The sequence below is a fragment of the Pleurodeles waltl genome, chromosome 1_1 (assembly GCF_031143425.1).
Source record: "Pleurodeles waltl isolate 20211129_DDA chromosome 1_1, aPleWal1.hap1.20221129, whole genome shotgun sequence".
Taxonomy (NCBI): Eukaryota; Metazoa; Chordata; class Amphibia; order Caudata; family Salamandridae; genus Pleurodeles; species Pleurodeles waltl.
Genome location: NC_090436.1, coordinates 641,564,403 through 641,636,491, shown reverse-complemented (window position 1 = coordinate 641,636,491; position 72,089 = coordinate 641,564,403). Strand labels below are relative to the sequence as shown.

Here is a 72,089-nt window from a genome sequence, read left to right as displayed (position 1 = left end):
AAATCCTGTACTATAAGATATTTCCCACTTGGCTTTCGCAGTCCCATAATTAGTGAATTACATGGGCTGCCCATCACTTCCTTCAGCACTCCAAGCTCAACAAACTATGCAGTCACTGGGTTAATACCTACAATCACTACTGGAGTCATGTCATACTGTGGTGTTCTGGAGGAAACTGCATTTGGCTTAACAGTCACTTTGAGTTGTTAAACACCTCAATTAAGTTCAATATCTTTTCCAGAGAGATCCCAAACTCTCAATGTGGCCGTTTTTTGTAATTCATCTGGCAGGTCCTTAACTGTCATGGCAGGAAACAATGTAAAGAGACGCTACATGCATCAGTTTGGCTGGAAGTCTCATCATCGCTATTGGTGTGAATTGCTATCCCTTCATTTGTACATGTGATGGAACACTTTAATTTACATAGCATGTCTCTTCCTAACAGACTCACAGAACTTGAATCGCATACTCCGAATAGGTGCAGACCCTCAAATGTTCCTATTGTAACTGGAATGGGCTTTGTAATAGGGTTCACCACATGCTGGTTTGCTGCTCATACAACCTGAACTGTTCTTCCAGAAAGGGGCATATTAGGGACTTCTGCAGATCTGACAGTGGAACAAGTTACTCCAGTGTCAACCAGGAATAAAACATCATGACCCATAACACTCGCATTCACATAAGGACCACGCTGATCTATCTCCAGTGAGGCAGCCAATACACATTCTTCCTCTTCTGAGCTCTCACTCATGTATTCTTCAGTCATCTCATCATCCCTGAAATCAATCAATGGGCATTGTGTGATTAACAGATTCAAATTTGCATTTGTTATTTGGCTCACATTCTGCTGAGAAACCACTACCTCTTGCTATACCATAAGAGCTTGTGGAATCTGCATTTGCTGTGGGGCTTGAATTTGCTGTTGGGGAAATTGTACTTGTTCCTATGGAACCTGAATTTGGACTGCTTCAGTGGGAACATTCATGGTTTGGTTTTGGGGCCTTTCAGCTCTCTGATTTTGAAATTGACTGTTGTCAACCATCTGTGCAACACCACCACCTTGTACCAAATTATTTACATTACTAAATGGTCACTCCCATTTCCAATGCTCAACGTTGCCGCATGCATGACAAGGAAGCATTTTCTTTATGGTCTTAACATCAGCCACATTTGCATTCAGTTCTACTCAAATTCCACAACCTCCACCTCTGACCTGAGGCACCATATTTCCTTGATGCTGTGCTCCCTCCATTCCTTCCATGCTCACCATTCACTGCAAACTCTGCATACGTGCTGCTTGGGCAGACTTAATTTGCATCACCATTGCCTTTTCTCTTCACCTTTTTTGCTTCAACTCAATTTTGTCACTACAGTACTTTGCATAATACAGTGCTTCATCAATCGGCTATCCTTGCCAAAAAATCAAATGATTCTGAATCATATTACTAATTTCAGGCTTCAATCCTGGAATGAATTTGAACACAAAAGGAATCATGTCTCTCAGCTCAATAACCTCTGTGCCACTGTATTGCTTTAATGCCTGCAACAATCTCTCATAATAAGCACAAACAGACTCATTTTTCTCTTGAGATATCCTGTCAATTCTTTGCTAATCAATATCTTTATGGGAAACTCTGGTTTTCAAAAATTCAATCACCTTGTAATAGCTCTCCATTACCTCTTCAGACTGTGTGTCTGTTATTGCATCCCTTAGGGCTCACACATTTACTAATCAACATTTTGCTTACACTCAACCCACAAATCTGCTGGAACCACAATCTCAAATAAAGTGTTCAGATATTCCCACAAACATTTTGCAAGCTTGGCAAACCTCTCTCTTTGCTGGTACCATTCCACTGGTTTCTCCCTCAACTTTGGGTAATCATTTGTAATTGACAGTATGTCACTTCTGCCCCAAGGGACATGAATATAATTCCCTCCTGGAATTTCAATCATGGGCATAATTTTTACAGCTCCCTCGGCCTGCTGTAGATCATTTGAAAGTGTAGTCAGCTTCTCCTTCTGATCTCTTTTCTTTGTTCATCTACATTCCCACTTATCTAATACTCCCCATATTTGAATACTTTGAATCAGCTCCCTACTGTGAATTTTCATTCCAGGTGCTCTCATGTTTGCAATGTCTCTTGAATCAAATTCTAATCGGTAACTCTTCTTCAATTGTTTAGATTTATTCATTTCGATTTAATACTTCTCAGCCAAATTAAATTTAACTTGTCCTGCTCGGAGAGTAGCATCCTTGCACATGAAGCACAATTCATTCTTATTGTAAGAATCTAATCTGCCCTCAATCATCTTATTTAATTAAATTTTTTTAAATATTTTAATCTAGCCATGTTCAGCGTCTTGTCTCCCTCTGGCGTGTTTCCTGGAACTGATGCTTCGCTCAAATTGTCTAACCATTCAGTCAATAATTGGGCTGTAAACTAATGTTATTACCTCGAGTTTGGGTCTGTGGCTGAAAACAGGATGTTCTCATTGGCTGCTTCTGAGCCAATACAGATGATACCATTGAGCATGGGGGACACGTCACATCAATCAGTGGACCCACTCTATCATATGTCTGATTTGAATAAAAAACATTCATAGGGGTCATAACTGGCACAGTAGTGCTCCTTCTCTCCATTTCTGCATTAATTCCAATAAGTGAATTCATTGCTGATATTGGATTTGGAATCTGGGGACAACTCCCATTATTACCCTGGGCATACAACAGGACTACTGGACCTATGGTTACAGGAACTGTCAATGCTTCTAGTCCTGAGAAATTTGTTTGACTTGGCAGGAACATTAATCCTTTACCTTGGCCAGTTAATACTGTACCAAAAGTCTGATTTGACTGATTCAGGACAACATTCTCTGGTGCTGTTATTAGAAGATACAAAGGCATTGTCTGTCTCTGGTTCATGCCTTGTGCAGGTGTCTGTACATTAGGTTTAGATTCAAAATGAGTCATTCATGTATTCTGAAATGGCTGTGGCATAACTAGAACTGGGACATTCTGAATTGTATTAGCAAGTGGAACTGTTGGGTAAACTGCTGGAACCTGTGCAACACTACAGTAAACACATTTTAAATCATCTGAACCTGACTTTATGCAACTGGGGCTGTGGCAACACTCTGGACTACATTCTGGCTTACTGATGCAACTGCAATGTATGGTGGGCGATGATTTAGCAACAACTGAGTTATAAATTCATCATCTGAATCACTTTCAGGATCTGCTACCTTCTTATTTTTACCCTATATCTGTTCTGAATCTCTAAAATTCTCAGATTAAAAGATCCATAACAGGGAATAGCTAATGTACCTTCCTCTTCCTTCTCAGTTATTTTGCACCATTGATTTACCCAAAGACATGCTGAAACTCCTCTCTCCTCCATTACTTCAAATGCTGGTGTACCCTCAGGTGGAGTAGGCTTGCCCTCTCTAAGTGGAATAAAAACATCTCCTCTCAGCGCGCTCCTTAAGGCTTTGAAAAACCCATAATCTACAAAACCAGGAAGTAAATTTCAATCCCACAGTCCTTTTCACAAGCTGTTCTCAACCTATCGCAGCTCAGTCTTGTCCGTCAATCCTTGCGCAGTTTTATCACCAACTGACCTATCCCAGCACAGACCAAATGACGTCACACTTACTACACTCAGCACCTGCAAATCACTTCTGAGCCGTCTCATACACCTCTTACACAAAAGCTAAATGCAAATATTACGAGCACAAAAAACAAACCTGCCTGCTCACTATGGGTTGAAGACAAATGCTTTGAAAGCTGTACGGAACTTCCAACTGTGGCCTTTCACACAAACAACTACTCTTTCGGCTATGGCTGTCTCACAAACGCAAGTAAGATTTGACCCACAAACCTCACTCTGATTGTTATGGATTCTCCCTGCGCACTCAGGATTCACCTAATACCAATTAACAACTTACACACTCAGGGGAAATCTACTGGTATTGTGGACAGTGCTCAATCGACCAATACCTCTCCTGCAGACAATAAATTAACCAAGTGTCTCCATACACTTGTGCAATACTCCGGAGCCTTAGGCCTCACAGAACCCATTAACAACAACAATCACATTATCAATTTTTAAGCACAAAGCGCAGCATCCACATAAAGTACGCCAACTCCCCACTCTCTTACGCAAACCCCCTGCTCACTTCATACATCACACTTCACAGCAATTTAACCAAAGCATTGCAAGCGCAAACCCTACTCAAAACACATACCGTACACTTGTAACACAATGCTGGAATTTCATCAACCCTTATACTACACCAAAAACAACTCACAATGTGGGCAAATTCTAATGCTCCTCCTCACAAGACAAAACCATAGCTCTGCTACCAAAAACTGTTTGCAGGCTGTGCCGGGAAGATTTTCTCCCCACTTCTGGTTCAGGAACCACATATGTGCAGGTGAGACACCATCCCTATTCTCAACTATTGAGGTCGACTAGATCTTTGGACTTGGCTAGTGTAGCAGTCAGAACCATTCAATCACAAATCAATGACATCATACAATAAACAGTTCTAAACACCATAAAAATTTTGCACTAAAACAAAACTCCAAACCGAATAAAGTTTCAAAGCTTTATTACATTCCCAAAATCAATGTCACGTATATGACTAAACAAAACTAAGTTATAAACATAGATGAAAACCATAGGCTGACAAAAACGTCTGAAAAGATTCAACCTACTACACATCAATACTATTAAACACTCCAAAAGAATGATACAGATTAGCAACATCACAGTATGTACATTATCATTAGGTTTAAAAAAAGATGAAGGTGACATCAGTAAATCATCAAAATACAGTTTTAACATTCAACTTTCAGATTTCAGGGCTGAACCATTCTTATCACTAGCAGAAATTAGGACTTGCATGTGCGGGAGCGGGCTAACAAATGTGGACAAAACAAAAATAAAAGAACAACAAAAATAATTTTAAAACATCATCTATCTAGAATAATTCACTATGAAATTTACTTTTGTGTAATTATGTAACTGAAAAGGAAACAACAAACCACATTTAGTTATACCTCCTCTTATGGGACAGCAAACAATAGTAGTTAATCAGGCAGAATGATCACCTTCTTTTGGCATCAATTGATAGCAGCATCAGAACAGTGCAGAACACGGGCTGCACATAGGACACATCAGCAGCTCACAATTAGTTGAGCATATTAGTACTGAACAGCAGAACAGAATAGGGAAATTAGACTAAAATGAGAACAATTATCCGGGGACTTAAAGAATCAGAGGGTGTTGCAGACCTAAGCAAGAATAGACAGATTCCGACAGAGTTCTGAACAGCATCGAGGCTGGAGTGGAACTAACTTAAAGTTCAAAGTTTCTCGCTAATTAAAAGTATGTACAATCCATTCATTGGTCCTTTAGGTGGTCTCACTTTGGACATCAAAGTCGTTGTCCAATGGCTGTTAATAGGATGGCACCACCAATTCTGCAACTATTCCAGATTTTTTCAGCAAATGTGCATTGTCATTTCAGTGATTTTATACAGTTCCGACAAAATATTACATCTCTAATAACTTGCAACATTGGGTTCTTCTCTCATGAAACTAAACTAATTTCACCCAAAAGTCATGATTTTCCTGTCTGGTTTGACAGCCAGAACAAATAATGCAATATTGCTAATAACAAGCATGTTTCTTGCCTTCAATACAGTAGGACAGTCAACATCACATTAACATCCTAGAAAAAGAATTAAGGTCAGAGGGAAAAAATAAACAAGTGATTTTCCATTAATGCTGCAAAATTAACCTTTCAGGCCTAGTCGAGGTAAGAAAGCCTTAATTTTTAATATGCATTTATAAATAAATGCATCAATAAACCTATTGCGCACCTTACAATTCAATATTATTTCATTGCAACCATTACTTATGACATGTTAGAGCAATTTTAAACATGCATTTATTTTTCTGTACTCATTTAACTTGCATTAATAAAATTAATTTAATCAATAAGTATGATTAATTCATGTTAATTTAATAGTCTCAATTCTTAATCTACATTTTGAAAAAAATTCTTGAAGTTAACTCAATTTTAGTACTTCATTTTATATGATTGCAAAATCTCTCATGTTAAATCGTGATTCACAGTACGAATGGTGGCCATATGACCCACTGTATTTCAAATGTGCAAATTTTACAACTTATGCTATTTTCTTTGTTAGGCTCTCAAAAGTAAGTTAATTAGTCACCATATGCTAACTTCTATGCCACTAATATATTAATAAAATTTGATCTCTCTCACATGTACGTATTCTTTGTCTGTATGGGTTGTTCTCATTGATTATTATGCTAATTTCAAAATCAACAATATAGAGGCTTGCTATATTCAGAACGAAACATCATCACATAGCTAGCTTCTATCATGCAAAAAACAACTCTTCTTTAAACATAAAATAGTTTTTTATCAAAGCAATTGTTACAAATTCAATGATGTACTCCACAGGGGTGGAAATGGTATCCTTCTGAATTGTCACTAGTCTGTTTATCATATTGATGTCTTCCTCTTGAGGAATGTTGGTGTACAATGATTCTGCATCGAGGGCTACAAGAATGTCCTGTTGCATGTTATGTCTGGTATCTTCAATTACACTGAAAAAGTGCATGGGGTCTTTTACATATCACTCAATTTTTAGTACCTCATCTTTGATAAATTAGTCAGGGAACCTAGAGACTGGTTTCAGTACAGAACCTCATGAATCCCCGATGATTCTGTGGGTGACTGATGGTATTACCTTTTGATGCTTCCTCACATTCTGTTGATGTTCACACTTTTGTGTTCTTTGGAAGCTATGGCTATTTTTTTTCTTCTGCATTCATCCTCAAAGCCTACCGTTTAATGTGTGTTTTCTTCTCTGGGCTCCATTGAACTGCCGATGGCCCACTGAGCAGTTGCATATATGTATTTATGTATGTATGTATGTATGATCTTGATAGAGTGACCCTAGCCAAATGACAGTGGAGCGAAACACGTGGTCAAAGGCAAGCTTAAAGTCAGCATGTAATAGAAGACGAAGATTACTTGTGGACATTTTCATTTAATGCAGTTGCCTTCTGTTCCTGCTTCCCCACAGGATGATGGTGGCAAATTTGGTCCTTTGCTTGTGAGATTCTCTTGCCGTTAGCGGGTGAATGGTGGTGACATCCTTTTCCTGAGCTTTCTTGGCCAATCCACTTGTCTATGAACTTTGATCTTGCATTACATGAAATGCTGCACAACTTCAATGCTCACAGCGGGGAACATCCTTTTTTACGACTTTTTTTTTCCGAAAGTCGTGGTTAACGAAAGCGCAACAACGCTTTTTTTAACCACGACTCCGGTTTTTTGTGCCTTAACTACGTATGTTCTGAACAACGAACATGCGTGGTTAAGGTACAAAGTGAGTTGGCGAAGGTAAGTGGTGGGTTTAGGTTTTGGGGAGGGGGTGGGGGGTCAGGGGGTTTTAGGTTTTGGGGTGGGGTTGGGTTGGGGGGGTGGGGCATTTTTGGTTTTGGGGAGTGGGTGGGGGGTCAGGGGGTTTTAGGTTTTAGGGTGGGGTTGGGGGGTGGGGCGTTTTTGGTTTTGGGGAGTGGGTGGGGGTTAGGGGTTTTTAGGTTTTGGGGTGGGGTTGGGGGGGTGGGGCGTTTTTGGTTTTGGGGAGTGGGTGGGGGGTCAGAGGGTTTTAGGTTTTGGGGTGGGGTTAGGGGGGTGGGGTGAGGGATGTAGGGTGAATGGTGCCTATTGCTAATGATTTTATCAGGAATGCCTTTACAACGAAATATCGTTGTTAAGGCAGTCGTGGTAAAATCATTAGTAGTAGCAACGAGGTTGGTGTTCCGACCTCGCTGTTAAGGAAGTAGTTGTTTTTGAAGTCGTTGTTTCGTCGTACAGTCCTCACAGCACCATCCTACATGCAGGGCTGGACTGGGGAAACAATGCCCAGGCAAAACTGCTCACACCAGCCCCACTCCCTCCATCTTCTTGGGCAAACTGTATCTTTCCATCCATCTATCTCCCTCTCTATCTCTTCTCTCTCTGTTCTCCCTCTAATAGCTTTATACATTGCCCATTCCTCCCTTCCTCTTTTTCGCTCTCTCTTGAATCCTCTCCTTGTCTGCTGTAATTAACTTCATAGAGCTGGGGAAAGTGACAGGGGCACCAGCAGCAGCCCTGTGGCCCAAAAACTGACCTTCAGGGGCTCCAGTCCACTTGGGAAATGCTCACTGGAATAAAATGCCTTTCCGGCCCTGCAAGTTTTCAAAAGAACACAATACTTTAGTACTGTGTCCATACACCATCTCTGGTTCAATTTATCCGTTGGCTGTCTCCTACGATTATATCAGTGCAGGCTGCCACCACCTACCTACTACTGTTTGTTTCTGCTTGGAATTGCAGATATACAAGTCAAGAACATATGTGGGTGATTGGTGCTACAGTTTAGTACACCTTCCCACATTGTCTCCATACTCTTAATGCCCCAATTCAGACTTTAATCAGCACTGGAGCCACTTCAATAGTTATACCCTGAACTGTGAGAGGCACCAGATTGTTCAATTTTTTAGTATATGGGTGTTCCCTTGAGAACATTTCTTAGTTTGCGTTGTCTCTGACCTAGCAGCAGATAAGGGTTCTTGTGTGACTCTCTCTGTGGCTGTTATTTGGCCACTTTCTTTTCCCTTCAAACTAGGGTGTCCATGGATACTGCTTCCAAGTCATGAGTCTGGCCTTCCATCATTCTCATTAATGGCCCTCGGGAAGGAATGTTGCTATTCTTGCCATTTGAGGAGGTTCAGGTCATTTCCCACTTCAAAGCGCTTGATGAGATGGATGCTGCAGTTTTGGCTCTAGTGCTGTAGGCATTGGTATTGCTGATGTTGGGACCTGGCTCGTGCTCTTGTTCATTGATCGTGTGGTTCCAGATCACTTGCCACTTCTTCACTTGAGTCCCCTTTTCACATCTGTTTAAAAGGCATGAGACAGTGGACCTGATAGCCTATGTGCACACCCTTGCATCAGTAAAGTAGGGGATTTCTTCTACAGGGCCCCCTATCAGTGGGCAGGAAACTTGGAATCCTTGTGATCAGAGAAGGGTTGGGCATCTGGGTAATTTCTAACTGAGTGCTGGCGTGGTCAGTGTGCTAAGTGTGTCAGCATGGCACAGCTGGGCCTTTTGCAAATGCAACTGACCCTCAAAGCACACTTCTGAACAGCCCTCTAAAAAAGAAGTACCTCAATCCATAGATACACCCTTGAAGAAACATGGTAAACGGTTTGGTGCCACTGAGACGTTCAGCCAGTAGGGTAACAAAAAAATAACACCCTTGTCTGAAAAAGTTTGACTAGGACCAATAACATTTCATTTAGGGCAGTGGTTCCCAACCTGTGGGCCGGGGACCCCTGGGGGTCCGTGAAGTCTCCTCAGGGGGTCCGTGACTGCTTAAAAAAATAATATTAGGTCCCAGCTATCAGTAATGACTCAGTGGGGGTCCCCGGGTTCCAATAATGATTCAGCGGGGGTCCCCGGTCCCTAGTATTGATAAAATGGGGGTCCACAGAAGTCAAAAGGTTGGGAACCACTGATTTAGGGCGTTTGCCTCAATCCCTTCTGAAGGCCACAGTTTAGGCTAAATGGGGCCCAGAGTGTCTCTCTACTCAGTGGCAGTTAGTTTTGATTCCGATTCTTTCAGCCTGACTTGAAAACAATTTTGAAATATGTATTTGTAAATATCATGTACCTCAGATTTTGAAAAGACTCGAAAAGAGTCTTATTCTTGTTAGCCAAAAAGTGAACATTTTTTAAGTGTGCTGGGAAATTAATCTACAATTTATTTTTGCTATAATTCAAAAGCAAATCATTGTTCTTATATCTTGGCAAGTGAAAACCTGTCTGTCGTCCTCGCCGGAAAGGAAAACGTAATGCTGGAGAGTGCGTTTGCTTGTCAGACAGCTCTGAAAACTGAAAAATTAGAATTAGTTTGAAATGGCAGTGGGACTCCATCCGCAGGTAGCCTAGAGAGGGCAGCCATTACAGGCTTCATTTTCATGGAACAGTGTACTACTAAACACACGCCAGCGAAAAGAGGGGTTGAAGGCAAGTACCAAGGGCACTGAGAGACTTCACGGGCAGGAAGCAGACAGATGGAGACACAACTAGGCATCATGAGTTGGCACAGCGACAGAGCCTGGCAAGGGAGCGACCAACACAGCCTTGGGCTGCGCTGGAAATAGATAAGGGACGGCTGCCTGCGTAGACGCTCCCCTCTGCCTGGCGCTGCCGCGCATCGGGTGACCTCTGCAACATACTCGGTTTCATGCAGTATGTAAACTTCGGCTATCACTCAGTCTGAAACCCAAACGCTGACAAGCAAAGTGATAAAGAGATCCCTGGAGGAGGAGACGTTTTCTGGATGAGTGTAGTTTGTTTTACGTTCTGCTGCTCTGCTTGTGAAATACGGTGCTTGACTTACAGAAATCGTTACTGCTACACGCTGAACAAAGGAGTGATCTGTCACTCGAGGACGACGTCATTATTTACTTTTCTTCTTCGGTTTTACTTCTGAAGCTGGCAAGGACCGGCAAAAGAGATTTAGCTATGTAGATTTTTTAAAACTATTTTGCCGCGCAGAACTGACCCACAGTATATGAAAAATAGAAAAAATGCCGCTAAAATTCTACTGGTTAAAAATAACACAGCCGAAACAAACATATGACGCCAGACGCCAATAGCCTGGCCTCACAGTCAATTGGATTCATAGTGAAATTTCCAAATGGCATTTCAATGTCCAGAAAACGCTTTCCAGCAACTATATTAACTGGACACCATTAGTAGCCTGTCAAATGGAATGAATATCGATACTTTTTGGTACAAAATCGTTCCTACCTCAAGTGATCAAAGATACCAACAGGGATATTAACAATCGAACTATGGCCCTTTATACTTATAGTCATTAGTAGTAACAACCAAGAGCAAGGTAAATAGTTGGAATCAGGACTCTCAACAGGGAACATCTGAGCAAGTACATGTCTGTATAGGAACTCAGAATAACCAGTCCATAGGGCAGATTAATAACAGTCACTAGAGTGATTTCCCTGTGTAACGCTGCCACGATATTACAAGGGCCCCAGAGCCAACAAGACCTCTCCACACCTTGGGCCTTGCGCAACCATAGCGGCACAGGTCATGGGAAGAACATTGGATAACACACCACCTGCAGCAAACAGGTTTCTAAGCAAGCCTCACTGCTAGCAGAGGCACCTGGAAGCCATGCAGATTCTTAGGCTCCCAGCGTGTAATAGAGTATTGGTCATTTGGAACCTAAACAAGAACTTGTTTACTGCAGCATATATGACTGTGCCGCTAGGTTTGGATTTTTGGTGGGGCCCAACTTGTTTTTGGAATAGTACTGCAATACCGATTTGGTCTCTCTGTGCTGCTGCGGATCTGTGTTGCACCAGTCATCTGCAGGGGTGCATGGAACAAATGAGTGAAAAATATAAGCATTATTCAGTGTGTGGTGGTCCACCTTCCATATGGTCCCTATTGGTGGATTCCTTTAGATTTAAATACTGTGGCTGTATTTATGGGTGAGTACTCTCAATGGGAAGGTGCATCTTTCAACTTCCCACCGCACTCATGGTTATTGATTGTGGGGTGGTCCATAGATACTGTGTATGTGTGTGTCGGCGTATGTACATGTGCATGTATGTGTGTTTGCTTGTATACCATCTCAAGTGGAGTTACTTCAAAGGCGATGTTGGAGCTTAAAAATAGCAGTTGCGAACAAGTGAATGGATAGTTGTGCCCGTGGCGCAGTAGGACTCTAAACTGTGTCTACTGAGAAAATATTCAGGCTACCTTCTAGAAGCACTGGTGTAGATGGAGGGTAATGGCATGGCAATGCTGTTCTTAAGGATGCTGTGGGACAGTGATACGTTTATTGAGCCATGACAAAACGGGGAGAAGTAAAATGTAATGTTCATCGGATCTGCCTGACCCCTGAGCCATGCCCAGCAACACTTCAGAAGAATGTCCTTTTAGAGTGAATAAATCAATTACCAGTCCTCGAGACTGCAGCTCTGTGGTCTACATGGTACAACTCAAAATAGTGATTGAAGACATGTTAACGTTCCCGCAAGAAGAACCCATCTGGCTGTTTCCAGAGCAGATGAAGATAGATAAGGGCTGTCAGTGTCTTTCATTGTCCTATGTCCTGTGACACTCTGTTTGTCTTTCAGTTGGAAGTGGCTGAATCGTCACCTACCCTCACAGTGGTCTGCCTGCCTTGGAGTGTGTCGCGGTACATAACCTTGTAATTCATTTTGTTTTAACGTTATTGATTTAGCAGCTGTTTGTCGCTCTCTGCTCCTCTCTTTTTTGTGCATACTTCACCATCAACTTTTTTTCTGGTTCTCCAGACAGGGAATTAAAAATGTAGTTTATTAGAAATAATATTGAGGCAAAAGTAAGCTGCAAAGATAGTCATTCTTGCCCTTTTTTCTATCAGCCATTATTCTCCTAAACGTGGAGGTCTTGTTTGAAATTATGTATGCTATGCTCGACTATCGCAAAGGAAGCAGCTTGGTGACATGATGACCTGGCTAAAGGTGATAAGGGCTTCCTAATAAGTTGCCCTTTATTTTGGTGCAGTCGCTGGTCCGATGCTGATACCGCAGTGTTTGGTATTAACGCACTTCTGTGAGTTCTGCACGTGGGAATGGGGTATGACAAAGTACCACTGCACTGCATGTTTTCCCCATTCAGAAGGGTGAACATCAGAATGTGTTTGTTTTTTCCTGTATGAATTCCACCATGCTTCTTATTTATAATATTTATAATATTGAGGGTGGTGGCATGTCAAGTGATGTAATTCCCTTTCCCAATATGCATTGGGTACAATGTATTGTTTGCCGCCAAATCAGGACTTCTGTGTGACTTTCAATCACTCTTGTAGAATTCGTCTCAGCCCAACATAATCATGAATAGGGACCGAAAATCCCATATCTGCACCCAAACCAGGTAAAATTATATAGGTAGGCATGCCAGAGTTATATATTGTCATCAAACAATGATATAATGTTCCCATGGCATGATCTGAGCCACAGGAGCAGAGATATTCTGTGTTAACTGCACCCAATAGCAGGTGTGGCAGGGCTGGGGCTTCGCAGGGAAGTTGTGCTTCCATGAGTCACTCATGAATCGTGCCCTTAATCCTGCAAATGGTTCTGCCCTGCTCAGCGTCTGTTTCAGTTTTGAAGACACTCGATTTCTTGGTTTTCAGCCATTGCCTTGCTGTTGACAATTCTGCTGCATGTCCCATGGCTAAAATCCCTCTCTCTCGACTAGTTGGCCTGCTACTTTAGTAACATTTCCTGTGGATTATAGATCTCCTGTAAAATACAGTTTTCTTACAAAAGGTAATCCTAGTGCAGAAAGAGCAGACTGCCCTCTGTGGCAGCGGCTACTTTGCGAATGATGCTAAAGTTTATGTTTAGTTAAGGTGTCAGGGTTGTCACTTCCAGTTCACGCAGTAGCAATAGCTGCATCACCATGGCACCACCAACAGCCATATGTGGATCAACTGCAGGTTTACAATATGGTGTGACGCTTGCTTGGGCAAAACAGTATCACTGTGCCAGCACGTTGTTGAGCCTGGTGAGTTGTCTGAATTCCATCCCTAACATGCTACAGGAGCAGTATATGTGGCACTGAGATTAGAGGCATCTGTGCCACGTCACTCCTGCTCAATGTACTAAATCACCACTTGGTAGGGTATTATTATCATTGCCTTCTTCAGCGGCAAATATGGCAACACATAGTAGTTCTAAAATAGAGTGAATTAGAACTCTCAGTGTGTATGAGAGGGACACGTGCTGTCAGAATCCCCATTGTTGTGAGTTTGTGCACAAGGAGGTTGCTGCAAATAGCAGAACATCAAAAACAGTCAGCTGTGATAGATGCAGCACAAGGTAAAAGCAACACAGAGGAAATAATGTGGAGACCAACTCCACCACCAGCAAGTGAGCCACAACTGCAGCCCGTAGGGACATCTGTTGCTTCTTTCAATCCTAACCAGGATCACCTGGGACAATAGGAAGGACTCACATTCTCAAACCAGAGAAGGACTTAAAGTCAGATAATGTTGGCAGTGACAGAAAATGTAATCTCCCATTGTCCCTCTACCCCTACAGTATTATTCATGGTTTTGATCGGAGGAACCACGAACAAGGCGCCTCATGGGCCACTCAGGTCAGAGGTAGTTCTACCAAAATCCTGGAGGAGAGTTCAGGGATAAAGAATGCAGTATAGTGCCACAAGTACGTTTTTTCATTGAACCCAGGTGATGCAGTGCAATTATTGCCAGAAAGCAGCAAAGAAAGGGGACTAATCAGTCTTGGTACCAGCTCTCACCATTTGCATTTGTCAAACCAATTAAAGGCCTGTTACAAAATGGACCATCCCCACCTCAGGTTGGCAGAACATGACATCAGTCATAGTCACCAAGTGAGATTCAAAAGGTGCATTGATGACACGAGATAAACCACTCCACAGGCACCTCGGTTTTGAACCCAAAAATACATCTTAAGCTAGTGCACCAGCAACCACCACCAAAGATAGACGTGAAGTGACAAGGACATGGATGTTGCATCACAACGACCACCATAGACCCTGCCACTGCCAAAGCAGTACAGCTTTAATGATAGACCAAAATTACTAACACCACGACCTCAACTGCAGGCTGAGGCTGACTTTTACAAACTACTTGGAGATTACCATGTATTTTGAAATGCTGGCATTGGGAGCTATGCTGTTATAAAAGTCCATTATCATCACTGTATCGCTAAAATGCTGAAATACCCAAGAGGATGCTTATAGCATGTAATCCACAGCTACCATGCATCGTCATGATAAGGAGTAGGGCAATTACAGCAATAGGAACTGACAAGATGAATGCACTCGTCACTGCCAGAGCACTACATTTTCAAAGTACTCTAACAGTAGACCCTGGCCAACAATACATGAGTAAAATCATTGAGAACACACTGGTGAAAATGGCAAGCAATAAACACATACTAAAGAAATACATATACAAGCAAAAATAATTTATAATAATTACAAAAATAGTTAAAAAAAATGTGCCCCCCAAAAATGCATCACTAAACCAACAAACATATAAATACTCTACCTATTTCCACAAATATGTCTCTTAAGAACACAAACAATTTCACACAAGACACAACTGCTGTTTTCCTGCTTACCTCCCGTGTCCACCAAGAAAAAAAACGCTTACACAATTACAGCAGCAAATTTGCAACACAGAAACAATGCAGATATATCACTCTGTTCCAATGCAAGAACCACTGTGCACAAAAGAGAGCTAGTAAGTAAAGGGAAAGAACGGTTTCAGGCATCTGCTGTTCTTGTTTATCAATATTCACACCACTGTGAGTCAACAGGTCCAAAGTGCACCCACTATTAGTCATGACTTCTAATTCCCTAGTCCATCACAAGCAACCAACTTCCACAGCACGATCCCAAAGGAAGAGCTACTGGTGCTCCTCCAAGCTGAAGAATACTCCTTCGTCATGATCTGGATTTAGATTAGATACATCCTCTACTCCTCAATGTCAGCTTTTCCCCATTTAAGAATATGAAACGTATATGTTTGTTATAAGTAATTGATTCACTCCAACGATACGCTGCTTGACAGGTACCTCACAATCTGCACACATGCATAGACCAATAATGGGCACTATGAGCTAGTGTCACTTTGGCTGTGGATTATCAAAGCCCCCTGCAAAGCAAGTATCTCAGATGTGTGCATCCTCCTTGTCCAAAGCACTGGACCCACTCTGCAGCTTGAGGCTAAGACGGACATTTAAGCGAGACCCAAAGGGAGCTTACACTAGCATTAATGCTCTGATGGAAAAACCTGCATCACTGAATATGTGAAAGGATGAACTCTTCAAATATTCTTTTTTATATTTATTAAAGAGCAATAGCAACAGCGTCTATGTAGAAAGGGGGCACAGAGTGAATAACTGTCAACGAAGGAACATGGAACTCCCTGACATCATAACACACAATGTCATGAAGTTCCATACTGTTCCCAGACGCTACAGCCATCACCACAATTCTCCCCTCTTTAAACAAGAAACCAAATTACACAAAATAACATTATAATATGCATAAAATTATGAAATGAACAAAATCTCCAGTCATCAAACTAATAAAATATTCATACAAATGCAATTACAACTCGTTGCAAGAAACACCCTAATGAAAACACAAACAAATGAAAACAATAATACCAACACACTTAAGACATAACAAAATCTTGAAACCTTTTTGCTTTAAAATATACTCTTGCGCTTCTCCTATATTTGTATCTTTCATTTTCATCTAGCTCTCTCACAGTTTTCTCGACAGGTCTAGTATTACCAAACTGTGCATGTACACTTGGATCCAATCCAATGCGGAAAGTGCTCCACCAACTCCCATCAGACAATTTCACAGCGTTGTTACGTATGTCACTGATTTGTTGTGAATCCTTGAACTTGGACAAACCTTTCCTTACCAAGACAGGGTTCTTCACCCTTACCCAATCACCACCTTTAACCTTTCACCATGTCTGTGAACCCCACTTAACTTCCCTCTGTTCACATTATTGGAATTGTTTTTTGCCTCTTGCAAGATTTCTTTCAAATTACTCCCCTCATGAAATGATTTAACTACCCAAAAAGGACATAACTCAGTGGATGCTATCCTCCAGCTCATAAGTTCGAAAGGGCTTTTGCCAGTAGCAACATGTGGTGTGGTATGATGACACCAAATAAGTTCATTGATGGCTTGTTCCACAGACATATTATTCCTGTACGTGGCCTGAATACAATCTACTAGCACACGATTAAAACGTTCCACCATTCCATTACTTTGTGGATAAGAAAGAGGAGTCCTTATATTTTTAATGCCACATTTGACTAAAAACTGAAGCATTTCTGCTGAGGCAAATTGAACTCCATTGTCCATTAGTATCTGTTCCGGAAACCCTTCACGGATAAAAACTTTCTTAAGACATTGAATGACACTTTGAGTGGTGGGATACCTCACAGGTTCTACTTCAACCCATCTCGATAAATGGTCAATCATCACAACAAAATATCTCAAGTTAGGTGGTAATATTTGATAAGGACCAATGAAATCTATACCAATTTTTGGCCAAGCTCTACCTGGTGTGGGGACAAATGAGTCCGTGACACCCTCAGTGAACAAAACCTTATCACTACTACTGCATCTTGTGCAATTTCTAACATATTCATCAATTTCTTTTTTCCATTCTAGGCCATCAAAAATTGGATCTTAACTTTCTTTTAGTAATAGTAGCACCCATATGGCCAGAATGAGCTTTAACAATCAAATCCTTCCTGAAGCACTCTGGAGGAACAGGCTTGTTGCCTCTATCTAATTTATCTCATTCAATGGACAACTCTTCAGACACCTTCCAAAACGGTTGTAATTCTGAAGACAAATTCTTCTCTTTCGGCCAACTAGACTTAACCAAACACAACACTTCACATAACAACTTATCTTCTGTTACTAAATTGATCCATCTCGCTTCACTCATGAACACCTCACTTTCAGTGACACATGCAACAAAACATTTCTCAATCTCCGTTTCCCAATCTTGTTCTTCCTCATCTACAATGGGCAATCTAGACAAACAATCCGCTCTACAATTGTTTCCTCTAGGAATGTACTCTATATAAAATTAAATTTTAATAACTTAGCTGACAATCTTGCAATGCGAGCAGTGGACCGTTTCATTTTCTTACCTGATAAGATTTCTACCAGAGGGCGATGATCCGTTTTCAAAACAAAATGTCTACCCCATAGATACTGTTTAAACTTCTCAATGCTCCACACACAAGCCAAAAGTTATTTTTCAATTACTGAGTAGTTACGCTCAACCTGACGCGAGGTTCTTGAAGCAAACCCTATTGTACTCTCACTTCCTTCAACCGACAGTTGGGATAACACAGCACCCAAACCATCCTCACATGCATCTACTGTCACAATAGTGCTCTTCTCCTCTGAAAAGTGTTGTAAAGCTGGAGCTTTGACAATTTCTTGTTTGATCAGCTCAAACATCTTGTTACATTCATCTGACCAAACATTTAACACAGATCTAAAACATTCAGTATTCTTTGCAAAGTTTCTAAAACATTTGGCATAAAACTCACATAAACCAAGAAAGGACAATAAACGTTCTTTCATTCTTGGAGCAGGAGCCGCAAAAATACTTTTTATCAAACCTGGTCTCGGTTTTATACCTTGTTCTGATAAAACATGACCTATATACTCGATTTCCCTAGTTTTGAAAGTACATTTACCTTCACTCAAAGTCACCCTTCTATTTTCTTGCGTGCTAAGTACATCCTCCAGAATTTGATCATGTGCCGTTTCACTATCAGTAAAAACCAAAATGTCATCCTGAAAAACTACCACATTAGGATTGTCTATAAACATGTCTGACATGAGTCTCTGAAAAACTGCAGCCGCTGAGGCTAGGCCGAAAGGTAGCCTGCAAAACTGAAAAGTTCCATCAGAAGTGATAAAAGCCGTTAAATGTCTGGAATCAAAATCTAATTCTACTTGATGATAAGCAGACTTAAAAGTCAAGCTTTGTGAACGAACTAGAGGACCCTACTTTCGTAATCAAGTCATCAATCCTTGGTAAGGGGAAACTATCCACCCAAATTGCCTCATTTAGACTTCTTAAATCCACACATATCCTAAGATCTCCTGTTCTTTTCTTAGCTAGAACAATGGGAGACAACCACAAAGTTGCTTCCACTTCCTCGATTACACCTTGCTCACACATATTTTTCAATAGTTTGGATAAGTCTGTTCTTATACTCAAAGGTACATTTCTTAATTTGTGTTTCACAGGAACCGCATTATGTTTTAGCTTTATAGTGTGTGTAAAATTGGTTATTTTTCCTAATTGTTCTTGAAATAACTTTTTACATTTCTGTGACCAATTACATGTTGTGAGTACAGTCTGAACAGAATTCGCACTACTTTTCTCAATGGCAACAGGTTTATCCCTTCAGGTTTGATGATCAAATTGAATTCAGCTTGTTGAATCAAACCCAAATCATTGATACCTCTTTTTGCTACATAAACTTTTCCCTGAATAAATTCACCTAGAATACCCAATGACGCCCAGAAATAACCAATCAAATCAATTTTGCTTCCTTCAAAGGCAACAGTAGAGACATCAGGAGGAAGAAGAGTTTTGGAAGCCCAGAATTCATTAAACTTCTATTGTGACACAATAGTGTTACGAGCTCCAGTATCCACCAAACGCTTAACCACTACTCCTTCTATTGCCACATCAATGTCAGGATCCACCACTACTTTGTTTGTCGGTGTTGTCGCTTCTTTGACTATTAACACATATTCATTGTTGTCACGATCTGCACAACCATTGTCCACATTTTCGCTGAGCACACAACGAACATTCTTCTTCTTAGCGCTCCTGCAGACCCTAGAGAAATGTCCCATTTTACCACAGTTTCTACGCAATTGACTTGCCGCTGGACAGTTCTTAAAAGATTAAACATGAGCAGACGCACCGCATCGGTAGCAAATAATCCTTTGATTGTACTTGAACTGATTGGTGTTCCTCGTACCAGAAGATGAATCTTGTATCTTTTCAGAGCGCAATTGTTTCCTGTTATCACTACCCTGAACACTGGTCACTGCTCCTGAAATTGTACTATTAGAAAAAGATACCTCTAATTGTTTAGCATCTTCTAAAGAACACTCAATACATTTTGCTATGTCAATAGCTTTGTCTAATGAAGGATCTTTACATGTTAACAATTTCTCTTGAATCCTTTTAGAATGACATCTAGCAACCAGTTGGTCTCTAATAAGTTGAGATGTGAAATTCTCAAACTCACACTTGGCTGCTAAAACTTTCAGTGCTGTGATAAAAATGTCAATATTCTCATTAGGATTTTGTGACCTTGTGAAGAATTTATATCTGTGGACCACAATGTTCTTTGTTTTCGTAAAATACTTGTCCAACTGAGCAATTGCCATTTCAAATTCATCCAGTTCTTCTTCTTCGCCTAATTCATAAGCTGGTAAGTGATCAAAAATGTTTTGCCTTTCAACTCCCGAATAGTAGTACATTAAACTTTTTTTTCTTGCAGGTCTGAACTTATGACCATCAATAGCTCCTAGATAAGCTTTAAACGAGCGTAGTCATGGTTTCCATTCCAAAATGGCCTACCCAAGATTTTGCAAAAAAAGGTGCTGGAGGTGAAACGTTCTGCATTCTGAAAAGTACTCACAGCCTAAAAAAGAGGGGAAAAAAATGATTTAAAAAAAATTATTATGTCTCTTCTTTTTTTTCTATATATATTATACTTAGTGCACTTACTACCTTGCTGGAAAAGAAGAGAAAAGAAAAAAAAAAAATATCCGAACAACAACATTTAGTTAGAATGCTGAAAAACCCATGTATAAAAACATCTTGTAAATAATACAAGTCCCAATCTAACATGGCCGATCTGTTGTCAGGAAGCAGTCCGTTTTCTATGTTGCTGACGATCTGTTTTCAGGAAGCAGTCCGCTTTCTATGTTGCTGATTATACTGCTGGAAAACAATGAAGAAGGCAGAAACATGCAAACCTTCACCGAGGTAGGCCGACTTAATTCCTTACGCGCATGGAGGGCAGCACGCTTTAAACAAAAGGAGAAGGAACATATGCGCAAGGACAGGGCGGGAAAAAGAACAGGCAAAGCAAAACTGCCTGCAACGCAAGTGGGATGCGCGGAAGTCGCACGTCAGAAATCGAAAACTCTGTGCCCCCGACAACTAGAACAACAAAAAAAAACGCCTTTGAATATGAAACTAGCAGCGCTGCAAGACGCCTGGCAAGCACTCACCACCAATAGTAAATGTACAGAAGACGGTGCTGAGTGTAGATTAACGAACGTAACAGCCAAGTCCTTCCACAATGTCCTTGTACACTCCCTTCATCCTCGTCGTCACATTGAAAAGATGAACTCTTCAAATATTCTTTTATATATTTATTAAAGAGCAACAGCATCCATTTAGAAAGGGGGCACAGAGTGAATAACTGCCAATGAAGAACATGGAACTCCCTGACATCATAGCCCACGATGTCATGAAGTTCCATACTGCTCCCAGACGCTACAGCCATCACCACAATGTGATGTGGTGTTTTCCAGCCATTGCTTTTCAGTACAAGGCACAGGTGTTCAGGCATGAATGACTGAGCAGGTTCTAGAAAGAAACATTAAAACCTGTGCTGAGACTGTTACAAAGAAAGCATGATGGGTTGCTTCTTCTCCCACAGGCACTGCAATTTAGACAAGGTCCCACCTGCTTCATCCCCCTAGTATAGTTATAGGTGGAACAAATGTTTAGCTGCATGCCATTTAATAACACAATTGTACGTGAGCATATCTTTTGATCAATGGTCAGCATCTCAGGGACTCATGAAGAATTGAAAGTAAAAGGGTCAAAAATTAGGGTTAAGGCATTGCTGTTGTCCAAATGAGGACATTAGCAACTACGTGGCACTCAGAACACCAGCTTGCCATAAGCCATTCTTTCTAGCCCTGATGAACGTTTGGAGTGATTGAAATATGCAGTTCATTGAGAAGGGATGTTTGGAACTCACAGAACAACTGGTCTACGACAAGGACATGAAAAAAACAGGACAGTATCAAAAAGTTTCTTGGTGCTTGTTAGGAATAGAGTCTGTAGTTGGCAGTCAGTTTACACCCTGTCTAAATAGAGGCCCTCATTCTAGTCAGGTAAAGGGAGTCAAACACCTAAGATAACCCCTGCTCACCCCCTTGGTAGTTTGGGACAAGCAGTCAGGCTTATCTCAGACTCAATCTATAAAGTATTTGTACACACACAGTAATACAGTGAAAATACCACAAAAGTACTTCACAACCAGTTTAGGAAAATAACCAATATTTATCAGAGTAAAACAAGACCAAAACGACAAAAATCCACCAAACACAAGTGGAGATATCACGTTTTAAAGGTTTAAGAGAGTTTTAACCCTGAAAAATCAGTGGTTGTATCCTTATAACACACAGTACATTGAGTGCGTCAAAAACAAAGATGATGTGGGCCTCAAAGGATGTGATGCGTCAGAAAAGCAAGCAATGCGTTGATTATTTTCACGCTGAACAGGCGATGCTTGGATTCTTTTCCCGCCGGCGGTAGATGTGTTGTTTTTTTTTCCTACCCGGATGGTGATACATGGATTCTTTTCCTGCTGGACTAGCAATGCATTGATTCCTGGTTGCGGACCAGAGTCAATGAAAAGAAATGATGCCCAGGGATGATGTGTGGAAAATGCAGACGCACGGCAACAATGGATCCGTGCTGAAGCAGGCAAAGTGTCCATTTCTCAGCCGCGAGGCAGACACTGCATCAATTTTTATGCCGCAATGCCCTCGATACGTGGATTTTCACTAAGATTACCAGCTTCCACTTCCAAGGCCCTATGCACTGGATTTGGCACCACTTGACAAGTCAAGGCTCTCAGCAGAGGAGCCCAGGCACTGGAAGATGAAGTCTTTGATGTCCGTGAGGCTTTACAACAGGAGGCAAGCTTAGTTCAACCCCTTGGAAAACCTTGGAAAGCAGGATTTAGAATGCTAAATCCAGTCGTTTCACTCCCAGGACAGAAGCAGCAAGCAGCAAGCAGCAGGCCAGCACAGCAACAGGCAGAGTGGCAATTCCTCCTGCAGCATCCCACTCTTATTCCTGGCAGAATGTCCTCAGTCCAGTCCAGAAGTGTTAGGATGTTGTGGGTTCAGCAGTCCAATACTTATACTCATTTCTGCCTTTGAAATAGGCAAACTTCAGATGAAAGTCTTTGTAGTGCACAAGACCCTGGCTTTCTCTGGCTGACCCCAGACACACTTTAGGGGGTTGGAGACTGCTTTGTGTAAGAACAAGCACAGCCCTTTTCTGGTCCTCTCCAGCCAAGGAAGACCAATCAGGATATGCAGGACACACCGTCGCTCCCTTTATGTGACTGTCTATAGTGAATTCACAAACAGCCCAACTCTGCATCTGCCCCAGATGTGTATTCAGCAGCCAGGCAGAGGCACAAAATGGCTAAGCAAGAAAAAGCCCACTTTCTAAAAGTGGCATTTTCAAACTTACAATATAAAAAACAACTTTACCAAAAGATGCATTTTTAAATTGTTAGTTCAGAAACCCCAAACTGCATATTTCTATCTGCGCCCAATTGGAAACTGCAATTTAAAGATATTTCAACACAATCCCCATGTTACCCTATGGGAGAGATAGGCCTTAAAACAGTAAAACAAAATTTAGCATTATTTCACTATTGGGACATGCAAAACACATCTGTACAAGTCCGACCTTTTGAATACACAGCACCCTGCCCATGAGGCTGCCTATATGACCTACCTTAGAGGTGATTTACATGTAGTAAAAGGAAAGGGTTGGGCCTTGCAAGTGGGTACACTTGCCCGGTTGAACTGGCAGAACAAAATTGCACACACAGACACTGCAGTGGCAGGTCTGAGACAGGTTTACAGGGCTACTCATGTGGGTGGCACTATTAGTGCTGCAGACTCACTAGTAGCATTTGATTTACAGACCATGGGCGCACATAGTGCATTTCACTAGGGACTTACCAGTAAGTCAAAAATGCCAATCATGGATCCACAAATCACCAATCCAATTTAGACAGACAGCACTTGCACTATAGCACTGGTCAGCAGTGGTAAAGTGCCCAGAGTCCTAAAACCAGCAAAAACAGATCAGAAAAAATAGGAGGAAGAAGGCAAAACGTTTGGGGATAACCCTGCAAAAAGGGCCATTTCCAACAGTGCTAAGTAACATAAAATCAATGATTGTGAATCCCACTTTGTGGCATTTGTCTTATTCCACAGACAGCCACATCTTAAACTGAGTACCTGAGTGAAAGAACAAAGCTCGCAGGTTGGAATATAGTGCTAGAATATGTACAGCGGAAACCCAGGACAAAGGCACTTAAAGGTCTTGTGACCAATACAGAGTGACTTAAATCGTAACTATAGTTCAATGGGTAACCAACAGTGGTGGGTCCGAATAGGGAACATATGTTCACACCACTAGGTTTTGGTGATTAAACATGCTGCAGTGTTATAAAAATGAGTTTACTGGCCCGGTTTAGCTTTTTGGAGCATGAGATATTGTCTAGCACAATAGCATAGTCTGATGAGATTCAGTAATCTCACAGCCTGTGATGAGACTTAAGTACAATGTGGGATTCACTGAAGATCTGTTAGTTTGATAAGGCGAAATCTCAACAATCCTCCTACTTCAGTGTTATTCAAAGTCGGTCCCGGAGAGCTGGGTCCATGCCAGATTTTTAACATATCCACATTTAGAAAAATGTAGATTTTTGAAACATCTTTTTTCTAAATGTGGATATGCTAAAAATCTGGCATGGACCCGGCTCTCCAGGACCGACTTTGCATAACCCTGTGACTTGAACAGCCAAAGTAAGGTCTTTATGGAACATCACTCCAAGATTGTTTGTAGCTCCTACCATATTTGGTAAGTAACAGACATTCAGAGTGATCACCACATATCAAGACCTTTGTTTTCTCATCATATAACGTTAGATGATTCACATTTATCCATGTAGTTAGTGATGGCTTGAAGACCCAAATACAATACGATTGGGATTGGTAGAGTTGGTATGGAGGGAGGTCTGTGTATCATCCCCATAAACAAAAAAAACAAAAACAAATGCTCACCAGTAACTTTAGCCAATGGGTTACTGAAGATTTTGAAGTGGAGAGGTCCTGAATAAGATCTCTACTGGCACTTCTCTCATGTTAACTAAGACGTAAATTGGCCACAACTCATCTGCTGGGAATGGTTGTGCAATGAGGAGGCAATTCATTATAGGATAGCTCCTGTGCAACCTTGCTCCCTCAAACAGCATATCAGAATACAACATATCAGAATGGGACGGTTCCTGGTGATGAATGCCACAGAGACATTCAACAGCATGAGTGCTGATGTGTCCCCTGCCTTTGCCACCATTATAAGCTCATTGGTTAAGGGTAAAAGGGTTGTTTCAGTTCTCTTCCCAATGAAAACCTGCCCTGAATGGGCAAGAACATTTTTTCCTTTGACTCAAACATCAAAAGTGTGGAGCAAAAGCAGACTCCAGTAGTTTAGTCAGTTATGGCAAACTGGAGAAGGGGCAGAAGTTAAAAAGATGCATAGGATTCAGAGCTTGCTTCTTATATAGGGAAGTTTTTAGGCTGTCTTGAAGGCTTACGGTACATGCTCTGATTAGAGGCAGGTATTATTGATATCTTCAAACACAGGTGTAATTATCACATGGATTGTCTTCAGAAATTATCTGGGTCTAGGTACCAGTGGAGAAGCAGATCCACACTTTGCCCTACAGAACTGTACATTGTCAGTGAGGTTATTCAATGTTGGTATTGATCATTCTCCTTGTTGTTCAAACCTTGACATTGAGATCACAGCTCACAAGTAAGGAAACAACACAGTTAATCTGAGAATATTGTTTCCAGAAATCCTAGATAGCATCAAGGAATTTTAAACAGTTTTGGAAGGTAAAGCAAATCAGAAAAAATCTCAAATGTCTCTGTGTTAAAGAGATCCTTGTTGGGTTCAAATAGTTAGAGATAATTATAATCTCACAAGAAGCATCCTTCAGATCTACCATATTATGAGATTGTACATTTGCTCCAAATCTGAACAAATGGAATTTACTTTTTTTGTCAGTGACAAGCTAATGGAAGACGTACATATTTAATTCCGAATCTCCTGTGCCTATTTAGATGAGAGAACAATAACACTGTTAGAAATTAGATTACAGGTTGACTGGGGTGTGAGCCCTGGTCAAGCAGCAATCACAATCCTAGTCAGGATAAGGCCCAAACCAACCCCAAATCAACCTGTGCTCAACTCCTAATATCTTGACACTGAGCAGTCAGGCTTAACTTAGAGACAATGTGTAAAGTATTTGTGCAAAACGTCAAACAATAACACAGTGAGAACACCACACAAAAAGATCCCACACCAGGCTAGAAAAATAGAGCAAAATGTAATAAATAAGGGCCAGATGTACAAAGCCTTTTTCAAGTCGCAACTTTTTTCAAGTCGCATTTTTCAAGTTTGCAACTTGAAAAATGCTTTTTGGGATGTACAATGGCCAAACTGCAGTTCGGTAACTTGTTACCGAATTGCAGTTTGGGTTTTGCGATTCAGTATTAGGAAGGGGCGTGTCAAGGGCATCCCTTCCTAATACTGAATCCAAATGGTATATATGATTGTTTTGTGACCACAAATGCGGTCAGAAAACAATCACAGTTAGCACCAGTTTCAAACTGGTGCTAACCCATTCGCAAACCAGAAGGGGTCCCCAGGGGACCCCTTCCCCTTTGTGAATGGCAGCGAAAATATTTTTTCAGAGCAGGCAGTGGTCCCAGGGACCACTGCTTGCTCTGAAGAAATGAAAAGAAAACTTTTCATTTTTGATTTTGAAATGAATCTCGTTTTCCTATAAGGAAAACGGGCTGCATTTAAAAAAACAAAACTGCTTTATTTAAAAGCAGTCACAGACATCCATCCCTGTGAGGGCAGCCATCCCCAATGGGGTTGCAAAATTCGACCTACCTCAAGACTCGCAGTTTGCAAGTCACAAAATTGGATCTTTGTACATGTGGCCCTAAGACCAAAACAACAAAAATCCAATCAGTAGAACAGGAGTTATGAATTTTTAAAGAATAAATTGCAACATAGTGACTAAAAGCATACATTTCCAGCCAGGGCTAGCTGGTCGCACTGGACTTGGTTAATGTCAAAAGTTCAGACTCAAGGAATGGAGCACAGTTGGATTCAGTCCCAAATTAGTCCTGCTGAAGTTATACATTCTCGAGTTTTATGTCAAAAGTTCAGTTCGCAATGGCAATGGTTGCCAGGAGCATGGTAAGCCTTGCCAATGGTGGTCAGAGTGGTCCGAAGAGCAGGCCTGGCATCAAAGATGGGCGAGCTGGGGATTGGTGGTGGCAGTCCTCCATGGGTGATCAATGCTTGCTGTACAAAGAGGAAGGTGGGGGTGGCTTGCACTGAATTTCGGTGCAAGCAGCATGGTTCAGGTTCGCATAGGCCCGTTCGCGGATGCTAAGAGCCTATAAGCTTGATTTCAAGAGCCTGTGAGCCATACTAAGGATCCAGGATCTGAAAGGCACCACTTGAGGGTCAGGAACTCACTGCAGCTAGATCCAGGAGCTGTTGGGGAGACTTTTATGCCCCTGAGACCTTCTTTTATACACAAATGTGCCTTTGAAGTGGAGAGAAGCTTCTAGAGGAATGCCTTTGAAATGCACAGATACCGTGCCTTCCCTGGCTCCAGGTCAGCTAAAGGGGGTATGCAGCCATTTGGGTGAAGACAGGACACAACCCATTCAGGTGTGTGAGACAGGGCCTCTTTTGGCATGGTAACCCTCCATGTATAGCCTGGTAAATGGTGTGGTTTCAAACTGTAAGCACCCTGGGCTCCTGCTAAACAGGTTCCCAGGGCCAGAACTCTTTCCCCAAAGCTGACTATGTTTGGCACTTTAGCCACCTTTGTAAGTCCGTAGTAAATGGCACCCCTGGTACCTTGGGAATGGGTACTGAAGAAGGCCCTCCTGAGCTGCAGCACCAATTGTGTAACTCTGAGAGGCCACACACCAGCCTCATGCAGACTGCCATTGCAAGTGCATGACAAGGTGTCTCCATGGTTGCACACTCCATGGCAATCACCAAGAGTGCCATACCCACTAACACTGCAAACAATATAGCTAAGGCACCCTTCTGGCAGGCCTTACAGCCCTAAGGCAGTGTGCACTATAATTATGAGAGGGCATATGTGTACATGAGCAAATATGCCCCTACTGTGTCTTTGCTAAATTCTCAGACATAGTAAGTGTAAGTGAAGCCATAGCAAATGCATGTCCTGGACACTGGTCATTAAGAGTTCCTGGCCCCTTCAAACCAGCTGTACACTAGTGGTCCCTTTCGCCCTCCATGGGGACCCACCAGGCTTACCTTTAAGTCCACCTGTGCAGTGTGTTTCTAAGTGGTCCCCCTCTCTGTTGTGCACCTTCTCCAAGACTTTCAGTTGCAGCTCCTGCTTGAACCGGGAACCACCCAAACTTCTCGGGCTATCCCACAGGACATCTCCACGACCTCAACCTAAAAATAGGAGGTGACACTGGTGAAAGCATTGCCTGATTTTATATGCATTTTTAAAGATTTTCCACTCATTCCTATGGTGCATAATTACGCACAAAAAGAGAACATTCTGTAAACTTTGAAAAATCATAACTAAAAAAGTACTTACCGTATATTGATGATCTTGGTCTTAAAATTTGACTTTTTATAAAAATATGAAGTATTTTTGTAAATTGATCTTGAGTTATTCTTCTGAGTGTGTGTCCACTTTTATTGATACTGTGAGTACAATAAATGCTTAGCACATCTCCAAGATAAGCCTAACTGCTTGCCCACACTACCACAAATACATTAGGTGGTCTGCTTTTTGCCTCTGGATTTCAAAATAGGATTGCTTGGACTCTCTGCATAGGGCACGTCATTTTCATACACTATTTAGCGAAACAGCCTTCTACATTTGGTGGATCAGCAGTGTGATACAAGATTTTTTCATTTGCTGATACCATTTTGTCACTAAGTGATCACAGAGATAAATCTTAAAGTTGTCTTTAGCATAATTGGACTATTTTTTAATTCTTAAAATTAATTGCTAGGGCCCTGGGTAGGTCCCTAAAATAGCGATTAGAAATTAAAAAAGTCTTTACTGTAGTTAGGCCTTGGAAAACGTTTTCAAAAGTTTTCAGAAGTTTTTAAAAGTTTGCCAAAGTTTTTCCAAAAGTGAAAAAGGTACCAACGTTAGTTAGAAAAATGTCTGATGCAGAGAATCAGACACAGTAAGTCAACCTGATGCCTTTGACATCTGACCCCCGGCTCTGCTGCTAGAAGCAGATGGATGCCCAATGGCTTTGCCCCACTTTAGGCAGGAAAACTAGCAAGAATAGGAGGAGTGACCATCCCCAGCCTACAGCATCTCTCAGGTGTGGCAGGTAAAGTAACCGCTCCATTTCATTTTACTCCATCTTGAATGGCAGGAAAATAGCCAATCAGGGTTAGGGATGTGACCCCTTTTTCAGAATTGCAATTTAAAATCTGACTTCACCATAAGTTAGGATTTTAAATTGTGATTCCAGAGACACCAAACATGAACTGGTTATCTCTTACTATTTGGAAATTACACTTATACAATTTAACAATTCAACACCAGGGTTATCATATGCGAGAGATAGGTCTTGCAGTAATGAAAAACACATTTCAGAGTTTTCCACTCCCAGGACATATAAAATTTAAAAGTACATGTCTAACTTTTTAAATACATTGCATCCTGCCCTCTGGGCTGTCCAGGGCCTATCCTAAGGGTGATTTCTATATATTTAAAGGTTTGGGCCTTGCAAAGGGTTTATTTTGCCAGGTCGACATGGCACTTTTAAAATAGAACATACAGGCTGTGTAATGGCAGGCTGGAGATATGTGTAAGTGCTATTTAAGTAAGTAGCACAATCAGTGCTGCAGGCCCACTAGTAGCATTACATTTACAGGCCCTCAGCACATGTAGTATGACTTAACAAGGGAATTATAAGTAAATTATATATGACAGTTTTGTATAAACAATTCTACCATGTTTTAAGGTGAGAGCACAAGCACTTTAGCACTGGTTAACAACAGTAAAGTGCACAGTGTCCTAAGGCCAATAAAAATGTATGCAGCAAAAGAGCAGAAAGTTTGGGGATGACCTTGTAGAAAGGGCCATATCCAACAAAAGCCAAGAACACTTACTGCATTTCAATGTTCAGACACTATACCACTTCCACACTTCCAGTTATGACGTATGGCATGGAAGCATTGTGTTGGATATCTTCATGAGTGGAAGGTCGACAGTCTTGGTTTTGCTCTCTAAATCATTTCAAACCCAAATCAGGCTTTTCCACCCTTTAACTCGTTTTGAAATGATACAGATAATAACTTTTAGTTATTTCTTGATGTTAAGAATGTGTGAGGGTTGTTGGGAACGAACATGGATAAAGGATGGAACTATAAGCCTTTATAATTTCTTCTGTGTGCCAGGCCTATTCTCATATTTAAAAATTTTCCTTTTTCACTAGAATTTTGAGATGATTAACTATCTGTGCGTTATCGAGTAGAGCTTACAAGCACATTTTGTCTTTATATTGTGGTGAAAAATATGGGCGCTATTTCTGTTTTCTCAAATTCTATTGATACTAAGGGGCATATTTACAAGCCCCTAGCACCTCCTTGCGCCGCCCTAAGTCGGCATAAAGACATCCTTTTCCCCACCCTAGATTTACAAAGTGGCGCAATGCAAGCATTGTGCCACTTTGTAACCCCTTGTGCCACATTATGCCTGCACCAGGCATAATGTATGAAAGTGGGGAATTCCCCTCTTAGGAGGCCCAAAAAAATGACGCAGCAAAATGTACGAGATTTCACTGCACCATTTGTCCCATCATTTTTAACGCCTGCCCGAGGTAGGCATTAAAGTGACGTTCCCATTGTTTCCAGTGGGTCTCCCCATGCATTGCTGGATTAATGCCATCATTTTGGGTGCTATTCGACCAATGTGCCACAATGGCATAAACATTTTTTAAGCTATTGTGCTAACGTGGGCCAAAGTACACCATATTGTAAATTATTATTGTTATTGTGACATTAGGGGGACGCAGGGGAATCAAGAAAAGTGGTGCATCATAGCTGATGCACCACGTTTTTGTAAATATGCTCCTACATCTTTTTTCTGAGCGCTCATTTTGAGGATCCAGGGCCTTGTGTAGGTCCCAAAGGACACTGACGCTGAAATAGAGATAACAATAAACAAAGTCAAATTAATTACGCCAGACAAGGTTTAAGGTCAAAACCAGGAAGGTATATTTAAAATGTAGAATCATAACAGAGGGCAAAATTAGTCAGTTGAAATCAAAATGCAAATAATTTTCATAGTGCAAATAAATGGCAACTAGCAGATGGTTACAGAGATTAAACCATTTTCTAGTCAGTCACCAAAACCAAATATAGTCTAGCACAAGGCAAATAATGAGTGAAAGAGCAAATTACTATAGGGACTGTTCTGTTTTAAAAGTAAGGATAACCCTGAAAAATCTCTTAAGTATTGAATCAATAAACAGACGAATGTGGCATCTATTCTCTAATTAAAAGGGAGAGCTTCAGGGAAACATTCCAAAAACAGCAAGTTAGATATGTTTACAGGAGTAAAGACTCATGACCTTTGCATGTTGTGAAGTGGCATCATTGGCTGTACTAATAAAGATACACTGACAGAAGTCAATGAACATTGTATAAGTTATATTATGTGAAACAGGATACACTAGAAACCCTTCAGAAATAAATAATACATTAGATCCTTTAACCTACATATAAGAAAGATGACATTGCACTACTGAACAACAAACTACTAAACTAATGAATGGAGCATGGTTTAAACAGCAAGCAGCATCAACTTTGAACATATGCATCATAACATACAGGAAGAAGAATGCATTTAAATATATAGAGGAACAGAATAATAAAACCACTTGAACGGTTGCAGCTCGAAGGGGGGGGGGGGGGGCTGTGCGAGCCGGGGGGCAGAGAGCGGGAGCGGGTCACAAAATTAATTAAAGGAAAATAATTTTTTTTTTTAAACTTACCAGCTCCTTGCCGCGCCGCACCTCTCCTCCGTCTCCTCAGGCTGCAGCCAGGCACAGGCTCCCAGCCTGCCCTGAGGCCAATCCTGGCAGACTGGGAGCCAAGTTTGCAGCTTCTACTGCTGGCAGGGTGGGGGCAACGCTCATCCGTCCTAATGGAAGAGCAGCCGCTGCACTTGAATGATGACTATTGTACAGAATTCTGTAGGACATATTTTTAAGTCGAGCTGCATAGACAGAGGAAGGAAAAGCCATAATATGTGCAATGTACAACAACTGAAAATAAATTCAAGGCGTAGTCATGTCAACTTAAAGAAGATTTGTCAAATACACTTACATTACATTATTTGTAACCCATTCATTTTAATTAGCACAATTAATTTATAAATTTTAAATTCACCCTCAAACAAAAGGGGAGCAGTTGGAATATAGGTTGCCCACGGTCATACTGAAACATGATGTCAGTGTGCTGTTCTCCGTGTTATGTAGATTTCAGTTGTTTTTCTCAGTTTCGCTGTATATCAACACCAAGTATATTTGTAACCCCTTTGCTGCCAGGCCTTTTCCCCCTCAGGTGCCAGGCCTTTTTTTGGCTCTTCAGGGCAGTTCGCGCTTAGTCCCTCATAACCTTTTGTCCACACAAGCTACCCAGGCCAAATTTGCGTCCTTTTTACCAACATCCTACGGATTCTAGTGGTACCCAGAGTTTGTAGGTTCCCCTGGAGGAGACCAAGAAATTAGCCAAAATACAGCAAAAATTATGTTTTAAAAAAAAACAAAATGGGAAAAAAGGTCTGCAGAAGAAGGCTTGTGGTTCCTTCCATGAAAAATGGCATCAACAAATGGTTTGCGGTGCTAAAATCAACATCTTCCCAGCTTTCAGGAACAGACAGACTTGAATCAGAAAACTACATTTGTCAACACAATTTTGGCATTTTACTGGGACATACCACATTTTTACATTTTTTTGTGTGCTTTTAGCCTCCTTCCAGTTAGTGACAGAAATGGGTGTGAAGTCAATGCTGGATCCCAAAAAGCAAAACATTTATGAAAGTAGATAACATTCTGAATTCAGCAAGGGGTCATTTGTGTAGATCCTACAAGAGTTTTCTACAGAAAATAACAGCTAAAATAAAAATATTGAAATTGAAGTGAAGAAAAACTGTCAATTCTCTCCACGTTTTACACTGTAACTTTTTCCTGCCATGTCAGATTTTCAAAAGTAATATACTGTTATGTTCGCTGGACTCTTCTGGTTGCGGGTATATATTGGGATTGTAGGTTCATCAAGAACCCTAGACACCCAGAGCCAATAAGTGAGGTGCACCTTGCAATGGTTTTTCAATGTGTACTGGGTATACAGTAAATTAATTGGTAAATTATAAAGAGTCAAAAATAGGTATCAAGGAAACCTTTGAATTTCCACAATGGGCACTAGATAAGGTGTTAAGAAGCAGTTGTTATTTGCACATCTGTGAATTCCAGGGTCCCCATACTAGCATGTGAATTACAGGGCATTTCTCAAACAGATGTCTTTTTTACATACTGTCTTACATGTCGAAAAAGGCAAAGGGAAATAACACTTGTCCTCCTATTCTGTGTTCCTCATGTCCCCCGATAAAAATGGTACCTCACATTTTGTGGGTAGGCCTAATGCCCGCGACAGGAAAGGCAACATGGACACATCACATTTTCCCAGAGAAAACTGATCTGTTTTTTGCAAAGTGCCTAGCTGTGGATTTTGGCCACTAGCTCAGCCGGCACCTAGGAAAACCTACCAAACCTGGACATTTCTAAAAACTAGACACCTAGGGAGATTCAGAATAGGGTGACTTGTGGGGCTCTCACCGGGTTCTGTTACCCGGAATCCTTTGCAAACCTCAAAATGTGCCCAAAAAAAAACATTTTCTTCATATTTCGGTGATGGAAAGTTCTGGAATCTAAGAGGAGCCACAAATTTCCTTCAACTCAGCGTTCCCCCAAGTCTCCCAATAAAAATGGTACCTTATTTGTGTGGGTAGGCCTAGTGCCCGTGACAGGAAATGCCCCAAAACACAATGTGGAAATATCAAAATGATCTATTACAAAACTACCTGTTTTTGCAGGGGGGGCACATGCGTTTTTAGTCCCAGGTGCAGCGGTCATCTAGAGAAACCTACCAAACCCAGATATTTTTTTAAACTAGACACCCAAAGGAGCCCAGGGAGGTGTGACTTACATGGACCCCCCAAATTTTTTTTTACCCACAGTCCTCTGCAACCTCAAATTTAGCTAAAATAAATCACATTTTCTACACTTTTCTTCATAGGATCTCTGTGCCTGTACAAATTTACTACCGCCCAATGTTCCCCTTGGTCCACCAATAAAAATTATACCTCACTTGTGTGGGTGGCCCACGTGCCTGCAACAGAAAAAAGCCAAAAAACTGTAGAGATTGAGGGGATAGCAGAGCAAGTTGATAAGCACATATTTTTCTTTTATACATCTTTAGGCTGACTCTGCTTTGGGGACACACACAAGTGAGGTATCATTTTACTTGGGAAACTGAGGGGAATGCTGGGTGGCTGAAAATTTGTGCTGGAGCTGTGATCCTACAAAGAAAAGTGAGGAAAATATTCTTTTTATGCAAATTTAGAGGTTTGCAGGGGAGTCTGTGTAACAAAATGTTGGGGGATCCACACCTCCCTGGACACCTCCGGGTGTCTAGTTTTAAAACATGTCTGGGTTTGGTAGGTTTCTCTAGATGAAGGCCACACCCGGGACAAAAAACGTAAGTGCCTCCCCCCCAAAACACAGGTCATTTTGTAATACATCATTTTGATGTGTCCACGTTGTTCCAAACACTAAAATTGGATGTTCCAAACACTAAAATTGTGAAAAGAAATGCACTTAGGTTATGTTAAAAAGACCACTTACCCACCAACCAAGTTGGTGGCATGCTTCATCATCGGGGTCCCACCCGAGACACACTGCATGTCATGGGTGTGCTGCGATGCCTGATTACAGCGGAGCAGGTTTTTCCATTTTTACCAAACATACTGGTTGGATTTGGCACAAGGGTGAGTGATGGTTCAGTAGATCAAATTTTATTAACAAGAGATTTCACAAAAATGAAATGCACTGTTAATAACTGAAAGGCCAAAAAAATGAACAAATGACTCACAGCTCGTGAGCTGTAAAGCCGCATCAAAGCACCAACCACTTTACAGTCCGTTCACACACTTTTCATATATGACATGCATACAGCCATTCATGCCGCCAGCCGTGGGCCCAGCACATTACAACACTTGCATCAAAAGACAGCACCATTCAAGGGCCCATCGCTTTTCATACTCCCACTTGCCTTATACACCAATCACACCAGCTGATGGCAGTGCGTGGACTGGCGTTTGGCTGTCACCACCAGCCAGCGCCACTCCACGTACACTGCCAGCAAAGTGCCACTCCACGCACACTGCCAGCCAAGTGCCACTCCACGCACACTGCCAGCCAAGTGCCACTCCACGCACACCACTAGCCTAGCGCCACCCCACGCACACCCCTTGTCAAGCGCCACTCCATGCACACTGCCAGCCCAGCACCACTCCACACACACCGTCAGCCAAGCACCACCACAAGCACACAGCCAGCCTAGCGCCACTCCACACACACCACCAGCCAAGCGCCACTCCATGCACACGCCATCCCCTTTTTTTTGTTTTTAAACAAAGAAATCACTATCTAATTATAAATAAGTACAAAACTACAAACACAAAAGCTCTAACTGAATACAAGACAGTAATGCCAACAGTGAAACTGAGCATATGAAAATATAAAACAGTATTTTAGTCTCACTGTAGTTCCCAGTAATTCTTCTGTGTGGTAACTCCTGAAACAACCAGCCACACACAGACCAGGCTTTGAAGGTCAGTCTGGGCAGTACATTCAGCTCTCCCTCTGGATACCTCTTTAGGCACAGACTCTATATTTCTTGACAGGAAAGTCTTTTTTGGGAGTGGGAGGAATCTGATCAGGAAAGAGGTGATCTTTCAATCTAGCCACATCCTCCACCACTGCTGCTCTAGGAACTCTTGCATAATCCACCACTACAAGGCTCTCTATCACTGACTCCTGAAATTCAACAAATTTCATCCTTGGCTCTGGGGAACAATCCTTAAACACAATAAAAGCATTAAAAGTTGCTAGATTAAACAAATGAGTCACCAACTTTTTATACCACACGTAAGACATACAAACAGCAGTGTAGGGTTCCAACATCTGATCTACTCTATCAACATCACCCATGTGCTTACTGTAGTCTAAAATGCACACAGTTTTGCACACTTCAGCAACTTGACCCCAAACAGCCACAGGTGAAATACTCTCATCATGGATGGTAGTAGCATTTACTCCTGTCTACAAATTTCAGAACTAGCAGCTCATCATTCCGCAAGGTACTGCACTGTCCCCTCTCAGGTTTTTTACAGACAAGCTCCCTTGGATAGCCTTTCCGGTTAGAGTGGATTGTGCCACAAGCAACAGTGTCCACTGTGAACAATTCCTTGAACAACTGAACTCCAGTGTAGAAGTTATCTACATACAAATGGTGACCTTTGTTAAACAGTCGTCTTCCAAGTTCCCACACAATTTTCTCACTAACCCCAAAAGTCGGCAGACAACCGGGGCGTCAATTCTGGAATCCCTACCAGTGTAGACCCTGAAATTATACACATATCCTGTACCACTTTCAGACAGCATATACAATTTAATTCCATACCGTGCCCTCTTGCTAGGAATCTACTGCTTAAAAAACAAACACACCTCGAACAGGACCAACAACTCGGCCACACTTAGGCCCATATTTATACTATTTTAGTGCCGCATTTGCGCCATTTTTTTATGGAAAAACGACGCAATCTTACAAATACAAATGTATTTTGTAAGTTTCCGCTGCTTTTGTGTCAAAAAGCGGCGCAAATGCGGTGCTAAAAAATTATAAATATGGGCCTTATTGCTTTGCCTGGAACATACACCTCTGAAAACTGATATACAAAATGATCAAGGACAGGCCTAATCTTAAATAGACGGTCACAATCAGGGTGATCTTGTGGCAAGGCTAAAGCATTATCAACAAAATGCAGCATCTGAAGAAAAAACGAATACTGATTACAAGTCATGGTTGCAGGAAATATAGCTGTTGCCATCAAGGGATGGTAGACAAATGAGAAGTCCGTGACGGCTTTCTTATCAACCCTATGAAAAAAGTCAAACCCAAGAACTTTTTCATCTCTTCCAGATTTGTGGGAATATACTGGGTAGCTCTAGACTGAGGCATAAGTCTGGCAGCATATTCCCTCAAATACTGCTCCGCATACAAATTAGTCTGCACAACAATCTCTTAAAAAAATACATCGCACATAAACAACTCAAAGAAATTGACAGGCAAAAAGTTTTCCATATTTACTCCGCACCCTGGGAAACCCGTAAAGGTAGGCAACTGTGGCTGCTCCATGTTTGGGGCAACCCAGGTGTGAGGTCTTCCAATGGGAAACCTTTCAGCCCCAGGCTGCTGCACTACTGGCACATCAGTGTCCTCCTCTAAAACAGGCCCTTCATCTGCACTCAGAGTGGCTTCCTCATCAGAAGATTCCTCTCAGACAGAAAACTCACTGCCAGAATCTGTCTCTTCCTCCTCTGCCTCAGATGCAGAGTCAGTCTTATAATCATGGTCAGAAGACGACTCAAAAAGCATGCCAACAACCTGCTGAGCAGTCACTCTGCAGCTAGCGATGATCCTTTCTAAGAAGTGTAACTTGACAAATGCGCCAACACAACCAGCACTGTCTAAAATAAGTAATAAACAGAGTGTGGCTTTATCAAAAGAGTTATGTACTCGAAAACTATACCACTCACTTGCCTGAAAAGTCTAGACTCACCAGCAACTACTCTGCACAGACACAGCAATTACCAATGATATCCCACTAAAAATTTAAAAAAGCATATTAGAAATCAGGCAACACAAATGTCATTCTGCACAAATATCTCACACACAATCCTGCATTTAGTACACCACCTACAAACATGTCATCCATGCATGGCAACAATACTCCTTTGGAGTAAATGTATTTACTTACCTAAAACATGCAACTATCAAAACCGCAGGTCAACTCCTGCCAAAACCTCAATGAGCCACTGCAAAGGAAGCAAAAGCTTTGAACTAGAACAAAAAGGAGAAATAAACTGTTATAATCACAAATGCAGTTACTTCGCCAGTTGACAAACACCCGCCACCAAATATTTAGAAATTTTCCTTGGTGTCTAGTGGTCTCTGCCCCCCTTGGGGCAGATGGGCCTAAAAAAACTAGGTCAAGCAGAAATGCACACCAATACTGTGCTGAATCCTTTGCCCAAGGGTTCCCCCCCACACACACACAAAGCACACACACACAAGATCCCTGGTGTGAAGTGGATTCTGCCCCCTTTGGGGGCAGATAGACCTAAAAAAAAAAAAATTGGCAGAATTGCCCAACACTGCATGGCCCCTTTTGGGGGGCAACCCTTGCCAAAAGGGGCACCCCCAAAACAAAAACACAAAGGAATACAAAAAAATCCCTGGCGTCTTGGTGGCAGAAAAGGCATAAAATATTTTGCGACCTTTGATGGACCGACCCTTGCCCAAGGGGCCACCCCCTCACACATAGAGCACACCCCCAAGATCCCTGGCGCTAAGTGGATTCTGCCCCCCTTGGGGGCCCAAACAAAATAGGCCAGTCTGCCACCAAGGGGGGCAGAAGTACCCAACATTATTTTTCCCCCTGTGGGAGCAACCCTTGCCCAAAGGGCAGCGCCCCCACAACAAAACAAAGTGCAAAACATCCCTGGCATCATTGTGGCTTCTGCTCCCCCTCGAGGCATATCAGTTAAAAAATAATCCGTCAATAAACATTATGCCCCCTTAGGGAGGTGACCCTTGCCCACGGGGCCACCCCCCCCACACACACACAAAAAACACACACACACACACACAAAGAAAATCCTTGGTGCCTAGTGGATTGTGCCACATCTCGGGGGCAGATGGGCGCCTAAAGAAAATAGGCCGATCTGCCCCCCCAGAAGTGCCAAACAGTGTTTTTACCCTTTGGGGGGTGACCCTTGCCCAAGGGGCCGCCCCCACACAAATAAAACAATGCACAAAACATCCCTGGTGTCACAGTGGCTTCGCCCCCCCCCCGGGGGCAGATCGGCTTAAAAGTAATCCGTCAATCTGTCCCTCAGGGGGGTAGAAATGTCAAAAAACATTATGCCCCCTCAGGGAGGTGACCCTTGCCTAAGGGGCTGCCCCCACACAAAAAAATCACACACAAACAAAATCCCTGGTGCCTAGTGGGCATTGATGCGATCAGGCAGCAGGAATGCTGAAAGAGACATCGAGGGAAAGGAAAACCCTCTCATTTCCCCCGATGCCTCTTTTTTAGCAATCCCTCCTCCCCCGGCTGGAAGAGAAACTCACCTCTTCCTCCCCCAACGCACTGGAAGCAAATGGCTTCCAGCACGTCGGGTGGCCTCTAATGATGTTAACACATGATAGCGCGCTGACGTCATTAGATGGGGGTTGGTGGGCAGGGGTGTAAGAGGAAGCGATTCCCCTTCCAGTCCTGTCCTGGGGGGTGGGAGAGAGGCCCTTGGGTGGAGCGCTCCCCTGAGGGCCGGGTGCAGGACGTAACGGTTACATCCCGGGCACCCGAGCGGTATGCTGTTCAGTGGGTCTAACTGTGTCCAAGTAGCCGGCCCACGCTTTATCATGGTCAGGCTGAACTGATTACTTAGTCCCAGTCCAGTGTGACCAGATATCCACAGTTAGTGCTTTCTGCTTTTTACCACTAGTTAGTTTCACTAACATCCCTAAACTTGAATATCTCCGGTTCTGCTGGAATGTTTTGGATTTGTATTGGTCTGGTCCTATTTTATTTAATAAAAGATGTTAAATTTTTCTTTCTCGGTGTGGAACCCTTTTTGTGTGATATTTTCAATGTAGTACTCTTTGAAGTATTGCACAAATACTTTACACATTGCCTCTATGTTCAGCCTGATAGCTCTGTGCCAAGCTGCCAGAGGGTTGAGCACAGGTTAATTTAGGGTTTGCTTGTGCCTCACCCTGACAAGAATTGTGGTTGTGGCGTGACCAGGGCTCACACCCTAGTCAATCAGTAACTTAGGCCCATATTTATACTTTTTTAGCGCTGCATTTGTGCCTGTTTATTTACGTAAATACAGCGCAAACTTACAAAATACAATTGTATTTTGCAAGTTTGCACCGCTTTTTCATCAAAAAATGACGCAACTGCGGTGCTAAAAAAATATAAATATGGGCCTAAATTCCTTACATATTGTTTTCATGCTTGCAGTCTAACATTTTCATTACAAAAATGCATTGTTAATAGACTATCTGCTATAAAACCAATCACAATATAAAATTCACAGAAAGCATACAGTCACTTTACAAATATGAACTTCTGGACAATTTTATCCCCAATTCTGGTTTTGGGGGTTTATTTACTAAGTTAGTGTGGGATTGCAAGTGGCCAAACACAGCACAAAGCAAGGCATTCATTTACTTATCATTATAAAACCTCACTGTGCACCTCAAAATTGTGCAGTGCCATATTTTTTTAAAAACTGTTTTTATTTAGTTATGAGAACTGCAAACCAACATAAAAATACAGTTCGGTACAGGCTACAGCAAAGCAAGTCAATAGAGAATCATAACCACTTATCCTCTATCCCACCATCCCAACCCATAGCCTTATGAAACCAGGCATATCGACCCCACAGTGGGTCACCACCTGTTCATGGAGGGAGGTAGATGTCCCCATCCCCCACTAACTCATCGCTGCTTACAGAGCTTACATCCTCCCCACCAGTGAACCACTCCAGCAGTGCACCCCAAGCCGCCACATCAGCAAGTGCCCTCTCATCACTTCGGGACAGGCGTATATGTTGCTCCTCCACTGCCCCCTACTCTAGCAGATCTTGCAGCCAGCTGGGAGACTGATCCAACCAATTGCTACTCTACGCTTGGCCAGTACCAATGCTAGCTGCACCAATTTATACACAACTCCCCTACCCCGTGGCTTACGCGCCACTCCCAGAAGACAAGTCATTGGGGTTGCCCCCAATTCCATTCCAGTGGCCTCCGCAGTCACTACTATCACTTCCTGCCAGAAGACATAAACCGCCCTACAGGTCCAGGCCAGGTGCAGGTATGAAGCACCAAACTCACCACTACGAGGGCAGCACGCTCCATGGCTTGGGTCAATCTTATTTAGTCTACTAGGTGTGAGATATGTTCTGTGTACAAAGTTGAAATGCAACAGCTTGAACCTGTGATTACAGGACACCGTTCAGACCAACGATAAGGTTACATCCCAATCAGCATCCACTATGGGCAACCCCAAGTCAGAACACCCAAGACGCTTTACGTCCCACACTTATCACTCCCGATTGATCCCCCCGAGTGATCAGGTGTGTCCCCTCGCCCCAATTAATCAATCCTTTAATACTGATGACGCCCTAGGGGCGACCGGAAAACCGTCCCAGATTTCACGGGTCACGCTTTCAATTTTAGCATATTGCAGAAACTGTCCAGAACCCAACTCAAACAGATCCTGAGCATCAGTAAATGATATAAATTCACCATTAGGGTATAGATCACCAGCCACCTCACAATCTCCCAAACTCCAGGCCTCTGCAGACATTGTCCTCGCCATATCCCGAAATGGAGCCAGATCCCATATCTGTAACTCCTTGTCAATGGGGGCCCGTTTGATCACCTGCTTCACCACCTGCTCCCAGATCCCAGCAGTAGTCCGTAGTAGATATGGCACGCAGGGATCAGACCTACCCCGACATCAGAATATGCACCAATGACCTCCCAGCACACATGCCAGCATACAGCCTCTTTTCCCAAATATCAGCCTCTGACATCCATTTGGCTGCACACTGTAAATGTGCTGCATAGTAGTAGTATCTAATGTTGGGGATCGCTAATCCTTTCCCCTCTAGATCCCCCTGCAGCATGGGCAGACCTCCCACACACACCCACCCCGGAAATACAGTAAAACAACCAGAACAGACCATGCTGTAAGTCCATTTCGTGAACGCTGCCAGGACCACAGCCTAAACCCCAACTTACCATATCAAAAGGCCTACCACAGTTGTGGAGTGACCAAGCCCCCCCCGGCATCAGTCTACAAATGTATCTAGGACTACCCCAAACCTAAGTTCCCTAAGTGCTAGCAGTGCCCTGGAGGACCAGTCATAGTTCAGTCCGCTTATAGGACCCCATCAGGAACGAGGCTGGTCAGCACCACAGATCTCCCCCCCCAAAAAAACACCCTCTCCATTTGCTCCAACCCTAGTGGAGGAGTGAGAGAGGGGGCACACCGACACCCAGAGGCGTAAGGATAACAGTCAGGTAATTACGGAATCCCCGCCCGCTCCCAGGTCCTGCTCTAAAGCTGTACCCCCAACCGAATCAGCAGCCACCACCGCCATTGTTCCATCTTGCTGTACCTCATCTCTGTGATGAGAGTCTGCCAGCCGACCAGTGCCATGTGATCTTCAGTCCGGGCTTTCCGCTCCAGAAGCCCGATGAGTGACGCCGCCAGGTCCCTTCGTCCTTCCCGGGGCCATAAACTGAAGAAATGGAAAAGTCCCACTAGACTAAGTCTGTTCTAAAAGTCCAAATACCTTAAATTAAATGAAATGGGGTGAACAAAATTACATCATTGTTGATCCAATAGTTCCTTGTTTATTTTGTGTGAATAAGATGAATTGTTTCCAAAATAGATAACATCTGTAATAGGTCCTGAGCAAAAACACAGAAGAGTCAGCCGACACGTGTTTCGCCCCAACAGGCGCGTAAGCCGGGGCTTTCTCAAGGCTGAAAGAAAAGGGAAACAAGGTCCAGCTAAGAATACTGTTGGTAGAGGAACTATTGAAGTAAAGCAACACCGAGAAGTGAAAGGTTCCAAAGTACATGCGAGTGTTAGATATTCTTGAGAGCAAGTAATCCCAGAGAAAGTAGTGCAAAGGGACATCGTTATAGAAGGTAAGAAGTGAAATAATAAAGAACTAAAAAAAAACTAAAAAAACTAAAAAAATTGGAAAAATAAAGGTAAAAGTAAAACCAGAAAAAAGAATCCAAAGCATAAAATGCTTGTTAGTAATTGAGAAGAATAATTACTGTGATCCTGTGAGAAAAGGAGAAAGCTAATAAGATGTGGGAGGAACGTGGAAAGCATAGCCTTATATTGTGATGGACACAAGGAATGAATACATAAAAGATGAGTGATGTTACACAGTGAACTCCGTTATAATGCCTAAGGTTAAGGAAGGAAAAGTGCCTACAATTAAATAGGAAAAGTGAACAAAGACGTGCAAGATAAGGATAAGGATAAGTATTAAACTAAACAAGGGAAGTGCCACTAAAAACAGACATACCATTCAGATAAAGTTCAGCAATACGAAACAATTTGTTGTGTACATTAATTCAGGTATGTTCTTAATCTGCAAGACATATATACAACAAATATGTACTATTTGGCTTACATGTAAATACAAAGAGAACCAGAGAAACCCTAATAAACAGCGGCATATAAATCTATACTTCCATTGTTGACCAGTAATAACCCCTCGTGATTATGTGATGGAAAACAATAGGTTCTGATAGTACAGTGTTAACTTGGGTAGGAAAAATAATATGTGACTTAAAAGTAAAATTATGTGACTTAAAGGAAAAAAAGGAAAAAAAGGGCTTGTGTTGTTCGAATTACTTAAGCCTCGTTATAGGGAAAAAAACTACTACAAAGTACGGCAGGAAACAAGGTATGGATCGTTAAAATGATGATAAGTTACGGTGGTGCAGGGACCAGGCTCACCTGAGTGAAAACAATGAAGTGTAGAGAATCGCGTCCGTCTCCATGTGAAAGACCGGGACGGACGCAAGAACGCCGGCAACTTATTTATAAACAGAGCCGCGGATTGGAAAGGGCTAAAGTCCTACCTCGATGAAAGTGACGAGGTACAGAAAGAGAAAAGGGACAACCTGGGCACAAATGGATGGCGCCATTTTGAACCAAGGCGAAAAATGCTGACATCTTATAGTGAAAAAAAGGCTATATTAACAAAGGGGAAAAAACGGGTAAGAAGGAGTAAACGCAGGGAAATGAAAATAAAAATAAAAAGAAAGATAATAAACCGGTACAGACATAAAAGGATCACACAAAGATAAAGATAAAGATAAAAATGAAAAAAAAAAAAAATGAAAATAAAATTAGGGAACAGAAAAAAGTGAAAAAGACTGGAATGAATCAATGAAAGGTGAAGATTATATGAGAACAGGCTCGATATTTCTGTAATGTTGAAAGAAAGGACTTGTCCAGGAAAAGACAAGAAAACCTTTACATGCTTATCTACATACTGTTTAGATGTGCTGATAACTGGAGATGAAAGTTGTAAGGTGGTATATAAAGCACCATTGAGGAGGTGCTTTAATTTTTTTTTTATTAAAAGTAAAAACGGAACCATATGGGGCACACTAAACCTAAGAGTAAACATGAAAGTAATGTGTGAAACCAGCTTGTAAGTGCTATGAGAAGACCTGTCAGATCAAGACAAATAGTCAAATAAGTGCTAAGACAAATACGATATTACATTAACCAGAAATGCCATTCATGATCTTTGTTGAGTCCATGATTAACTGTGTCATACTTGATGATGAGACAGCTTAATTCCTGACGCAAACGTACAAGTACGTTACCGCCTCTTGGTAATGATGTAATGCGGCGGAGTCCACTGAAAGTAAAAGTACGTTGTTGGGAGTGAAATTCAATGAAATGTTCCACTAGTGGGGCTTTTCTGTCTAACTTCTGTATATTCCGGTAGTGTTCTTGAATCCTTGTTTTTAAAGAACGGGTAGTGCTGCCTATATAGGCTTGATTACAGGGGCACCAGATGGCATAAACAACATGGGAGCTGTCACAATTAATGAAATCATGAATATGGTGAGTTAGGTTATTGATGGTAACTAGTCTAGATTTTGAGAGGCCCAACTTGCAGACGGAACATTTGCTGCAGGTATAGAAACCCTTTGGTTTGAGTGGTAGAAAAGTGGAAGATGGCTTCTCTTGATAGAACGATGAAAATAACTTGTTACGAAGGTTAGGGGCCCGTCTAAAGCCAATTTGAGGATAATTAGTTATGTATTGACTGATGGAAGGATTATTCTGTAACAGATACCAGTACTTCTTTAGTAGTTTCCGAATGCGGTGATGACCATTATGGAATACTGTGATGAACCTGATAAGCGGATTTTTGCTGGTCTGTTTCGATTTATTGAGCAACTGGTTATGATCCATATCTCTCAATTGTGCCTTAGTTGTGTTAAGTGAATTGCAGTTGTACCCCTAGTTGTTAATCTCGCAATCATTTGAGTGGAAATAACGTCATAGTCTGAAATGTTGGTACAATTGAGTCTGGCTCTCCTAAGTTCACCCTTTGGAATATTTCAAATAGTGCTGGACCGATGACAGCTGGCGGCATGAAGGATTGAGTTAGCTGCTTTAGTTTTCTGGAAAAACTTTGTCTGAAGTTTATTGTCTTCTACGAATATCAGTAGGTCAAGATTCTCAATTGAGGAGTTAGAAATTTGGTAGGTGATATCGATGTCCCAAGTATTGGGTGTTAATGTCTGAACGAATTGGTGAAGGAGAGCCTTCTGACCTTGCCAAATTAGCAAGATGTCGTCAATGTAACGTCCCCAGAATATTATACGTTGGGTAAAGTGCTCCGATCAGTCCTTCCCGGGGCCACCTTCTCCCACATCTCCAACCATCGCCACACATCCTCCGGACCATCGAAAAAGTGTGATCTCCCGCCCGATAGGACCTTTAAACGCGCTGGATACCGGAGAATGTATCTAATGCTCATGGCTCGGAGTTGAACCCCTTACGAGAGCTCTGCACATTGTTTGTGTAATCAGGACAGCTAGATATCTTGCAGTTCTTGTATAGTGCCTTATCCCAATCACGTATAGCACGTAGCACACAGTCCAAGTCCTCATATTTTTGAAGGCGGGCAATAATAGCCCTAGGCGGCTCACCGGGCCGAGGAGGCGCAACAAGGGCCCTATGTGCACGCTCCACCACAAAGACTCTAGAAAGCCCAGTTGGCTGCAGCACATCTCTGATCCAGTTCGCAACAAAGAATTCCATGGCAGACCCTTCTGCGCACTCCGGGAAGCCCAGCAACCTGACATTGTTCTGCCGGGACCTTCTCTCTGTGTCCTCCAACCCCGCCTCCAGTCTTCTGAGCGTGGATGTGGCCTGCACAATTTGTTTTCGCAGTGCCCCCACCTCAGTCTGTAGCTCCGCTATGGAACTCTCCGCCACCTTCCGGAGACCCGCCCGCAACAGATTGACCTCCACTGCCACCGTCTCTATCTTACCCTCTAGTGCCACCCGGGAGCCCTGGATGGGCGCAAGCAGCTTCGCCCGCGATGGCTCCTCGGTGTTCAGTGGCATTCCAACATTATCTCCACTCACCTCCAATCTGGCCACGCGCTGCAGGAGAACCACCAGGGTAGTATACTGTTCCATTGTATTGCCCTGTGATGCATCCGTCCGCTTATGACGCCCCATTTCTCCCCACGCCCAGACCCGTGCTAGGGTGCAAACCCAGATGCAACAGGCAGCCTCTAATAAAGTCCCAACGACAAAGTACCACAGAAACAGTATCTGCTGTTCTCCGCTACTTTACGCACCACTGTCTCACCAAACGGCCAGATCAAGGGTTGGACACCTCTCCAGCAGCCCGAGGATCACCCAGCAGACAGTTACGAATAAGGTCCGAATAAGTTTGAATATGCAGAAGAGCGCAAGAAGAATAAAGGGGAGAAACAGTTCTATTGGAAAGTCCAGGGGCCACCGCCAGGCACTCTTGCCTCAGCGCACACCAACCAATTGCGATGGTTCCGTGGGTCACAATGGATGCCCCAGGATGCCATCCAGCCACTCCAGTTCCTCAGGAGGGTGCTGCCACTCACCTCCTGTCCTGGGTGCTTTTCCCCTCAGGCTGGCAGCCACACAAGCTCCCCCGGGCGCAGCAGCGCGACAAACTGCCCGACCCCCAGGGCACACCAGGCAACGGGTCCAACGGGTGAGCCCCAGCGGAGGCCCTCTTAGCCTTCGTCACTCCCAGTAGGCCTCGCACCTTTCTGTAGGGTCCGACTGTAACATCTAGGCCCGGCTGAGGTGGCTGCCTGTCTCACATCCCCAATACGGCCCTCCTGCAAGTCGTGGGGCTGCCACACCACGCAAGCCCCCCCCCCGGGTCCACTCAGCCTCCCGTCGGCTGCCCTCCTTCAGCGCTAGCTCCACGGCCCAGACAACGCCTCTAACGCGGCCCAGCAGAGGCTCGCGTGCGCCGCCACGATCTTGACTCCAAAGGATCCCAAAACAGGATCCAACCACGCTCAGGCCCTCCGAGCGTCCTCCCGACTCAGGAGAGCGGCCTCCACAGTCTCAGGGTACCCCAGGATTGCTGCAGGATTTCGCCAGTGATGGGAGCGCACTAGGAGTGCGTCCCGTCAGCCATGTTTCCTGGCCACGCCCCGTGCAGTGCCATATTACTTCCTGCACATTCCTTAGGAAATCCAGGCCTCTATTTTGTTGAGATTTAAGTTGCTTCAGTTAGAAATTTAAAACTATAGTTTTGTAGTGAAAGGCTGTCACTTTGATGATGTCAACTGCAAAAACATACTTCATAACACAAAATGGTGGTTGTTGATGCATGATAACTTGACAACTTCAGAAAGAAATTATGATATGTTTAACCATTGTCATACTATACCCAGAGTTTAAATGTCTATTGTATTGCACAGTTGCCACGACTGCATGTTCCAACCCCTTTCCCTAGCACCTTTCTCATCCAACCATTAATCTCTGAAAGCCCCAACCCCTAGCAGTGTAAGTTTTTATTTTATTGAGAGTAAAATTTCATTTTCCTTGCTAACAGAATTAACAGTCTGTGAGACATTTGGTATCTGTAATGTAATGTTAATACACATCAGTTTCTTTTTTACTGTTTTTCCTGCATGAAAACCTGTTTTTAAACCCATAGCTAAGCCATTCCTTTGAATTGCTTTCCATCATTCCTGGGAACGGCATCATCACTATGAATTATTTGTGACGATTATGTATTCATGAATTTTACGGAAGACATTTATATGTACACTCACATTGCTAACATGCATATTTAACAATCTGCAGTCCCCTAAAGTCATGTCACAGTTTTGGAGGCATTACAAATAATAAATCAGATTTACTAAAGTTATTATGAAAGAAAACAAGAGGAGGGAAGGTAATAGTATGAATGAACTTTCATTGTAATATTTCAAAGTCCTAACTACTGGTGCCAGCACTGACTCCGATTAGGGCTTTACATTGTGAACTCGGTGACATTCCATCCAGATTCAGAGTCCAACAACTTGCCAAAATACACTCACAGCATAAAATGTATAGACCAAGAGACTAGACGTGATCATATGATAAAAATGTCACTACAACAAAAGGCTATTGCCCACAGCCAAAGTAATATTGAACTCAATATATCCATAACAGATGCAAGAATAAATCTCTGCAGTGAAAACAGGCAGAAGACAAAAACAGTGAGTTTGGAAGATGCTCACCTGCTCATACGTGCGACTGTATTTCCTGCCTCTTTATATTTTTCCAGTTACTCGTTTTTTTTAAATTTAAGATTGCACCTCCATTGAACCTTGGTTCCAGGGACAGAGGGAAGAAGTGATTTGGACAGCCGGTGAATTTTCATCTGCTGGTACACTACCAGCACATTCACTGTACTGAATTGCCTTTGTCAATGTTTATACATCATCTTTGCCAGTGGTGGTACTGTGTTGACACTGTTGTGCCCTAGAAAGGTATGGCCAGGAGCAAGTTGGCTTCCATTTCAGAGAAGACTGCAGCTAGTATGATTTGACAGCATGTTTCAAGGAAAACCACAACACCAACTAAGGTATGGTAGAATTATATGTTTACGTTTCTGAATGTCCTGGGAATTATCGCGACATGGTACTCAGATATTACTTATTTGAATTTCATACAATTAAAGAGTTTAGTGTTATGCAATTTCAGCAGGATTTTAATCTGTTTAATGCTAACCAAATTGAATCTGTCCAGAAAGGCAAACACACGTGGCAAACACTCTTGTAAGTTATTCAAAAGCACAATTGACTGCTTGAATTAAGAATGCAGTGGGAGACTGGGTACTGACTTGTTTGCAGTGTGATCCCACCTATGATTGACAAGCCCCTTCTGGAGTCATTTGGGTGATGAGCTACTAAGCAATAATTCAAGCACCACGAGGCCTACCTGCGCTTTCTGTTGAAGATGGGCAAGAACCCAGAAGCATATGCCCAGAAATGTAAGCAATGGTTCTGTCCACACTTGTGGCAAACACTTTTCTATTTGTCAACAACACTAGGAGCTGCATCTAGCGTAATGGAATCGGAGGACTGGTGCTAATTTGACAGGCCAAACCAACAATTGACAGGAATGCAATAAGGCCAAAGAGTGTGACATTAACAATGACATGCACACTTGGGTGCAGCAATCACCAAAATCTGCATGTTAGTCCCACAAAACTCACAAAAAGAAGACGTTATGACACCCAGTAAATATCGACTCCCTGTGAGTCGGATTTTACTCGTAATTAGACCCTTTGAAGGCTACTTGTATCTTCCCCTTTTATGGATCTGAGGACAAAGTTTTGGAAGAAGGTGCGTTGATAAATTAGTAGCTTCTTAAAACAGCAGATTGAAGGCACAGTTGCCGATGGCATAACCGGGTTGAGACAATGTAATGAACGCTTTTGCAACTTTATGGAACTTGCCCTATTTCTTGCATCAAGAAAACTGGCACTGTTATAGCTGTGAAAGAAAATGCCAAATGTGTTACACTGTAAGACAGACGATGGAAAGTGTGAAGAGTGAAAGCTAACAAGTGCTATCATCTAATGTGCAAAAAATGCGTCCTAGGAAATATATATGGCAAGTAAATTGGGACAAAATATCTGAAACACTGGAAAGAGGGAGACTGCAAGAAAAACAGCAAAACGTACGCATTTTAATATTAAAGAGCTGTTCGGCAAGATTCGGGATTGCAACTCCAATATGATATCTTAAATTGCATGCTGTTTATTTACTTTTTTGTTTGGCTTTTTATAATGTAATAAGCATGCTCTTCATGCCATTTCACAGCAAGGCAGTGTTTAGCAAAGTGAATACGAAAGGCCTTAGCAGGCAATTAGAATAAAGAATACACTTGGATGCCAGGTTCTGGGTCATCTCCTGTATTCCACGTGCATTACTATTTTCATTGAGGGCTTTATTGAAAAGTCAGTTTGAACAAATCAAATATTTTGAGTTTTCTGCCTTGCAGGTGGTTGGGTTCAGCACGTGTGCTTATGTTTCAGGGGACTAACCACCATTCACTGTTGCTTGGTATCTTGTTGATTGACCAGTGCAATGGCTTGCATGGAGCCGGTTGCTGCTTCTGCTTTATTTACTGTAGAGAGTTCTTTAAATTTGATTCTTGAATTCACTGGGAGTTACTAAAGAGCTTTCAAGGCTGGTTTCACGCAGGTACAATTACAAAGGTTCTGAAAATTTGGGGATCCTAGTGGGTGAGAACGTATTCATGATATCCATGAGTCCTGGTGTAGAATGTGGATACTGGGCTCAGTGTGACAATTAGAACCTTTTACCACTGGGTCCTGGGGATTAAGCATACTATTGAGCAGAAAACTGAGCACTTGTCCATTGTGGTAGCAAAGTTGAGGAGTCCAAGGCTTAATCATGGAGGTGGTCTGGGGTCAGAGACTCAGAACCAAACACGCCTTCCAATGTCGATCAGTAAACCAATGTTGAGTCAGTGCTTTTACTTAAATGAAAAAGTGTTCTACTTCTTCACACAGCGCACTACTATACATAATTAACAGAGCAGACTTCAACTGATACCCCAGTAATTCAAAAAACAACCACAGTGGAGTAGCCTAGGCTATTGCTGTATGATAGGATTCAAGCAATAGCCTAATGCAACTTCTACCGTAATCCTCATGGTGGAATGTCCGGTGAACTGTTCATGAGGATCTCTTGCGATCTGGTTGACCCCTTTGTCAATGTGTTGTATTTGATCAATCCACAAGAAGCAATGGTTCCCATCTCTCCTGAAGTTACATTTGCACAGTACTTTTTATGTCTTTTCAATGCCCATAGTACAAAGCTTGGAGCCATGGAACACAGCAGTGATAGTAAGGCATTGATCAATGGAATCTCTAACAATGGGGAACCCCTTCCTCCTGGGCACATCACCCCATCTGTACTCAGGGTGTTTGGGAGAGATTGCTGAATGAGGTTACATTGCCTTCAGCTCTTCACAGTTCCAGGCACTGAGGTTCTTCTGTGGAAAGCCCTAGAAGCACACCGTTGGTTTTTGGGAATACCCCACAGTCATAGGCACTCTGGCTTCAGAACTTGCTGCACAATCACCTGAGTCTCATAGACCTCACATTTCAGCTTGAGCAATAAAGGCCTTCCTTGCAGCATCAGTTTGAGTTAATCACTGCCTCCTCCCAGTCCCTTTCTTTAAGCTAGCATTTTCCTTGTGCATAGGCCCCTCCAATACTCTGGTTCTGTCACATCTTTATAACAAGGACTGCAGGCAGAGTTTGATGATTCTAAGAGCCCAGCTGTGGGACTGTTTTCAGGAAGTTTCTACATTTTGATTATTCCTCCCAGAGTGGTCCATCCATGGCCTTTGTCTTCAGGTGATTGCAGGAAGGTGGGTGCAGTTGGGAGCTTTCTGTTAGGGTAAATACAACAAAAGGATAACAAATAGAGAAATCATCCCTTAACGTCCTGTAAACCTATTTGGTTTAACCCTTCTACAGTTGTATGTGTGGTGTGTCAAGAGCCAGGGAAGGTTGGTTGGATAGACCTGTAAATATTTGTCGTCAAATGCTATGTTACAGCAAGCAGTTGTGTTGATGAAATATTGTGTTCTAATGTTGTGTCTTTGATGCTGCTTGTAGAGGCGATGTTGGGAGTACCACTAAGAACTACAGAACATTGGAGCAGGAAATGGCAGAGGAAATGTCCTCAACTTCAAAAGAACACTCTATCTTCACTACTCCATACAGTAGAAATTGGCCTCCTACATAGGACCTCACAAATGTCCTGGAGGAACCCTCTCTAAACTCTACCAGTGATACTACTTGCATTCAAAAATCAAAACGGACTCCTGGGTAGCAACAGCTATATGTAGCAGACACACACCTAGTGTAAGCTCTGCACACAGACACTGCACATACACTTGTATCATCCATATCCAACCTGGATGGATTGATGGGCCAGGTTGTAGGGGACTCACAGACAATTAAAAAAAAATACAATAGAAGCCAGTAAGCAACTCTGGCAAGTAACAGTTAAAAAGGATAGTCCTGATACTCTAATCAGTTGCTGCAACCACTGTTGGTTCTAGGCATCCTGGTGAGCTAACAGTGGTCATGTGCAGCAAAAGGTGGTATACAAGGTGTGCCTCTCCTGACCAATGAACCCCACACTGGGCCACTTTCCATATCACAAGAAGCCCTCACTACACATGCATTCTTGTCAGGTGTGCTGAGGTGAAAAGTCAAAAACCTACAGAACTTGATATGGTGAACTCGAGGCAGGGGCTCACATTCTCCACAGCTAAGCAGGGGTCATTTTCCCGCACTAATGCAGTGTGAATTACATAGCAGTAACTCAGGTGCACCATAGCCAGAGCTTTAGTCATCTCAATCAATGGTCAGTTTCAAAGAGCAGGACAGTTTTTTGAGGCATAAAAAACTGTAGATGCAGAGTCTACTGTTAGTTTTGGCAGTAAATGTAATATGTATTGCATAACATTCATGAACACGTTGCTCTAACCTCAAGATTTGGGACACCTCTATATTTTTGGGTAATGAAAGGAAAGTGTTTCTGGATCTATGTCTAGGCTCTGTTTGGGAAAAGGATGATCTTCAAAGTTGCATTGTAAATTGAAAAATAAAAAAATATATTTTTAACCAAAAAAGATGGTGAAAGTTTGGGCTGTGTAAAAAATCTTGTAGATTGAAACACGTTGATGTGAATAAAACTCCTTTTTGAACTCAGCTCTGGAGTGTACGTAATTGGTGTCTAGAGGGTGAGACACATTTTCTTTGAAATATATATATATATATATATACATATATATATATATATATATATATTCACTTAAAAACCAAAAGTTACAGGGATTTTATAGTTAGGCTCACATTTTGAAACTTACAAACCATAGACATTCACCAGTTAGAGTTAGAATTACCTCAAGTAAGTATAACTTGCACCCTAAGGTAAATATAACTCGTGCCCTGAGGTAACTATAACTTGCGCCCTGCCATATATTTCTAATTCGCCCCGGGGAGGTGGTGGTCTCCAGGGCTGTGGGAGGGCCAGGAGGTTCCCCCTTTTAAAAAGAAAAAAGTGCCCCCGGGACCTGGCTGTCCCGGGGGCTTAGTTAAAAACACTTTTTATATAGAAACCAGGACCTAACTATAACTACCCAGTGGCAACCACCACTAGGTTATATATAATATATATATATATATATATATATATATATATATATATATATCCTGTTGAAGGCTAAGGCTGAAACGCGCTGCCATTTTTTTCATGCACCGAGCACTTTACAATAAATGAAGAAATAACTATTTTGATTCTTATTCTGGTTGTGCCACCTCATTTCTCTCTCTTTTGGATTGGGACTTTCATTTAGCCTTGGAAAAGAGAGGCTCCTGGAGGGGAGAGAAGGACGTTAATATGTATATATATATAAGCTCTATATATATATATACTTTTTTTCCTTTAAAAAACTAAAGATTACAAGGATGTTCTAGTTAGGTTCACGTTTTACTCACACAAAAACTATAGTTATACATATAGTTATAATCATGTTAAGAAACTATAACTTGTGGCCTAAAGCTACTTTCTAGTATGAGGGATAGTTTCTTCAGATAAGTATAACTATAAGTATATCTAAACTGCTGAATTTCTATGGTTTTGTGTGAGTAAAACATGAAGCTAACTATAACGTCCCTGTAACCTTTGTTTTTTTCAGCAAATTTCTATAGCTTTTTTTACGTAAAGTAATATTTAATTACTGTAGGTTGATACAACCACCACAGGGGGTCAGGCCTTGTGGCCATTTCCCCCACATGCGCCCAACCCCACACTGCACAAAGCCTTTGGCTGTGTGCAGCAGGTTTTGGTGTGTGAGTGGGTGTATTTCTTTTTTTTCATTGGGTTTTGGATCTGCGGATTCCCACACATTTACACAGGGGGCTCGCGCTGACTCAAGGCCAGCAGCATATTGTGTTCCGGTGAATTCTGATAGTACTGGAAAAGATGTTGAGATAGAGCACACAGAACAGTTATAATAATTTAATTGATCCCTCCCCATAGACTCAGGGTTTACATGAGCACAATTCTGGTTGGTTCTAGTGAGTCAGTCTTGCCCATCAAGCAACTCAAACCGATTACAGGTAGGGATTGCATATGAGTCAACTCCCCTTGATGCAGACAATCTTGAGATACATCGGGACACTGGTATTGGTGCTGTCTAGTTGCTGATTGATGTGTAGCAGGTCTATAGTAGTACCCCAGCGGTAGTGGCTCAATGCTTCATACATACTACTGGAGCTTCTCAATAGAATTGAACAAGCTAAGGAAGGGAGCCTAAAATTGATTATACAGTCCCCTTTACGATCCACCCTACCAGGACCCAACTAACCTACCCATGGAACCAACAGAACATTATGTGCTTATGGTAAGGGAAAGTCTCTATTCTTAGCAAACCAGTCCAAAGTTTTATTGAACAGCACATCATAAGACTCTTTCTGATTGACATTGGGCTTAGGTACTGTACTCAGAATTGCAACATATGGGCATGACTGTGGTGGCAAATTAATCCTGGGTAGCCTGTGTACTCCATCACAGGGAACTATGTTTTCCTTTTGCACAGATCTCGTAATGGAACCCCTACTCTGTTTTGATTGGAGAAGCTCTGATGGGAAGATGAGTAGGGGGAAGAAGCTGCCAAACCTGTTGTGGCGACTGTTGGCCTGGGATTATTTAGTATGGTGGTTCCTACTGGCCAATTAGGATTTTCTGGTGCAGTAATAGTGTGTGATTATAATTGCCTAACCAAGCCATTATGAGTGGCCCTATTACCAGCCTCAGTATCACTAAAACCTATTTATTTTCAACTTCAAAACTGCCACCTGCACCCTTTATGGAGGAAAAATCCTCCTCTATGGTATCAAGTTGTGCAGCCAGTGGGGTAAATTCGGCTCTAAACAGATCTTTAATATCTTCTTCCATAATTAACTGGGCCCCAAACTCCCCTACTGAAGCCAATTTACTTTCTATGGCAGCATGACAGGCCATTATGGGACTAATTTCTGCTCTAAGCAAGCTTTAAATTTATCCATACAAACAGTATTTATGTGATAAATCCACTATGGTTTAAAAGAGCAGGCATCACCAGGACCTCCCTCTCTCAAAGCCCAGCAAGATCAATAGGTTTATTCACTTTAACTGGAGGAGCTAAGCTACTTTGCGGAGTTGCTAGCCTTGCTCTCTTTACCCATTTTGTTTCCTAAAAGGGCTTCTGAGTACTCCCCCAGGGTTAGTTGCCTCCAAAGAGTCCCATGCAGCAGAACCAGGAAACGCAATTTATGGCGCTTCCGGGTGCGATGATGCAGGCAAAGGGGTCTTGCTGTGAGCAATGCTGAGATGTGTGGTCTGTCTCCCTCTTAGCTGCCGCCAAAGTCTTGCATTCCTTATTTCTACCAAATTTGATTATCAGGATCACTAAACCCACTGTAAACTTGGCGACATATGTATAAATCTAGTTATGTGTGAATTGTAATCAACGCTTGATCTGTTTTTGCTTCTGTTCTAAATAAAGAGCACTTAGGTAGCCTCAAAGCATAACTGTTGTCCGTAAAATCTACTGCGTCATCAGGGAGAAATGCTCACAACTGAGTAAAAAGTTTGCCATATAATTAAACGGGTCTCTCAAAACCGCTGACTAGAGTTGTCTGGACTAGGTGTACCACTTGGAGTCCTTAATAAGTTTTAAAGTGCATGCACTAAAAATAGTTTAAGTTTATGCAGGATTGGATGCTCTTTCTGCAGAAGTGTGTAACCAGTTTTATCTTGTTTCATTACAGGGAGGAGAAGAAAGGACACCTGCTTGGTGGTCTGGGTATGAGAGGAGGCCTAGGCTGGGACACCCTACCCTCTTCTTCCGGCACTCACAGGAGGCATTTGGACGATATAAATCTTTTATTACTTTTGTCTTGTAGAGGGACTATCTATGAATTAGTGTGGAGTATAGGACAGCAGGCTCACTGCCATGTTGTTTGCATATTGACATTCTTGTCCAACTAGGGCTTCATTCTTGCTGCCATGTTGTTTGCACACTGATATTCTTGGCCTACTAGGGCTTCATTCATTCATGCTGTTCTTATGAGGTGTATGTTTACATAACAGTATTATGGAATACTGAAACAGGCTCAGCCCACTTGGCCCACTAGGGCTTCATTCTTGCTGATATGTCGTTTGCACATTGATATTCTTGGTCCACTAGGGCTTCACCCATGCTTTTCTTATGAGGTATACGTTTACATAGCAAATTTATGGGGTACTGAAACAGGTTCAGCCCACTTGGGAGTCAGAATGTATATAGATTTCAAGTATTATTAAGATGTTTGTTTACAGTATTTTGTAGTGGGGTTGCCAGTGTTCACATGGACAACACAAGCATGACGTTTATCAGCAACTAGTTCATTAGGTTGTTGGTTTAGACATCAATAACACCAGGCAGTTTATAACTAACTATATTCATATTGGATAGGGTTAATTGTACCTACAGTACTTGGTGGCGCTGTTCAAACTGTGGGGTACATGGAATGAGTATTATGAGCATATTGTTTTAATGTTTGTTCATGTCCAATCTGAACAATACAGGGATTGGAGCTTTGCTAGTTCACTCATGAATACAATGTAATTATTTTTATTAGTATTTAATTCAGCAGCTAGCCCAGTAAGTTTTGAATGGCAATCATAAAACTACAGATCATTTGTATATTATGTTCAATGTTTCTTTACTGGTCTAATATGGCAGCTATGTTTGCCTTGCATACAAGACGCTAATAGTTCCTCTACTATGTGTTTTAGGTGATATGGTTCATGTAATATATAGTGGTATGTGTAGCACTTTCCCCCTGTGCGTCAACAAAGCTTAGTGCCGAAACACGTCGCAGGGGCTAGACTTTTCTAAATAAACTTCACTGAAGGATCCTTGAGTGCATGTGTTTGCCTGCTTGCAGGCGTTGTTTTACTTAAACACATACATATATGTGTGTGTGTGTGTGTGTGTGTGTGTGTGTGTATATATATTCAGAACAAACGGTCCATGCGTTTTGGCTTATGCCTTCAACCAGGCCTCATGGACCTCCCAATAGGCTTCACTTATAAAGTCTTTTGTCCATTTCACTGGCCCACGGATACTAGAGCTGTAACTCCAAATTACTACTCCGTAATCATACGTCCGCCATTTCTACTCCAAATAGCGATACAAGTTATTTAACATTTCATTTACATTAGTATCATCGTCATTCTCTCTTTTTGTATTCACTAAATGAGAAAGTATTGCAACTTCCGTCACCATTTATAACACTCATCCCGTGGATATAATAAAAAATAAAAAAAACATTGCCACAAAGCTTTTAGATGCGGATTCAGATTCCAATTATTAATTTTACAGAAAAAGTAGAATGAAACTCCAAATATTAGACAAAAAATAATTATAACAGTCAGCACCTTTTTATATATATCTTGGAGTCCAAATTAATATCATTAAAGATTCAAATTGCGGCACCCTTATATCTATATGTATGCACGTATATGAATGTAAAGATGGAATAAGGTGCTAATGTCAATAGAGCAAGTAAAGTGATGATGTGCGAAAATCAAATAATTAGTATACAATATAAAAATCCCACATCCGACCATCTGCTGGCACCGTAACATGTAATGATTAAAAAAGGAATTAAGTTCAATGAGTGCATGTACTTCCCATCATTTAAAGCACAACAATCTCATATATCAAAGCCAATGTCTATGTACTCTATGTGGTAATCAATACACTCCATATCCAGGAACTGCGAACCAATATATTTGTGCCAAGAATCAGGTACACCCTCACTAAAGTGCTCCAGACAGTGCAAGTCAGGCAATAAAGTGCCAGGAATCAGGTACATAAGTACTAAGATGGCCAAGACAGTACAATCAAGCAATAAAGTGCAGAGAATCAGTTCCATCTGTACTAAGATGGCCTAGACAGTGCAAATCAAGCAATAAAGTGTCGGGGATCAGGTACACCAGTACTGGAGTGGCCTAAACAGTGCAAATCAAACAATTAAGTGCCGAGAATTAGATGCTTCAGCATTAAAGTGGCCTAGACAGTGCAAATCAAGCAATAAAGTGCAACAGTATATGCCATCATAAATGTACATGTAGTTCAGCATCCAAATTTTGCCCATAAGGGGCTTCGGTCCCCAACAATAGTATTAATCTGGATTTCTCCCTTCATAACATTTTCTCCCTATCACCTCCTCTTGGATGCACCCTAACACGTTTTAAACCAAAGTACTTGACGGTGTTCAGGGATCTGCATGACATCTCTCAAAATGAACTGCCAAGGGGTAGCTTTTATCACTATTCACAATTGCCCTCATATGTTGGAGAATCAGAAATTTAAACTTTTTGGTGGTACTCCCTACATATAATTTATTGCATCCACAATTTAGGGCATAGACCACAGGTAATTTTTTCCTGAATCAACACAATCAATCCTTCAAAAGTTTGATAACTTTTACAAGCAGCTCATGTATACAGCACCCTACAATAAACGTGACACTCTGAATCTGCTCACCTAAAATGTCTGTTTTTCAAGCAAAGTTTTTCAGTTTAGGGTTAGCACAGTCCCATCCATGCCAAGCTAGAAAGGGACAAAGGGGGTCATTCCAACCCTGGCGGTCTCTGACCGCCAGGGCGGAGGGCAGCTGAAGCACCGCCAACAGGCTGGCGGTGCTTCCTGGGCTATTCTGACCGCGGCGGTAAAGCCCTCACCGCCAGAACCAGGATGGCGGGAACGGGTGTCGTGGGGCCCCTGGAGGCCCCTGCACTGCCCATGCCACTGGCATGGGCAGTGCAGGGGCCCCCTAACAGGGCCCCATACAGATTTTCACTGTCTGCTTTGCAGACAGTGAAAATCACGACGGGTGCCACTGCACCCGTCGCACCCCTGCAACTCCCCCGGCTCCATTCGGAGCCGGCTTCCTCGTTGCAGGGGCTTTCCCGCTGGGCCGGCGGGCGGCCTTTTGGCGGTCGCCCGCCGGCCCAGCGGGAAAGCCAGAATGGCCGCCGCGGTCTCCTGACCACGGAGCGGCCATTCGGCGGTAACCGCATGGCGGGCGGCCTAACAGGGCCCCATACAGATTTTCACTGTCTGCTTTGCAGACAGTGAAAATCGCGACGGGTGCCACTGCACCCGTCGCACCCCTGCAACTCCGCCGGCTCCATTCGGAGCCGGCTTCCTCGTTGCAGGGGCTTTCCTGCTGGGCCTGCGGGCGGCCTTTTGGCGGTCTCCCGCCGGCCCAGCGGAAAAGCCAGAATGGCCGCCGCGGTCTCCTGACCACGGAGCAGCCATTCGGCGGTAACCGCAAGGCCGGCGGCGACCGCCGCCCGCCGCGGTCAGAATGACCGCCAAAGTCTTTTGCCATTTCTACAGCAAGTCTTTAAGCTCATGAATTGCACTCATGAATAGCTCATGAATAGCACTGCAGCATTTATGCCGAGCTGTGAAATTATAAAATACGGCTTTCTAAGCCTGAGAAGGTATTTTTTTACCAATATTGTGTGCTCCGTTTGGTCTGGACAAAGCTAAAACCTTTTTGAAGACCTATAATAATAGCATAAAACGTATCAGGGGTTGCTTGTACTCTTTCTAATTAGACTTAGATAGTATTTTACCACTCCAAAGCTGAAATACTGTTGCTGAAGTGGCAAACGACTTTTATAATTTTACAGCTCGGCGTAATATATATTAGCCCTTCCTCTACAATCAATAAATAGCATAGTACACTCCGCACATTGCATATATGGTTTATGCGATTGTATTATATTGTGTGTATTTGTTTTGACAAAAGGTTAAAAACGTGCAACTATTAGGAGAGTTATTTCACTGTCTCAAGTAATTGTTCCATGCAATCTGTGAGACAGTAAACATTGATTTCCTTATGTCATATGTACGATACTGTGGTAATGAACACCAACTTGACCTTTGTACTGAGTAATAAATGTGTGAATGTGCATTTCTTAGTAATGTGCTACTGAGTCATAGGGCCCATATATATATAAACACACACATGCACATATTTACATATTTATATACATAAACAGTGGTTCCATAGGAAAGGCATTTTTTACTTTCTTAATAACTTTGGTACCATTTCACAAATTTTTATGAAACATTCTGAAAATTAAGTTATTTTAGGTCCTCCAAGGAAAGTTTGGTGCAGATGCATTTAGCAGGGGCCAACAAAAATTGGTGGTCCCAAAAGTGCAATTTCACATTGGAATTCCCATTGGAAGTTTTGCTCATGACTGCTGTGGTCGTAATATGGCGATCAGACTGCTGCATTGGCGGCAGTCTGACCGCCACCGAGCATCTGGCGGTCATGATGTTAATACGTGTGTGCTGGAGTAAATGTTATGATACAAATTGAGGCCCAGAGCATGGCTGTGTGAGATAGGGTGGCACGCCATGTATGATCTCTGACCCCAGTGTGACTAGCATCATCTCACCGGGCTGTAAAGGGTTTGAAATGATGGCAGGAATACTGTATAAAGTGGCAAGACAGGCCTTTGTAACCTGCCCATGCCAGGGAGAGTCGCTAACTGCCAGCTGCACCTTTTTGAAAGAAACCGGATCCTGCACCCATCCATGTGGGAGTTGGATGTCACACACGTGTACCATTTAGCATGTGTAGAGGATGTGTGTATGTAAAGAATGCCTTTAAATACTGCTTCCACGCAGTTAGTATAACTGCACTGAATTATTGTGTAGTATGTTTTAGGCTTCAGAAATGTGCCTATCTTAAGGTCAGTGATAAAGTTGAAGTTGCCTATTTTAACATGTATTTCTGTGGTTTCTAAAACAAGTCAATAATTGTATTGATTTATTGTTTGAATGTTTGTATCTAGTGTGTATGATACAGGTGGCTATAGCCACACTGGGGTCGATTTTAGATTTGCTGTATTCAAACGGTGCCTAAGATGCAGGTTTGTAGAGAAAGACAGGTGTGAATTTTAGGGTCCTTTAGAATTTAAGATGTTTCCCCCTAACCACTCCTAGCTGTGGGTCCCGTGCTCACTATGCCACTGGATTCAAGCTAGCCTGGCTGATGAGGGGTGATACCCTGAAACCGATACCAGGATGCTCGTTTTTCGAGCATCCTCGGCAGTTCGTGCAGGACTGTTTCCATGGGAAGCAGGGTCAAGACTGATTTGCATATGGCTGGGTCCAAACTGGGGCAGCGTGGTGAGCAAAACAACACAGGAATACACTAAGATCTGTGATTGGGGGTGAATGATTGATGTGTTCAGCATTCTATCCATCATCTGTTTGGTTTTTAAAGACTAGGCACTGACTGGACAATATATTTTTAACTTGTGTCAGTAGTGTGTTGAGTTCTGAATCTATAACTCCACCACAACTTCCTGAGTAAGCTTTAAACCATTCAACCTCACCACCCTCAGGCTCAAGTACTAAATGGGTGTACTCTTGGTACTTATTTTTGGGTCCAGTAATAAGGTTCCACCCCAGAACACTGGTGGTAAATGGTTCTTATTGAGAGTCAAAGTCCAGCAACCCATTCCTCCCCTGGGGCTCCTGATAAAGCCCTCACACCATGTAAAGAAAATGACAATTTTTGTGAATGGGATTGGATTACAAGTGTTCGCCTGCAACAAATAGAAGGGTCACTGTCTGCGTATTAATAGTGGCTCAAGCTCACATATAGGCCTTCAGATGTCCTTGTATTATCAGTGGTCAGTGCTCACATTGAGGTCCTCAGATGATGTGTCATAAAGGCAAGGTCGCACTGGCCTATAGGCAGGGCCACGGGAATTATGTGATTCTGTGACTGTGACGTTTTTCTCATAATTGTCGATTTGCCACATAATCCTTATGCTGCATAGTCACCAAAATTTAGCAAAAAATGTTTTCAGCTCAAACGGATCAAAAGTTTCTAAAACCGTAGTGACCTGTGTTGCCACCCAGTGGAAGGCCTAATGCAAAGATTGACTTGACATCTTTCAGATGCTTATTAATGTATTTGAATGTTAAACTAGAACTAATAAGGTAAAACCTTTGCCCAGTTTTAACATGAAAAAAATAACAAATTATGAAGTAATACAACCACATTATGTTGCATTATTTTTCTGTTCTTGCCACCCAATTTAATAAGCCCTGTTAATGTGGTCATTGAGTATAGGGCAATCAGGAAGTGCCGAAGAGGCTGGACTTACAGGCTGGTGTGTGGGCCGATTTTATGGCTGTTTGTGGGCCTGTCTTATGGTCTGATGGTCTGGTTTTTATTGTTGATTTCCCTGGTATTAAGACAAAGATTGCCTGCAGTAAGCTCAAATTCATGCAGTCCTCCATACCTGGCAAAACACCTATACAGACTGTCTTTTAAGTTCAAACCTACTGCAATTTGTAAATATAGGGCACTTTTTAGCTATCTAATTCACTAATGTGGGTCACTTTTATTTTGGTTTCCGAGCCTATTTTCAGTCCCAGTCAGACCCTGCATGCTGGAGTCTTAAATAAAATGAAGAACTTGACCCTGAGGCTTCAAACGCCACTTGAACCAGAGGTCACTCTTCTTTTTGGAGCTTGCCTGTACCCAGGCTCTGGAATTATGCCAGGGAAACATCAAATTATGCACCAGGCTTCACTAAATTATGTGACACTAAAATTCTTGGCATAATTCAGCACAATTATTACGAGTATACTTCGTGATTTTGTAATTTTTACACATAGTAATATTGTCTGGGCAAAAATTTACCTTTATTAATAACAGTTTAACAACCATATACAGATATTAGGAACTGAAAGATGTTAACCTTTGGAAAGGGCCTTCTATAGCATAGGGGCATTATTAGTAACCTTGTGAGTCTTTTGAGCGAGAAACAATGTTTATGTTTAACTCTGTAGGTTATGCAGCAGATGATGGATTATGTGACAAATCCTTAATTATGCTTAATTATGCTAAAAAAAAAAAGTAGCAGAATCGGGCTCGCCTATACGATTCACTCCGCATGAATATTTGGTAAGATAGACAATAGATAGAACAACCACAAGTACAGCCCTTCCCTATACCCAAATTGCAAGTCAAACAGATATTTATAATACAAAGCTCTCTGAAAAAAAGAACAAACAAAATCTCCCTTTCTGTGTGTATGAGTTAAATGAAGGTAATCCTAGTTTTCAAACATGCCTGGTATTCTATAGGCGCCAACCCCCACCAAACAATAATAAAGCCACACATGTTGCAGGTAGAGGCCGCCTGCTGCATTCACTGAATTCCTACGATCGTCTGCACTAAAAGGAAACAGTTGCCCCTATACATATGTCTGATTACAGCTGGTGGACGGCTTTAGCTGCTCAGTGGTATGCAGCTTTGTTAGAAAATCGTCCCAGTCAGTATTGGACTCGCCAGCTGCGATAGAGTTTAGCATTCCGGGCTCATGGAAAAATCCAGTTCGACCAACGAAAGCACAGTTCGCAGTATAATTGAGTTGTGCATTACAAAGTCAGAATGCAAAGACAATAACATGTTTGCAGCTATTGAGCCAAGGCTTTTAAAATACATGGGCCCAGATTTAAGAGGGCCCAGCGCCTCCTAACGCCACATTGGCTTACATTGTTTTTACATTAATGTGGCCCAACGAGGCCACAATCACCGTGCCAAATTTACAAAGTTGTGCAATGCCTGCATTGCGCCACTTTGTAAACACTTGCGGCACGTTATGCCTAGGCCAGGCATAATATATGCAAGGGGGGCGAAACAAATTGCGCAAAGAAATCTAAAAGATTTCTTTTTGCCATTTTTTGTGGCATTTTTAACGCCAGAGCAGGCGTTAAAAGGGGGTACACCATTATTTATAATGGGCCCCTATGTACTGCTCAGGGTTAGCACCAGTTAGCACCGACATTTTGGTGCTAACCCTGAACAGTACATCAATAGCGTCCTGAATTATGACGCTATTGCCCCCCACCCTGCGCCATGGTGAGCCATATTTTAAATACAGCACACATGGAGGCGGTTGGGGATTATTAAGGGGTACATGAAAAGTGGAGCGGCACTGGGCGCAGCACCACTTTTCTTGAATCTGCCCCATGGTGTGCAGGAACGAGAACTGATGTTTTAAAACAATACTAAAGTGGACCTCAACCAGGTAGAGATACAGAAAAGCCTAAACTGATGACAAAGTATGGACAAAATGATAGTGTGAGCGTGCCAAAGTATAATAAAGCGAAAAGGAAAAACACAAGGAAATAGGAAATGTATGCAGTAAATGTATTCAAAGCTTCAGAATAGATTAATATAGTGAGTAGCCAACATGAGTCCTATTGCCTTGTGGGAAGAGGTCATCCTGCTGTTGTAAGAGAAAAGTGTATTTCAGAGATGGTAGTCCTGTCAGCCTCAGGGTGGCCTCCCCCAGAATTTTTGCTACTCCTCCTTTTTTGACAGTCCTATTTTTGTTGGCCTTAGGACTCTGAGCACACAGCAACTGCTAACCAGTGCTGAAGTGCACGTGCTCACTCCTCAACACAATAATATTGGCTTATGCACAATTGGCATATTTAATTTACTTAAACCTCTCTAGTAAAGTGCACTACATGTGCTTAGGGCCTGTAAATAAAATGGTACTAGTTGGCCTGCAGCACTGATTGTGCCACACACTTAAGTAACCCTTTAAATATGGCTCAGACCTGCCATTGCAGAGCTTGTATGTGCAGTTTAAACTACCATGTCGACTTGGCATCTAAAACCCCTTGCCAAGCCTTACAACTCCCCTTTTATTACATATAATTCACCCCTAAGGTAGGCCCTAGGTAGCTCATAGGACAGAGTTCTGTGTATTTAAAATGTCCTCTTTAATGGTGAAGTCAGATCTATTGTTACAATTTTAAAAATGCTGCTTTTAGAAAGTTGGTATTTTCCTGCTCTTAGCCCTGTGTGCCTGCAGCCTGTATTTGATCGCTTGTCAGGGGTGGGTGAATGCTTTGCTTTGTGTATTCCCTCTAGACAGCCACGCACAAAGGGAGCCTAGGTGTGACTTGATGGGCCCTGTTGCACCATCCTGACAGGATGGAAAGGAGAAGCTGGCTACAACCTCACGCTTACACCTAAATAGGCCGTCTTGGTCATACACATAGGGCTCAACGACCTTGTATTGTCACTGTAGCCAGCTTTGAGCCATGTCAGGCTAGGAAAGGAAATCCTTGCATTTCAAAGCCACTGTCTAGAAGCTTCTCCCACCTTCCAGAAACAGCACAACGAAGTATAAAACCTGGACCTCAGACACCACCACTTCAGTACACTCCTGAACCTATGGATGCTCTGCCAGGAAGTACTGCAGTGCTACTGAAAAGGACTGTCACTCTGACTGACTGCTATTCTGAAGGATCTGCTGCTGTGCGGTGCCGACGTACTGCCTGCTGCCCTCCTGCCTGGGGAAGAAGACCTGGACCTACAGCTCCAGTTTGCTTCCAGGATCCCAGGCTGACTCAGAGGACTAGTCTGCTGACCAACTGATCTGAGCCTCAGGACTTAATAGACTCCCCACAGCTCTTAGACCCGTCTTCAACAAGTTTCTGACCTCAAGAGGCACCTATCAGACCCTGGGCCTTTGGAGTAGCTCTATAACTCTTTAACTCAAGATTTTGGGCTGTTTGTGAACATGAACACTCCAGAACCTTGTCTCTCACCCAGAAGTCCAGCATGAGAAGCCGCAAGTTCATGTCTTCACAACAGCAAGTATCGCTGCTTGCGATCACGAGGCTCCAGCCCAGCCATCCACGATGCCCGGCCAGCTCTTCGCACTCCACCAACCATCACCAGCGACGCTTTCTCCTCCCAGCAAACTTTATTGCCACAAAAGGGACTCATTTTTTAAAAATAAATCATTATATTGCATTTAGGGCCAGATGTAGCAAATTACCAATTTGGGACTTGCAAATTGCGAGTCCCTGCGACTCGCAATTTGCAAGTCGCAAATTGGTATGCAGTACGGTGTCTCAGACACCGTCTGCAACTCGCTATGGGGTCGCAATGACCCACCTCATTAATATTCATGAGGTGGGTCGCAAATTGCGGCCCCATAGCGAGTCTAGGCACTCGCAAACATGGAGGACTGCTGTAGTCAGCAGACCTCCATGTTCGTGACTGCTTTTAAATAAAGCATTTTTTTTTTTTTTTAAGTGTAGCCCGTTTTCCTTAAAGGAAAACGAGCTGCACTTTAAAAAAAATCCGAAACCTTTAGTTTCGTTTTTTTTTCAGGGAAGGTAGTGGTCCCTTGGACCACTACCTGCCCTGAAAAAATATTTGTGGGTCCATTCACAAAGTGGAAGGGGTCCCATGGGGACCCCTTCCAATTTGCGAGTGGGTTACCATTCACTTGAAGTGGATGGTAACTGCGACACATATGCGGTCGCAAATGGTATTGAATACCACTCAGAATCGCAAATAGGAAGGGAACAACCCTTCCTATTTGCGATTCTGAAATGCATATTGCGAGTCGGTACCGACTCGCAATATGCATTTCTGCATTGGGAAACGCGATTAGCGAGTCGCAAACGGCAATTTTTGCCATTTGCAAGTCGCTATCCGTTTCCTGCATCTGGCCCTTAAAGCAGACAAGTACAGAACTACAGAAAGCCAAATATTCAATAGCATAAAAACCTAATTGCAACATATCTTGACTCCCCACTCCCTCACAGGTCCCCCAGACCTCAGTATACAGTGTCAATCCCAGTCGGAGCCATATCTCCATCCACATCAGTGATATTTGTATCAAATGTGCATATTCGCCCCCTGTAAGAAATCAAATTGTGAACATGGCTCTTGGTCCAATTCTTGAGAAGGTAAAACTTCAGTGGGAATAATCTTGGACTTTATCCCACCCGCACTCCATTGTGGTTGACTTTGACCCGGTCCACCATTACCAGATAGCCGGGGTTGGTTCTTTACCCATTGAGGCACTATATTGCAGTTTATTCATTAAGAAATTCATACCTCAAGCTCCACTTATTGGATTTTTGTCATTCTGGTCTTGTTTAGTTTATTAAGTTCTATTTTTCTAACTGGGAGTTGTATCTTTTTGCTTTTTACTGTTTGAAGTGTTGCACAGATACTTTACACATTGCCTCTTAATTTACGCCTGATTGCTCTGTGCCAAGCAAACGAAGGGTGAGCAAAGGTTAATTTTCGATGTGTCTGTGACTTTCCCTAACTAGGATTGTGGTTCCTGCTTTGACAGGGTGCACACCTCTGCCAACCTGAAACTCAAGTTCTAACGAGAGGTCTCTTCATTTGCTGTTGAAAAGTGCACAATCTGCAGCCATTTGTCAAACTGGGTGGATCTAGTTAATTTGGTTTGTTTTGTAGTTGAGTATTAGCAGAGGTCGAAATGGGCGGGAACATATGGATACAGAACACAACCTAATTATTTGTTTTACTGCTCATTAGTTCACTTCCTTTTCTTAATTATTTTAAATCCTGCAACTTCCCTTTTCACTATTTAAAAGTACAATTTTAGGTCTCACCTGAGACTGCGCATGTACTATTGCCTGCAAAGATCTTTTAGAATCTTAAAATTAAAGGAGGCTTAGAGCCTGCCCATTACTTACCATTGGCTGGCTTCAATGTCACTCCTATTTCCATGCTTCAAAAATGGTCGGTGCTTTTGGTTTTACTTTCTGTTTGTGTCCTTTCAATGAACCAAGTACTGATTGAGTTAATTATATGTGTCCTTCCGCTAGTCACGCTTGGACTGAGGCATTTTTTCACACTCTTACTGTACATGAGCACCAGTTACATTACAGAAGGTCACATTAATTTATTACGCACCAGGAGATTAATTGCTGTTCCCAGGATGACAGGATTTTGAATGGACACCAAGACTTGAACCTGGCTTCCCAGTTTAAAAGTTTGCAGCCTGCGCTGTAACATCCATTGTTTGCCTACCACCACTAGAACTAACATAAACACTCCTCGAGATTCACATATATGTAGAAAAAATATTGTGGTTCTTGGTTTACAGAGTAGTCTTGCAAAAAAAACCTCAAACATTCCATCACTCAATCTCCAGTGTGATAAACTAGCTCCAAAATGACCACATGGCTGAGTTTGTCATTTATGGCATGCACCTGGAACTGAAGATTATCAAATCTAATGCAAAGGTAATGTCAAGGTAAGGGTTTAGGGATTTATTCTCCCAATGAAAAAATGAAAAAATTTATTGTTTTGCTATTAAGCCAGTTTTAAATTATTTTATTCTAATTTCTTCTTTCACAGCACCATTACCTCCTCGTCCCTCTGCCTATTTCCATTACACTGGGAGGTCCTGTGCCTCGTAGACACACCTCCTACCCATAAGAAATGCTCCCACCCCTTCCAAACCTCCTGTTCTTTTGTGTCTTTAGACACTAAAGCAGTGGTTCCCAAACTGTGGTCCAGGGACCCCTGGGGATCCACGAAGCCTCTTCAGGTAGACCGCGACTCCTTAGAAAATGAAATATTATTAACAGATTAGGTCCCCAGCTTTTAGTAATGACTCAGTAGGGGGTCCCTGGATTCCAATAATAATTCAGTCGCGGTCCCCGGGTTCCAGTAATGTTAAAGTGGGGGTCCACAGAAGTCAAAAGGTTGGGAACCACTGCATTAAAAGGATGAGTTCAGAGCACTTGCTCCAGCGAAGGTTGATTTATTTGGTTTAATCTTTGATCTTACAGCTCCTCTGTTCTGCAGCATTTGACACAACCAGGAGGTCATATATTATGGGTTTCTGCCCAACTGGATTTCTTCCTTTATGACAGTTATTTTTTCATGGCAGAGGATACGGAAGCAGCACAGCGTCCTTGAGGCCCTGTCTGCACACATCAGACCGGTGCTCTGATTCAAGTGAACACATGCCAAAAACATGGGAACAGATGAGCAGGGAGGGCTGAATCCAAGGGAATCCTTGTATTGCAGAAAACCCCAGGCTTGTCTGGGCACTTCAGAGTGGTGCTATGACAGTCGAGTCACTGCAGCAGGGTGGGAACACAGAGGCGGTATGGAGCTGCACGCTTTCAGCCATTGTATTAGGCATGGGAGTGCTCTGCCTCTTGGAGAATGCGGTGAGTGATGGCCTCATGGGGATGTGGCCCTCCTTGCTTATGGCAAAACAATCACTAAAGTTAGGAAAATCTTTTTTTATGTAATGTATAGCCCTGATTTATGTTTTTCTTCTTTCCTGACCTATGGCCTGCCCATTTTCTCATTAGCTGTTGGTTTTCCTCTGTAGTTTTGCAAATTAGTTTTCAGTGACCTATTCAGGGATAAGGTGGTATTCAAGGGCTATCGGTATGGGGGTTTTATTGTATCATTTTTTGATGACCATGGAGAGCAAACGTACGGAGAATATAAGGCGTATTGAGCCTGATTCAGAGAGTGAGCTGGCGTTTTGGGGCTGCTACCAAGTCTTATGGTGGCGCTGTCTTGATTTCAGGAAAAGAGGTGCAGGCCATGATAGATAATGCAATTGCCATGGCGTTGGCATCTAAGAAGAATTCCAAATCAAAGTATTTGGGCATACCTAGAGGTTCCAACTCAGGATCTGATTCATCTTCATCTATGCCCAAGACTGCTGGTGGGAAGTATATTTCCCGTGAGTAGTTGTCTCTTATATTGGCTCAAATAATAGTGAATCTGGGTTTAGAGTCATCAGCAGTTCCTGAGCAGGGGGAGATGTTTCACCAGTATTCCAAACCTGCTGGGGTGGCCTTGGATCTTCACCCTATGATTAAGGAGTCTATATTTCAGAGTTGGAGGGAACCCAATCATTTTTAGGTCCCTGGTTCATGCTGAAAGCTCATGTCATGGAGCAGGAAGAAGATATGCCACATTCGGGGAAGGTGGATACCATCCTGGCTCTGCTCATTGGGCGGTCTTCTTTGAGTGCTGAGGACTGTTCCTGACTGATCAAGTGTATAGGAAGATTGATGGAGGCTTGAAGAAATCTTCTTTGGCTGCTAATCTAGCCTTGAAAGAAGCATTTTATGCAGCCCGGACTTCCTGATCCTTGGTCAAGAATTTTGAGATTTTGTCTGACGCACTGCAGGAAGGTTCGGACATCTCTGATAACTTGGCGAGCAGGTAGCTGGAGGCTAAATGGTTGTCAGATATTTTGGCAGATGTGATTAAAGCAGCATCAGTGGCACCCTGTGCTGTAATTATAGCTTGGAGGCATTTATGGTTGCCGGATTGGAAGGCTGATTTAGCTGGCAAGAGTGCTTTCATGAAGTTGCTTGCCTTTTGAAGGGTGCAAGCTGTTCGGTGATAAAGTGGATGGAATTATTAAAAAGGTCTCTAAGGACAAGAACCATACTTGTTCTTTAAAATCTCTGCTTCTAAATCTTATGGAACCTGAAGTAAGAGTGAACTGGACAACAAGAAGGAATCAAAATTCTATGCGAAAAGAGGAAATATTCAGCTGCGGAAGGGGAAAGGCAGGAGTTTCCTAACAAGTTGGATCTTCAAAGCAGCTGTCCTGACTATCCTGTGGGTGTTTGAATTATGCACTTTTCCCAGGTTTGGACAAGTTCCATTTCAGATCTCTGGGTAGTGAACATTGTGTAGAATGGTTACTGTATAGAGTTCAGCTCTTGGATTCCAGACTCCGGCTGCATCCACACACATGGAAAGCAGTACTTGACAGTGTTGCAGCATTTCTTTTCAAAGGGGCAATCATCCTGGTTCTTCCTCAAGAGCAGGGGCAAGGAGTGTATTCTATCCTGTTTCTAGTCCAGTAACCTTCGGAGGAATATGGACCAGTACTGAACTTAAAGAGGCTAAATAGATGGGTCAAGACCATTCGTTTCAGGATGCTGTGCTTTCAACAGCTGATTCCCCTGGTGGCTCCATGGAATTGTATTGCAACTATAGACTTACAGAAGGATGCTTACCTGCATATCCGGGTGCACAAAGACGTTCTGAAATTCCTGTAATTTGAAAAAGGGGACTGACACTTCCAGTAACAGTACTACCATTTGGACTAAAATTGGCCCCTCAAGTGTTTACCAAGGTCCCGGAACCCTCGGTAGGCATTCTTCATCTCTGAGGAACAGCAGCTCAGCCTTATCTGGATGATTGTATTGTGGTAGCTTCTTGTTTTCTGCTGGCGGAAACTCATGTTCAGGTAGTTTTACAGTTGTTACAGGGTCATGGGTTTCTGATTATTTGGACAAAGTCCAATCTGATCCCTTCCCAAGATCAAACATTCATTGGGGTGCAGTTCTGGGTGGCAGAGGGGAAAGTGTTGTTACCCAAATCCTGGATGTTAACTCTTCAGATTCATATCTTGGAATAAACGCTGATGTGTCAACCTCCTATGTTGCTCTGGATGTGGGTTCAAGGGGATTTTACAGTTTCTCAATTTGTAGTTCCTTGGGCGAGGTGGCATTTAAATATCCTGATGAGTTTTCTTTTAGCTGATTGGAATCTGCAGTCTCAGGATCTGACTCAGATGGTGCCCATGACTGAGGTCATTCGTCTAAAGCTGGGTTGGTGGCTGCAGCTGGCGAACCTGGAGAAACAGGTTTTGCTGTTTCAGGTGGGTCCCATCGTCATCACTACCAATGCCA

General features: G+C 42.5%; 2 long non-coding RNA genes across 2 annotated transcripts; both read right to left on the bottom strand.

Moving 5' to 3' along the window:
* Positions 1 to 15,803: 15,803 nt before the first annotated feature.
* LOC138286435 (uncharacterized) lies at positions 15,804 to 38,151 on the bottom strand. Its single transcript, XR_011201992.1, has 3 exons — positions 38,031 to 38,151; positions 31,921 to 32,144; positions 15,804 to 20,399 (listed from the first exon to the last, which is right to left on the bottom strand). It is a non-coding gene; the product is annotated as an uncharacterized lncRNA (long non-coding RNA).
* A 2,305-nt stretch (positions 38,152 to 40,456) lies between these two features.
* Positions 40,457 to 43,977, bottom strand: LOC138286430 (uncharacterized). The gene is made up of 3 exons (XR_011201991.1): positions 43,836 to 43,977; positions 43,399 to 43,464; positions 40,457 to 42,838 (listed from the first exon to the last, which is right to left on the bottom strand). It is a non-coding gene; the product is annotated as an uncharacterized lncRNA (long non-coding RNA).
* Positions 43,978 to 72,089: the final 28,112 nt, after the last annotated feature.